This window comes from Bidens hawaiensis, unplaced genomic scaffold (assembly GCF_021521415.1).
Source record: "Bidens hawaiensis isolate Kalapana, Puna unplaced genomic scaffold, B.hawaiensis_p1.1 tig00012815_1, whole genome shotgun sequence".
NCBI lineage: Eukaryota > Viridiplantae > Streptophyta > Magnoliopsida > Asterales > Asteraceae > Bidens > Bidens hawaiensis.
In genome coordinates, this window is record NW_027492067.1 from 614,793 (window position 1) to 686,881 (window position 72,089).

The 72,089-nt window shown below is 36.8% G+C and overlaps 6 protein-coding genes and 1 pseudogene across 7 annotated transcripts; 3 read left to right on the top strand and 4 right to left on the bottom strand.

Annotated features, from left to right (window-relative positions):
* The first annotated feature begins 4,183 nt into the window (after positions 1-4,183).
* Positions 4,184-16,355, top strand: LOC143542312 (UDP-glycosyltransferase 79A2-like). Its single transcript, XM_077034927.1, has 2 exons — positions 4,184-5,018; positions 15,976-16,355. The coding sequence occupies exons 1-2, from the start codon at positions 4,184-4,186 to the stop codon at positions 16,353-16,355; spliced, it is 1,215 nt and encodes a 404-aa protein (XP_076891042.1).
* Positions 16,356-23,766: 7,411 nt separating this feature from the next.
* LOC143542287 (uncharacterized) lies at positions 23,767-24,651 on the bottom strand. The gene has a single exon (XM_077034910.1). It carries the CDS (start codon positions 24,649-24,651, stop codon positions 23,767-23,769), a length of 885 nt encoding a protein of 294 aa, XP_076891025.1.
* A 180-nt stretch (positions 24,652-24,831) lies between these two features.
* LOC143542289 (uncharacterized) lies at positions 24,832-25,793 on the bottom strand. The gene is made up of 2 exons (XM_077034911.1): positions 25,610-25,793; positions 24,832-25,430 (listed from the first exon to the last, which is right to left on the bottom strand). Exons 1-2 carry the CDS (start codon positions 25,791-25,793, stop codon positions 24,832-24,834), a joined length of 783 nt encoding a protein of 260 aa, XP_076891026.1.
* A 120-nt stretch (positions 25,794-25,913) lies between these two features.
* LOC143542290 (uncharacterized) lies at positions 25,914-27,333 on the bottom strand. The gene is made up of 3 exons (XM_077034912.1): positions 26,937-27,333; positions 26,670-26,827; positions 25,914-26,585 (listed from the first exon to the last, which is right to left on the bottom strand). The coding sequence occupies exons 1-3, from the start codon at positions 27,331-27,333 to the stop codon at positions 25,914-25,916; spliced, it is 1,227 nt and encodes a 408-aa protein (XP_076891027.1).
* A 21,626-nt stretch (positions 27,334-48,959) lies between these two features.
* On the top strand, positions 48,960-51,000 carry LOC143542313 (uncharacterized). The gene is made up of 5 exons (XM_077034928.1): positions 48,960-49,208; positions 49,960-50,159; positions 50,258-50,398; positions 50,480-50,691; positions 50,782-51,000. Exons 1-5 carry the CDS (start codon positions 48,983-48,985, stop codon positions 50,822-50,824), a joined length of 822 nt encoding a protein of 273 aa, XP_076891043.1. The 5' UTR covers positions 48,960-48,982; the 3' UTR covers positions 50,825-51,000.
* A 2,491-nt stretch (positions 51,001-53,491) lies between these two features.
* On the top strand, positions 53,492-55,796 carry LOC143542314 (uncharacterized). 2 transcript variants are annotated; one of them, XM_077034929.1, is made up of 2 exons: positions 53,492-54,528; positions 55,348-55,796. In XM_077034929.1, the coding sequence occupies exons 1-2, from the start codon at positions 54,057-54,059 to the stop codon at positions 55,755-55,757; spliced, it is 882 nt and encodes a 293-aa protein (XP_076891044.1). In that variant the 5' UTR covers positions 53,492-54,056; the 3' UTR covers positions 55,758-55,796. The 2 variants fall into 2 exon arrangements, with proteins under 2 accessions (XP_076891044.1, XP_076891045.1); XM_077034930.1 differs by having other exon boundaries at positions 53,492-54,519.
* Positions 55,797-64,541: 8,745 nt separating this feature from the next.
* On the bottom strand, positions 64,542-66,914 carry LOC143542315 (dimethylnonatriene synthase-like; annotated as a pseudogene).
* Positions 66,915-72,089: the final 5,175 nt, after the last annotated feature.

Consider the following 72,089-nt stretch of genomic DNA (forward strand, 5'->3'; position numbering starts at 1 on the left):
TTTGGTTTAAAAAAAAAATGTATATTTTTAGTACATATGAGATATAGAAACAATCAAGACTTCTCAAGTCTGGAGTAAGAAGAGAACGGGAAGCAGACAACGAGTATCTACAAGTTAATCAGACACTATGGGTCGAAGTTAACTCGGGGTGACTTGGGTATAGCCAAATACGCTTTGAGAATAGATAGAAGACATCATTATCTCTGAGTTGTTGCCAACTTAAATTTTTGAGCTTAACTGAACCTTAATCCGTATCACAGAAACGATGAAAACCATTTAAGTTATTTACATGCTTACAACCTGTTTCTCTATGTCATAATACAGCTAAACACGGATCCAAGTGCCAGTCACATAGTTAGTATGATTCCTGTTAGGATCTTTTCTAAAACGTAGTGGTCCCTGACTAGACTGAAATTTGATCCCTTATTTCGTTAAAAATTTATAAGTTTTTTCTATTTTTGTAGTAATATTATTTTATTGTTGGTTACTGGGTCTTGATCATTTTTGTTTAACTCTTTTTGGAAACTTATAATTTTAAGTACAAGATTCTTCAAACTTAAAGGGCTGATTTTGAAATTACGGGCGAAGTTGTTGAATTCGGCGAAGATGTGATTAACTTCGCCTAGGCGAAGTTAAGCGTAACTTCGCCTGAACCAACTCTGCCCTATATAAGGCTTTTGATACAGTAACAGTATCATTATTTTCGAACTTCCGGCGAACATATTATCAAACCAAAGTATTCCGGCGATCTTGTTATTATCATTCGATTTCAATCTTGTGTTTCTAGTTTCTACTATACTCGTGGTATGTGTTGTCAATTTCATCCAACACATATTATAGATGCCTTCAAGGCATTCTTGGCATCTCAGGGGGAGAAGACTTGTAGGGGTGATGAGTTGAGGACGAAAAGGAGAGAAGATCATGACGATGATCCCAATGCACCTTCCGGTGCAGGTGGTGAGCTGCCAAGAACCTCTCAGGCTCTTGGGGCTTCCACAACTGAGGGGGAGTCTACAAATGCAGCTGGTGACGACGTTGTAGCGGTTGATGATGATGCTGATGTTGAAGATGTGATCGACGCATTGAAAGAGTTGGATGAGGAGGATGATGAGTTTATGATTGAAGATGATGTGTTGCCAGTTGATGAGATCGAGAGGATTGGAGAGCAGATTACGGTTGAAAACGTGTTGGAAGAAGGTGAGATTGTTGATGACTCCGTGGAACATGAGATTCCGGAGGTTGAGAGACCAGGTTTGGGTGATGAGAACGTGGAGGAAGAGGCTGAGTGGGAGGAACAACCGAAATGGAAGGAGGGTTGTGCCCACTGGTTCGTGAAAACGAAGAAGCCGGCGGTCCCTAAGATGTTCAGAAAAAGTTACAATATTAAGGGATACGCGGAAGCCAAGAAAGGTATTATCTGCTGGTTATACGACGAGCAGCTGCGGCTCTTTGTGATCAAGAGATACGATGGCGTTCAGTACTTCCAGAGAAAGTTGAGATCTCTAAACACACTACCAGAATGTGAAGTAAAAGATTTAGCCAGATTGGGATTGGTAAATAGAAGTGAAGACAACATGGCTAGAATCATTGCGAAGATCGTGTGGAAAGAGTGCGTTAAAGAGAAAAAGTTTGAGCTACTGAAACCACAAAAAGGGAAACTTGTCGAAGACAAGGATAGAGGTCTGAGAGTTGATGGAAAACCTTGGATGGTCATGAAGTACAAACCGATCCGGTGCCTTAAAGAAGTACCGATGAAGCTCATGCCCAAGGACGTGCTCAAAGATCTAAAATGGTGGTACGTGGATTGTGAGACAGCTGAGGCGGTAATGGAGGATGAGGATGAACAAGAAGTACTTCGGGTTTACGACCCGATGCATCTTGTTAATCTGTCACAGGCTGATTTGAAAGTGCTCAACGAGAAGAAGATCTTCTACATTCCTGCTTGGAAGGATCAAGCTAGGAAATATCAACGGGTAGTGTCGGTATGTGTAAGAGAAGGGGCGCACGCGTAGAGGTGCAGATTACAAGACTCAAGATTTGAAGATCAAGATATGAAGCTACTGCCAAGGGGGAGTCTGTTGGTACATGTTTGTCAGTAGTTCATAGTCTAGCATTTGTAATCGAGTATGTAATGTAATTATGTTTTGATTATGTTTAGTTTGTAACACGCGAAGTTGTCAACAAGTTCGCTATGGCGAACTTGTTGAATCAGCGATGTTATTGACAACTTCGCCAATGGCGAAGTTGTCGTGTATATAAACTGTTTCAGCGAAACAGTTTGAAGATTGATTGTTTTAGGTTTCGTTTCAGTGTTTCACTAAGAGTGTTACGTGATATTCTCTGTAATAGTGACCTCGTGTCACGTGTTTGCTATCAATATAACGTGGTTGGTTTATTGCTCGTGTGTTCGACCTCTACACTCTCTACACTCGTATCTACCTGCGCAGGGATTCCGCACCTGCGTTGTTAGCGACATCCCGTGTACGATCCGTCCAGGAACCTACAATAAGTGCCGATGTTGGACATCTGTTTGGCACTTCTCGAGGCGATTGCTTCCGCAATGTCCCTTGCAAACTTGGATGTTCCCGCATTTGCAGCAGTTGGTCTAAAGGTTTTGGAGAAGTCACGTGGGTTTCCCCCCGCCTTCCTTGGTTTGAAGGTTTCTCCGAAATTCCTTCTTGGTTGGAAGTCCGTTTCCTTACGCTTCCCTTTCGCCCTATGGCGAGGGTTTGTGTCGGTGTCGGATTCCTCCCGATCATCGTCCGAGTACTCGCACTCACTGCTCATGTTGAGCTGTTGTCGAGTGCTTCCGAATTCGTCAGCCTGTTGGAGTGAACGCAAGCGTTCATCCAACTCAGCTTGGAATTCCTTCTGACGTGTTTCGGCCCACGCCTTAACTTGATCGAGTGTTTGGCGGGGGAGCCTTGTCTGTTTCTCCAACTGGGCATCGGTGAATCCCATTGAAAGATTGTTTACTGCACTTGCCCCGGCTTGGGTAACCGGGGTAGTGTTCGTAAAATTTGTGTAACCGCCGGTGTTCCCCCCAGTAGCTGGGGTTGTGGTTACCGGGGTTTCTTGGTCACTCACTGGCCTTGGGACCGGAGTAACGTTAACCATCTTTTCAGAGGTTTTGAAAAAACTGAGAAAATTAGTTCTAGCTTTTATGCACGAATGGCGCCAATGAAGAAACACTAAGTGACCCCGGGCAGATTACGGATAATCTAGGGGCTAAGTAATGTTTCCCACGAGGGTTAGGTCCGGCAAAGATGGATGTTCTTCAGATGACCTGCAAAACAGACACCGTGAGCTCGTCACTGAGAAGGGGGGGTTCCTCCTTGTGACCACCCTCCGGCGTGAGAATCAGACTAGATTGCTCTGAATATAAGTGTATATTGAGAGAAATAGCTAGTGAAGGTAAGATGATGATACCGTTTCAAGGTGTTGGAGTATTTATAGCCGAAGGTAAGTTTCCAAGCAGGTACAGCCAGCTGTATAATATTCCTTTTCTACCAATTGTGGGCTACGCACGTGCCATGCTGGTTGGTGGGTAGGCAGCGGCTGATAGTGACAAGGCCGGCTGTATACTGTTCCTTTTCCGCCGGCTGTGTACTGTTCCTTTTCCACCAACTGCAGGCTATGTACGTGCCACGACAAGGGTTGGTGAGTAGGCAGCGGCTGATAGTGACATTTTGTACTAGAGCGTGCTCCTCGTACTGTTGTCGATGAGCTGTCACCCTGTGATTGGTTCATGGGCTGCTCTGGTCATATCTTGTCTATTTTGTCCATACCTTGGCAGGTATAGTACAAAAGACCTTCCAGAAGCGTACGGACTGGCTCATTTGGGCGGGAGTATTCCCGCCTTGCTCATTCCTTCAGGTGACCCTGAATTATTGAGTTAGTGCCTTGTGCGTGTAGCCTTGCTATTAGTGCGGGTAGCCTTCCCTGATGGCTTGTATCCGCAGCTGCGGGAACAGGCGGGGTACTTCACCATTGGGAGGCTTTTCCTGCGGGAACAGCTGGCGTACTACGCGTAAGGTCTTCATCTCTGAGCATGGTGGGTCCTGCGGGACCAGTTGGTCCTTGCGCAGACGTCCCTCTTCAAGGTGAGTCTTGTGGGTCCAACTGGGCTCTGCTGGGACCTACCTCTTCAGCTGCTTCAACCAGTGTCCGCCGTATCAAAACCATGCTCAACCCCACCGTCACCACAGTCATACCCCTAACTCTACCGCATGTTGACGGTCTCCCTAAAGGTGTGGAAAACACCTCTGAAACCTCACCTGCCACTGTTGAACTTCTCAAAGTCGCATTAGACTTAATGCAACCTCAGATCAAAACTTTACTAGCTAATCACAAACCTAACTTCGTGTTCTTCGACTTTGCGCAAAGGTGGATGCCGGAGATGGCGTCTGAGCTTGGCATAAAAACCGTATATTTCTCGGTTTTTTTGTCAGCTGCTAGCGCATTTGTGACTTCCTGGTTCACCCATGACACGTCAGCACCACCAACTATAGAGGAGGTTAAGAAACCTGCAGCTGGAAGCCTTACTCTAGATACATTTCAAGCTCGCGATTTCATTTACATCTTCATGAGCTTCCATGGCGCATTAAGCGTATTCGATCGCTTGATGAAATGCTTCAACGGATGCGATGCTATATTGTTCAAGTCATGCAGAGAGATGGAAGGACCTTACATCGACTACGTTAGCAACCAAGTTAAGAAGCCGGTTCTGCTCATCGGTCCGGTGGTTCCTGAGCCTGGTTCGGGCGAGTTAGAAGAAACATGGGCCAGCTGGTTGAGCCAGTTCCCAGCTAAATCTGTAATATATTGTTCTTTCGGGAGTGAGACTTTTCTAACTGACGATCAGATTAGAGAATTAGCTTTCGGGTTGGAACTCACCGGGCTTCCTTTCTTTCTCGTGTTAAACTTCCCGGCAAACCTTGATAGTTCTGCAGAACTGAAAAGAACACTACCCGAAGGGTTTCTAGTCAGAGTGAAGGGTAAAGGAATTGTGCATTCAGGTATTATAACAAAATTATATTAGTCTACGCATATAAATACCTTCATATGCCTTAGAGACTTATATTTAACTTATTTTGGTCACACGTCATTATGGTATTTTTTTTCATATATATATCTATATATATATATATATATATATAGGGGAGGGTTATCCTAAAAATAAATTGTTTCCTAGGAAGACTAAGAATAAATCATAGTCATTGGATTATGTTGATCAATAGTTGAGATTTAAAACTACCAAAAACCGACATAGTTTCCTAGAATTATTCTTTCACCATTATAACCGACATAGTTTCCTAGATTTATTCTTTCATCATAGTTTGTAGTGCCAAATGTCAAAAATTTGTTGGTTCTTACTATTCCTAGGAAACTCATTATTCTTATTTGAACCATTTTCTATATACATAGTATTATCATTTTTACTACGTGTTATTATCAATTATACTATAGTTGAACTCTGATTTCCTTTTATATTGCCGCATACATATGTAGTCAAGAGCTGAGGGTCTCTCTGAAAGCCACCTCTCTATCCCATTAGATAGAGGTACGGTGCCTACATCCAGTGTTGCAAAAATCCCGACTAGTCAACGATTAATCCCCGATTAATCGCTAGTCCCCACCTCACTGATTAATTTTGGGCTAGTCGGCCAATTAATCGGTCAATGGTCAAATCCGGCCAAAATCGGCGGTTTCCGGCAAGATTCCGACCAAAATCAGCGGTTTTCGGCGAGATTCCAACCAAAATCAGTGGTTCCACGTGAGACTTTAACAAAAACTAGCGGACTCAAGCGAAATTCCAGTCAAAATATATGTTGTGTATGTATAAAACTGGAAATTACATATAAAAATGTGTGCGTGTATGCATAAAACTGAAAATTATGCATTAAAGTCCGATCCGATTAATCTCGACTAATCCCGATTAATCGCTAGTCCCCACCCCACCGCCCGACTAGCGACTAGCGATTTTTGCTACACTGCCTACATCCCACCATTCCTAGACCCTACTTATAGCTTTGCTATTGGTGAGACTCCACTGGGTATGATTGATTGATTGATATAAATTATTATATATATACTATTATAATATCAGGGTGGGTGCAGCAACGACAGATACTGGAACACGAAAGCTTGGGTTGCTATGTGTGCCACGCCGGTTTTAGCTCGGTGATTGAAGGACTGGTTAACGACTGTCAACTAGTGATGATTCCATTAAAGGGTGACCAGTTCTTTAACTCTAAACTAATTGATTCGGAGTGGAAGGCTGGAGTGGAAGTAAACAGAAGAGACGAAGATGGGTATTTTGGGAAAGAAGATGTGTTTGAAGCTGTGAAGAGTGTTATGATGGAGACCGAAGAAGAACCGGCAAAATCCATAAGAGAAAACCACAAGAAATGTGAAGAAACACTAACCGGACCCCGGACAGATTACTGGTAACCTGGGGGTTGGATAGCTGTTTCCCACGAGGGGTTAGACCCTTGGAAGATGGTTCTTCTGATAACCTGCAAAACAGACACCGTGAGCTCGTCACTGAGAAGGGGGGGGGGGTTCCTCCTTGTGACCACCCTCCGGCGTGAGAATCAGACTAGATTGCTCTTTAAATATAAAAGTATATTAAGAGATTGCTAGAGCAGATATCAGGTATATTATGATGATAATGTAGTAAGATATGTTGTGTTGAGATGATCATACCATTTGGGGTATTTATAGCCGAAGGTAGGTTTCCAAGGAGGTATGGCCGGCTGCAACAGTGTTCCTGTTCATCAACAGTAGCCTACGCACGTGCCCTGCTGGTAGTTGGTGGGTAGGCAGCGGCTGATAGTGACCAGGCCTGCTGTATACTATTCCCTTTCCACCAACTGCCGGCTACGCACGTGGTATGACAGTAGTTGGTGAGTAGGCAGCGGCTAATAGTGATACAGTACAGGAGCATGCTGCTCGCCATACTGTATCAGTGAGCTGTCGTATCTCTGATCAGATCTTTCGCCCATACCTCGTCAGGTACAGTAAAAGATCCTTCAGTATACAGACTGGCTTATTTGGGCGGGAGTATTCCCCCTCCCGCCTCTGTGCGGGATTGCTCCCGGCTTTGCTCATTCCTTCAGGTGACACTGAATGATCGAGAGCTAAGTACCTTGTGCGTGTAGCCATGCTGCGCGGGTGGCCTTCCCTCATGGCTTGTATCCGAGGCTGCGGGAACAGGCGGAGTCCTTCACCATGGGAGGCATTTCCTGCGGGAACAGCTTGCGTACTGTGCGTAAGGACGTCACGTCTCTGAGCATGGTTGGTCCTGCGGATCCAGTTGGTCTCTGCGCAGACGTCCCTGTTTAAGGTGAGTCTTGCGGGTCCAACTGGGCTCTGCTGGGACCTACCACTTCAAGTCCCCCCAGTCCAATGTTCTTCTCATGCGTGTTTAATAAAGTGAGGTGAACTTTTGGACTTAAGCAAAGGGTTTTGAAAAGGGTTTTGTAAGGTTTTCCATGGGGATTCTTTCCGCGGAAGTCCTTGTCACTTGCAGAAATGCCCGAGTTTCCTGCTTGGTCTTTGGGTATGATGCGGGTAGGTCTGTAACCTCCTCGCAAGTCAGGAGCATTGAGTCCCAGTTGTATGGATTTTCCATGAGGTTTTGGTAGTTTTGAACATAGTGATCAATTATGTTAAGACCACCAATTCCATCCTGGAGCTTCAAACAACGTAGTTCTCGACGTTCCAGCTATGCGGGGATGTTATTTCCGTTTCCGCAAGCATTGCCCAGAAGATCCTTCTTGGTTTCAATTCCCAGCGGAGCGCTAGGTATGTGAAGGGTTTTGCCTTGACACTGTACCTGCGCTCGTCTTACGGTTACTTTACTTCCAAGGTATTCCTGGCGTCAATTCCCTGCGGGTGCTAGGTATGTGAAGGGTTTTGCCTTTACACTTTACCCGCACCCGTCTTATAGTTACTTGGTTGCCGAGGAATACTTGGCTTCAATTCCCTGCGGGTGCTAGGTATGTGAAGGGTTTTCCCTTAACACTGTACCCGCGGCCGTCTTACGGTTACTTGTTCGCCAAGATTTTCTTGGCTTCAATTCCCTGCGGGTGCTAGGTATGTGAAGGGTTTTGCCTTAACACTGTACCCGCATCCGTCTTACGGTTACTTGTTTGCCAAGGTTCTTGGCTTCAATTCCCTGCGGGTGCTAGGTATGTGAAGGGTTTCGCCTTAACACTGTACCCGCATCCGTCTTACGGTTACTTGTTTGCCAAGGTTTTCTTGGCTTCAATTCCCTGCGGGTGCTAGGTATGTGAAGGGTTTCGCCTTAACACTGTACCCGCATCCGTCTTACGGTTACTTGTTTGCCAAGGTTTTCTTGGCTTCAATTCCCTGCGGGTGCTAGGTATGTGAAGGGTTTCGCCTTAACACTGTACCCGCATCCGTCTTACGGTTACTTGTTTGCCAAGGTAAGGGGGGATTTTCCCGCTTACTTTTTAATATTTTCGAATTTTGAATTTTGAAATTCGAAGAGTTGGTGAAAAGATAAGAACAGTCCAAACCTCTGAAACGTCGTGCGACGGTTTCTTCTGACTGTGTCAGGACGTGCAGGAAGTTATGTTGACGTGACAGAACATGGTCATTCCAGACGCTTTTTCAGGCGCGTGGGCGTGATTTTTCGGGCGCGTGGTCGCGAAATTACTGGCACACGTCCTTTCTACAGCTGTTGCTAGCTTGCTTTTTGCCACGTGTCATAGTTTCATTGCACCGTCGATTTCTCTCTCCTCCGCATTAAATTCACCGCATTAATTGCGATTAGTATATAAAGGGGGAGAGGCCTCTTTGTAATCCACACTTTCACCTCTCTTCTTCTTCTTCTTAGTGATTTCCGGCAAATACTCCCCTTTTTCAGGCAAGCATTTTCCCGAAATCACTCTTCTTTCTGCAAAAATGTCTTCTCATGATGCTGAAGCTGTAGCCGACGATAGGAGTACTGCTGGCGAGTGCCAGTTGTGCTCTACCTGTCGATCAGTACCAGTACATCGTCAGGAAGTTCATGCTCGAGTCTCTCGAGCCTGAGTTTCCTGAATCCCACCAGACTGTGTACGATGCCCCCAGTGGCAAGATCGGGGTATATGCTGCATTCTTTGTTTATGGGAACCTTAGGTTCCCATTGACAAAGTTTGTGTACCGTGTCCTGGAGAGGCACGGGGTGCACCTGACCGAGGTGCATCCGATGGCGATTGCCAAGGTCCGGCACTTCGAGTGGGTGTGTCGGATTCTGGGTATTGAGCCCTACGTGGACCGCCTGATGACCTTCTATACTTGGAGGTGCGTCCAGGGGTGGTACACCCTGACAACCCGTATCAAGGGTTTGAAGATCTGCGTGACCGAGCGCAATCTCCGATCGTGGAAGCGGGAGTTCTTCTACATCTCTGCCCGCGCCATCCCCATTGCTATGAAGTTCAAGAAGGGTCAAGCGCTTCCGAGCCTTCACGCTTCCAGCTACCAGGAGGCGGAATGGTTCGCGAAGATATCCCGGGTCCAATCTCCGGTTTACCGGTTTGCGGAGTCCGGGATGGTGCTGCTGGGGATGAGCCGGGTATGGAAGGATGCTTCCCGGTTTCCCATCCTTCTTGAATACGGTTTGAACTCTATTCCTTATGGTATGTCTTGTCTTTCTTGCTGATATTAGTTAATTTTCTAACTGTTTCTTTTTCTTTCAGAGGGGAATAATTTGGAGTCGCTCCTGTTCCCGCGGGAAGCTGACAGTCCCGTGCGGGTGGGCACTCGTGCTCTGGACGACAATGAGTTGCCCATCCTGGAGCAAACGGCGGATAGGTTTGTGGAGGTCTATCCGCCGGGCCAAGAGATCCTGAGCCACCGGCGGCCAGGTAAGGAGATATTCTATCCTGAACCCCTCAATGCTGTACCCGTTGCTGGAAATCCTTACATCCTATCTTCTTCTGAGGAATCCGCAGATGGTCCTCCCCTTGTGCGGAAGAAGAAGGCTGCTGCCGGCGTGAAGGGGAAGGAGAAGGCCTCCACAGCTGATCCATTGGTTCTATCTGACTCGGAGTCAGATAGTGAAGAGGTGGCGGGGGAGCCCGGTGGTGAGAAGACCACTGCTCCGGAGGCTACGACCGTTACCTCCGGAGAACCAACGAAGACGACGGTGACCGGTACCAAGAGGCCGGCTCCATCGGGTTCCTCCCCGCCCGTCCGTACGTTCAGGGTCAAGAAAACCCGTAAGTACAATCATAGTTTGTCTTTGTAGATTTATTACTTCATAAATTTATCTAACACTTTCTTCTTTGTGCAGGCGTGGATGTTGACGCATTCCGGGGTGAACCGCAGGGGAGTACCCTTCCACCAATGACGGTAGGCTTGGTCAGCCTACCTGAGGCGTCGACCCAGGTGCCTGTGCCTGCTTCCGCTGGTTCAGTTGCTCCCTCTGAGCAGACTGTTCCAGCTGAGATGACGTCACCGCCGGCTGTGAGTGCGATTTTTTCAGCATCCTTCACAGAGCCGGCGGTTAGTGCTGCTGCCTACGAGGCGGCGACCGCGGCGGCGACCACAACGGCGACCTCGGCGGCTGCCACCATGCCCGCGCCACCGACACCGATGGCCGGACTATCAGGTACGCGCAGGGCTTCCCGCCGATCTTTGCCACCTTCCCGTCTGCCTGACCTGTTGGATGGATTTCCTTTAGGTTCAGGTGATGGGTTTGGCGGCTATCGGCCTGTCATTGACCCTACAGGTGCGTAGGGTTCCTTTCTTTTCTTATGTTTTTTATCATCTTTTCCTTACTGCCTTTGTTTCTTTTGCAGTGTCGGATTCCAATGAAGTGTATGTTCCACGATGGAACATACGCCGAGGAACAACCCTTCGCACACCTGTGGAGTGCGTGGACTGGGCTCGCCACGCTGCTCCTCCGGGTGCGTTGGGGGAAGCCATGGTTAGCTACCAGGAGGGTAGGCTAACTAATGAGCTTCGGGTTCTCCAGGCCCGGATGCAGCCGTGCGTCGAGCTGCTTTGTCGTGAAAATGACAAGTTGAAAGCAGCTCGCGCCAAGGACATATCTGAGGCGCGTGCTCTTCGGGAGGAGAACCAACAGCTGGCGGCAGCTGCCGCCGACAAGGAGAAGGCCTTCAAGGCCCTCGAGGTTGAAGTTCAGGCGCGACTCGAGGCCCGCTCCAAGGCTGCCCAAGCTGTGAATGAACTGCTTCGGCTGGCCAGGGAGACTGCGCGAAACGCAACCGAGAGGGCTGCCAAGGCTGAAGCCGTTGCTGAGCCTTTGCGTGTGGAGAATGAGGAGCTCAAGGCCAAATTAGAGGCTCTCCAACGCGCTCATGATGCCTTGGCAATGGAAGATGCCAAGAAACTCCAGGAAATCCTGGACCAGAGGGGGGTGCTTGACCACACCGAGCGGAAACTTAAGGGCGTCGAAGAGGCTGCCGCAAAGGAAGTTTTACTTGCCAACCTTAACAAGAGCGAAGCCAAACGCGCCCATAACGAAGCTCAAGCTGCCCTCCAATGGCTTCTTCGAGAAGCGTTGCCTCAGGTATGTTTAGTTTTATCTTCACGCTTTTCTTTTGTAAGAAAAGGTTCTAATACTTGTGTTTTCTTTGTAGGTTGTGCGTCGGGTCTTTTCAGAGACCTCTTACGATGATGCTATGACCGCAGCCCTCAACGCTTCTCATGAGGATGGGGAAAAGGCCGGCTTCCTGCTTGGTCTAGGGTTTGTTGAGAAAGGCGTCCCGCCTTCCAACTTCCCTTTGTTCGATGTGGATACCGAAGCCATTTATGACCAAGCATTGAACCAATACGCCGCCTTCCCGCATCCAGTGGTGGAGAAGGTGGACGAAGTAGCTGCTGCTGATGATGGGTTAGCTGTCCTCAAAGCGTTCCTCGAACCACCCCGTTCTTCTGACGGAGCGGGTCCAAGTGGAAGCGGCCCTGAAGCTTGATCCTGAAGATCCCTTCCCATTGCTAAGATAGACTTGTATAGTTTTATTATTTTTTTTTTTAGGCGGGTAGTTACCCGGCCATTCTTGTAATATATTCTTGAAATATTAATCTTTTTGCTAAGATTGTTATTTCCTTCCTTGGGTTCCTTGCTTTATAAACTTATGACTTGCATACTTAGTTTAAATTAGCAATTTTCCAAGTGTTTAGAATAAGTTAACCTTTGAACGTGGTTGATAATGGGTTAAAGTTTCGCTTCCTCTTTCGTGATTGTGCGGATAGAACCGTCACTTGCATTTAGTAGGATGGCAAAACTTTACCCATATCTGACCTGCGTGTAGGTTTTTCTCATCTTTTGAGGATAAGTGAACCTTTGAACGTGGTTGATAGTAGGTGTGAAGTTTTGCTTCCTCTTTCGTGATTGTGCGGGTAGAACCGTCACTTGCACTTAGTAGGATGGCAAAACTTTACCCATATCTGACCTGCGTGTAGGTTTTTCTCATCTTTTGAGGATAAGTTAACCTTTGAACGTGGTTGATAACAGGAAGTCTTGCTTCCTCTTTCGTGATTGTGCGGGTAGAACCGTCACTTGCACTTAGTAGGATGGCAAAACTTTACCCTTATCTGACCTGCGTGTAGGTTTTCCTCACCTTTTGAGGATAAGTTAACCTTTGAACGTGGTTGATAACAGGAAGTCTTGCTTCCTCTTTCGTGATTGTGCGGGTAGAACCGTCACTTGCACTTAGTAGGATGGCAAAACTTTACCCTTATCTGACCTGCGTGTAGGTTTTCCTTATCCTTTTTAAGAATTTTGTTTTGAACCGTTCGACGCGCGGTTGTCGATAGGTTAGTGTTCATTTTCCTTTCATGATTCATGCGGATAGACCGGCACTTTCATTTAATGGGATAATTGAACTCTTCTCCTTCAACTGACCTGCGTGAAGGTTTGCCACGTTATTGGGTTCGTGCGGGTAAGACCGCCTTCCCACGCAACGACTTCACGTAATGTGAATGCCGTCACCAGTGTTGGATAGTTTAACCGTTCGACGCGCGGTTGTTGATAGGTTATTATTCAGTTTCCTTAATGATTCATGCGGATAGACCGGCACTTTCATTTTTGGGTGCTGAAATTTTTCCCCTTCAACTGACCTGCGTGAAGGTTTGTCACGTTGCTGGGTTCGTGCGGGTAGGACCGCCTTCCCATGCAATGACGACGTAATTATGCGGTGAAAACCGGCATATTAGTTCAGAAAAGTATAAATGTAAAATCATCAGCTTCGGTGTTCTTAAAGAGAATCATTTCCATTAGAAGTGGCTCTTGCCTTTTCTTTACAAATTGGAATTGATTTACATGCAGACTGTGTAAATGAGCTCCCTTCCATGTTGGGATGGGAGTGCCATCGAGCCGATACGCACCTGGTTCGGGATCTCGTTCTTTACGCAACATGTAGTCTCGATTTTGAAGCTGGAATTGATTCGTGTTTTCCCCAGCTGGGGTTCTATACGCACTCGCCTGCTCAGCCTTTATTACGCCACGAGGTGCGCGAGCGTCCCATCTCTGACAAATGCTTCGACCATATCTTTTACATCTATGCATTCTTCAGTGTTGTGGCCCTTTGTCTTGTGAAAGTCACAGTATTTGCTCCGATCAGCATCGTGACGATGTCGGATTATTGGAGGCTTTGGCCATGGGAGCTCTTCAGTGGCGAATATCTCAGTGACGCTTTTGGTGAGTGGCGTCCATCTGGAGTTCCGGTGCGACTGTACATTATCCCTTCCGCCCAACCGATGTTGCAAGCCGGATGAGGTGTCAAAGTTTACCCTTGACTGACAAATGCCTAGCTTTCGTTTTTTATTTAGTCGGGCGGTGAGGACGTTGTCTTCTCTCGTCCTCTGGGTGTAGAGGTTTGTGCTCTGTGGGAGATCTCTACCCAGTTGCTTCTCTGTTTCCGCATAGCGTTTTGCTGCTGTCATGATGCCATCCCATGTGGATGGCATGCCATCTTTACCCGTTAGGGTGCGGATGAGCTCTGGGTCATGTGCGCCCTGGATGAAGGCAGCGCGAACAAGATCTTCGCTGATATTGCCCAAACTTAGCTTCTTTGAGTTGAAGCGAGTGATGAAGTTTGGCAGAGATTCATCTTCCTCTCGTATGCATTTGAGGATTGTCCATTGCTCCTCGGTATACTTTCGTTGCTGGCTGAAGTGTTGGCTAAACTTCTGTTGGAAGTCTGCCCAGTCGTAGATGTGGTTGACCGGTAGACGATCGAACCATGCTCTAGCAGCCCCAACCAGCGTCATTTGGAACATGTAACACCACGTGGGTTCCGTCCAATTGCTGACGGTTGCCCCCGCTATGAACCTGTTCAAATGATCGTCTGGATCAGATATACCGTCATATGTGCCTATGTTGGGCATTTGTTTGGCACTCTTTGGGGCGATTGCTTCAGCAATGTCCCTTGCAAATTTGGACGTTCCTGCATTTGCAACGTTTGGTCTGAACGTTTTAGAGAAGTCTCGTGGACTTCCACCTGTGCTTTTTGGTTTGAAGGCTTGTCCAAAATGCCTTTTCGGTTGGGATTCCGTTTCCTTACGCTTCCCTTTTGCCCTATGGCGAGGGTTCGCGTCGGAGTCGGATTCCTCCGAGTCATCCTCCCAGTATTCGAATTCGTCGGCCTGTTGCACGGAACGCAAGCGTTCGTCCAACTCAGCCTGGAATTCCTTTTGTCGTGCCTCCGCCCATGCCTTAACTTCATCGAGAGTCTGGCGGGGGAGTCTTCGTTTCTCAAACTGGGTATCGGTGGATCCCAGTAGGCGATCATTTACTGCACTTGCCCCAGCTTTGGTAAGTGGGGTAGTGTTCGTAAAATTTACTTCACTTGCCCCGGCTTCGGTAACCGGGGTAGTGTTCGTAAAAACTGTGTTGCCGGTGTTCATCCCAGTAGCTGGGGTTGTGGTCACCGGAATTTCTCTAACCATCTTTGTAAAAGTTTGAAAAAACTGGAGAAAGTTGTAGTTCTAGCTTTATGCACGGATGGCGCCAATGAAGAAACACTAACCGGACCCCGGACAGATTACTGGTAACCTGGGGGTTGGATAGCTGTTTCCCACGAGGGGTTAGACCCTTGGAAGATGGTTCTTCTGATAACCTGTAAAACAGACACCGTGAGCTCGTCACTGAGAAGGGGGGGTTCCTCCTTGTGACCACCCTCCGGCGTGAGAATCAGACTAGATTGCTCTTTAAATATAAAAGTATATTAAGAGATTGCTAGAGCAGATATCAGGTATATTATGATGATAATGTAGTAAGATATGTTGTGTTGAGATGATCATACCATTTGGGGTATTTATAGCCGAAGGTAGGTTTCCAAGGAGGTATGGCCGGCTGCAACAGTGTTCCTGTTCATCAACAGTAGCCTACGCACGTGCCCTGCTGGTAGTTGGTGGGTAGGCAGCGGCTGATAGTGACCAGGCCTGCTGTATACTATTCCCTTTCCACCAACTGCCGGCTACGCACGTGGTATGACAGTAGTTGGTGAGTAGGCAGCGGCTAATAGTGATACAGTACAGGAGCATGCTGCTCGCCATACTGTATCAGTGAGCTGTCGTATCTCTGATCAGATCTTTCGCCCATACCTCGTCAGGTATAGTAAAAGATCCTTCAGTATACAGACTGGCTTATTTGGGCGGGAGTATTCCCCCTCCCGCCTCTGTGCGGGATTGCTCCCGGCTTTGCTCATTCCTTCAGGTGACACTGAATGATCGAGAGCTAAGTACCTTGTGCGTGTAGCCATGCTGCGCGGGTGGCCTTCCCTCATGGCTTGTATCCGAGGCTGCGGGAACAGGCGGAGTCCTTCACCATGGGAGGCATTTCCTGCGGGAACAGCTTGCGTACTGCGCGTAAGGACGTCACGTCTCTGAGCATGGTTGGTCCTGCGGATCCAGTTGGTCTCTGCGCAGACGTCCCTGTTTAAGGTGAGTCTTGCGGGTCCAACTGGGCTCTGCTGGGACCTACCTCTTCAGGGTGGGTGCAGCAACGACAGATACTGGAACACGAAAGCTTGGGTTGCTATGTGTGCCACGCCGGTTTTAGCTCGGTGATTGAAGGACTGGTTAATGACTGTCAACTAGTGATGATTCCATTAAAGGGTGACCAGTTCTTTAACTCTAAACTAATTGATTCGGAGTGGAAGGCTGGAGTGGAAGTAAACAGAAGAGACGAAGATGGGTATTTTGGGAAAGAAGATGTGTTTGAAGCTGTGAAGAGTGTTATGATGGAGACCGAAGAAGAACCGGCAAAATCCATAAGAGAAAACCACAAGAAATGGAAGGAGTTTTTGCAGAATGGTGAGATTCATCATAAGTATACTGCAGATTTTGTTGAGAACCTGAAGGCTCTTTAAGAACATGGTTAAAACTAATTTCTAAATTATCTGGAGTTGTCATGTCAATGTTTGAAATATTAGTATAAATTGCTAAGCTGTTTATTTGTTTGTGTACTAGGTTATAAACCCATATCTATTTGTTTACTAGGTTTAAAGGTTTGAAATATTAGTACTTTTGACATAAATAAATTGTCATCGGTGTGATCGGTAATGTTGTTTTCCTTTTTACGTTGCCTTTACTCATTGGACTAATATCTCATGCTGTTTACGAATTTGAATATCGCACGTGATCCTGATGTAGTTAATAGTCTTTATATGACATTATGACTATTGGCCTACTATGCAACTACTAATGTCGCTGTTGCAACTTGCAACCACAAATAAATATACATTTTCAAACCACAATTAACTTGTTGTGATGTTGTGATATATACAGGTGAGAAGTGCTTCAGCGATTTTCCTTTTCTTTATATATATATATATATATATAGAAAATGGTTCAAAAGTTTTCTAAAAATGATAAGAACCAACAAATTTTTGACATTTGGCATTACAAATTATGATGAAAAAACAATTTTAGCAAACTATGTCGGTTATAATGATGAAAAAGTAATTCTAGGAAACTATGTCGGTTATTGTTAATTTTAAATCTCAACCATTGATTAACATGATTCAATGGCTATGATTTATTCTTAGTCTTCTTAGGAAACTACTTATTTTTAGGATAACCCTCATATATATATATATATATATATATATATATTAGACGGGTGCCCGTGCGATGTTGCGGGAAACCAAAATCCTAGTAATCATTTAACAATTACTGATGTTCAAAGTTCGTTTGAAATCTTGAAAACGTTTAAACCAATCGTCACTTTTGATTAGCTGGTTTATGAATGTTCAAACCATAGAAAACAGTTCGGTTTACGGTTTATGCCAAAAATAGGCCATATAAAATCGGACCGGACTACAAACTTATTATTGAAACTCAATGCGTGAAACCAAACCATTAGTAACGATTCAGTTTCAATTTTCGACGCTTTAGTTTTCGTTTTCAATGAAAAAAAATCAAACAAACAGTTTAGCTCACTATTTAACTTAGAAACCGTTAAAACTGAATTGTGAACGCCAATATGTAACATGCTAATTTTTTTAATTGTAAAAAACTATAGCAATACCATACCCAAATTAAAGACAATAAAATGCTCGTTTTTATGGTGTAATTTTTAAAAAAATGTATTAACGTATGAAAAAGTTACAGCCGTTGGAAAATCGTTGGTGGGAAGTTGGTTACAATTAAAATAAAAAAGAATACATAGGTAAAGATGAAGGTTCAAAGTTGTAATAATTTTTCAAATTTACAAAAGTTGAGTAAAGATGAGGGGGCAATATTGTAACTTTTTTCATGTATATTTTCTAATGGACAAGTTTGTCCCTATTTTACATGCTATAGAATGTGTACCTTAAGCTTTACAAGTTGTGAATTACTTAAAATGTAGGTGTCTTAATTTGCCCATGTTTCATGCATTATATATAGTATATATTGCCTTCTAAATTTGTAAACTAATTCTAGTAGAAAATATTACATTAAAATAAAAATGTTACAAGCAACAAATAATACGAGTCTAATACAAGATTATCGGGTCGTTTAGCCGACAAATGTTCGACCAACTATAACATTCCTTACTTTAATATTATATAATGTTAGTACACGAGTGTTTAATAGATAAATCGATTATTTTTGTTATGGCATATATACAAGCGTTTAAAACTATCAGCACGTTAAAGAACTATAAATAAATAAACAAATTACTATCATGTAATTTATATTAGATATGCGTTACATGTATAGTTACTATTAATATAAATATAAATGTATATGGCTATATGAAAATTGTAGTTATGAGTATATAAATGTTAAACGTGAAAAAGAAAAATAATAAATTGTTTGGTAGAAACAAACATAACTTAGTGGTGAAAAAACAACTCACATTAAATTGCATTGATATCTCATACGTGGGTATTATATAAAAAACGTGGACGAATATGCTTTCACTAGCTACAACTAGTTTGAAACTAATCACATAGTTAGAATATTATATACACCAAAAATTTATTTGAATGCCATGAAGTTTGTTAAATGCCACAAACTTCTTAAAATCCTCACGTATCAAAACATGGAGGCCTATCACCCTATTTAAATAAGCATGCATAATTTAACAAAATCATCAAGTGAACATTATGTGTCTTCTTTTAAACAAAAATATTGAGGGAAAGAAGTAGAATAAGAAATGTGGTAGTGACTACAATTCGAGTTGAATTATGGGCTATAGAAGGTTGAAGAAAATAAACCGTTACGATTACGGTTGTTATTTCGAAAGATAAACAAAGTGAATACGCCCAACCTTTTTAATATCATGCATGTATACTATTTTTTTTAGTATTTACTCTTTTAGAACATGGAAGGTTATCCATATGTAAAGAGTTAGAAAAATATTTACATGAGAGTTGGTTCAAATCCTCTAAAACGTTTTGATACAAGGTAGTATTTGACACTCAGGCTAAAATACACATGCGTCTGAATCCTTACATATATAAATGTAGTGGGCACACTATAGTCATATTGGCCATGAGACGCGTAACCGTCCTTGAAATGGTTTGTGCATATGTTTAGTTCCAATGAGATGGATTGAGTCGTTGAATGTTATTGGTGTTGTGTCATAACGAATTATGAAAACTTTTTTTTAGTCAGCGTTATTCATCGGCATATTGTTGACGCATTTTCAAAAATGTTTACAAGTACCAGGAGTAAAGTATAGAAGTGGATATGCCAGTGCAAATAGAAGATCGCTAGGCATGGAATACATCTGATGGCTTAGCTAGGTTTGTAAACGAGACATATATATATAAACTTGTTTATAAAGCAAGAAATTTTGTAAAACGAAGAGGGGATTTAATTTCCTGTGTTATGAAGTAAATATTTTATTAAATATTTTCCGCTGCGTAATCAAATTTTGACAAATTAATAGAATCGGTACCAACTATTGGTCAAACGGCTAGGCCCTTGAGGCTGGGTGTGACACCAACTCATGACGAAGGCTGTTGTGTAGATCATGGTTCAGTGATTGTCAATTCCGGTCGTGGGGCATCATCTTGGTAATTTTGACAAATAGTCATACAGTGGTCCCTCAGAATCATGTTATGTAGAATTAGACAAGTGTAGACGATATCCATTAGTTTGGCCCTTGTCAAAATCCGTATCGCGAGTTCGCCACCAATTTAAAATTTTTCTTTAGAACTCTAAACGCTCTTTTAATATGTTTTCTTGTCGACTCTTGATTCTTCGTAATGTACTTTTGTTTGTCTTCAATTGGAGAGGTAAAAGCTTTAACAAGTGTCGTTCATTCGTTGTAAATACCATCAACCAAGTGGTAGTCGTGCTTGAATTGTTCCCCATTTACAAAAATGATTGAGCGGGCTCAATCATGTTGATAATGTCATCGAATTTCGGTGATTGATGGAAAACATTTAGGTTGTTATTTGACCCATGGACACTAAAAAGCATGTCAAAACCAAAGATCATGCAAGACCGCCACCTCAAGCATAATAGACGAGCCCCCGGTGGAACTGACCTCGCCATGTCGTAGGACACATAGCCCATCCAACATGCGTACAGTCAATGTTACCAAGCATTCTGTGAAAACCATGTTTTTCACTGTGCACTTCGTATATGCGTTGGAAATCAAACAATGTTGGTTTACGTAAATATCTCCGTGAGTAAGTTGATATGATCCTTGTCTATAAGTTTGATAAAAATGTTATATAAAAATTGTCAAATATACGTTAAATATTTAAAAAATATAACTTCAGTAAAGATATGTATACATTGACAAAAAATGAAGTGAGTCGCGCATTATTTTTTCAGACATTTCTAGATATTCATCTATTGCTTTTGATGAAAATCTATACGCTAGTTGCCGAAGAACGGTTGTAAGTTTTTATATAGTTGTGAACCCGGGTATACCTCTAGCATCTTCTCTTTGTTGAAAAATAGGATATCGTTCCAACAAAATCACTTGCTAAACGCATAAATAAATGTCTATTAATATTCTAAAACATCGCTTAAAATGTTCTTCATCTTAAAGGGAATTGGGGCTAAAATAGTGTGACAAATGGTATTTAGATTATTCCCAACCCAATATATAAGTCAAACAAAGTCTACTGCCCAATCGAAGTAAAATAGAATACAAATAAAACACAAATCATCTACAACTTAAAGATGATTTGTGATAAAATAAAGACAGCCGCAACAAGATTGTGGTGTAGAACCCTTGAAGTGGAGTTTGGGCTAGAACTGAGCATCTGTTTGTTGTATCTTCAACATAAATGGAGCCACTTTAAATAGGCGAATGAATCCTTCCTTAGCTATGAAGAGAACCAAGATGAGCGGAGCAATCACCGGAGTTGCCAAAGATAAGTGCAGAACAGAGGACGCGCCATTCCAAAATTAAGAAAAGATGAGGGCGCGTCAAAAAAGACGTTGGCAGAGCAAGCATCAAAACCTAGCAGAAACTTGGAGGTCCAGTAGCAATCCAAGAACCCATATGCAAAGAAACAAAGATAAAAAAGGATTATTAAATTGAAAGATACATATATAAATATATAAATTTAACAAATAGTTACGTAGCAAAGTTTCATTTGCGTCCACTCGATCATGATCAAGAGATGGTTGTCTCTTTAGCCCATGTCGCCATTGAGACCGCTCAATCAAATTGTTAACTATTGTCCTACCCATTTCAAAACTTAGATCGTCTTCTTCGGAATATCAGATGAAGGGACGCATTCTATTCCAAATTTTTGTTGATGTTTTTGAAGTAAAGAGTATGAAAATATGTTAATAAAAACTGATAGAAATGGGGATGTTCTATAAAGATTTTGAGAGAAAAGTTGGTAAAGAGTGAGTAGTTTTTGAATAACATAGAAAATTAAATTTTTTTTTTAAATTTGAACTTATATGTCATTTTAACCAAATGCAAGAAAAAAAAAACCATTATGACAGTCCAAAAAGTGCATCTAGCATGGTTACAGGTTACCACTCACACCCCAGCCCGTTCACTTGATGTTGTTGGGGTGTTCGTGACCTGGTCGGCTGCGCCATTGATGCTAGCGCCCCCCCTTGGCTTGTCACCATGCCAGTAGATTAATATGCCATAAGTACGGTCACATAATGTTAAGTGTTATAATGTGAATATTTTTTTCTGTAAATGTTATATTTTTAGAAAACTAAGATGTTTATTTTTTTTCTTTATTTTCTTAAAGTTCTTTGGTTTTTTTTCAAGTATTTTAATTATTTGTTTAACATTACAAATTTTAAAATCTTTGTGTAACGGTGCCTCAAAAATTTTAAATTTAACATTTTCATTGTATCAGTTTCTCAAAATATACAACTGCAAATTATGACACAGCCACGAAGCGTACAGTCTATACGCTATACAGGTATCTAATAGCAAGATGCCAAGGGTGAATAGCATTAATTCCTTAGTGATCCACATGGCATCATGTTAGTGGCCTCTTTTTACAATTTACGTTTCTTCGTTGAACTTTAAGACCATCCGTAGTCGTGCGTTGTCCGGCGCGTTTTAGGGTATAACGCCGGGGGTACACCGCCCCCCCCCCCCGCCGTTTTGAGTTTTTTTTACCTGCGTTTTCTATAAAACGCGAAAATTGGCTCAAAAATCAAGAATATGTCCGTTATATATGTTAGACCATGCTTGTTGGGTGATGGTGACCGGTGTCCGGTGAGAGGTTGGATGTTTTCCGGCGAATCGATGTTGTTGACGGTGATGTTGTGGTTGGATGTTTTCCGGCGAGTTGATGTTTTCCGGCGAGCTTTCCATGGATGGTGATGGTGACCGGCGAGTTGGGTGGTGGTGATGTGGTGGTTGATCACATGGATGGAAGGGATGGATGTCGTCCGATGTTGACGACGGGATTTATTGTCTGATGGATGGGATGTATGGCTTCCGATCAGCTTTATTTTCCGAGGGGATGAGTGGTTATGTTTTCCGGCGAGGATGAGTGGCTATGCTTCCGATCAGCTTTATTTTCCGATCAGTGGGTAGGTGTTTTTTTTGAAGATAGGTTTACTTCATATATGTATTTACTTTATATATGTTATTTACTTTAGATAAAAAATTAAAAAAAAAATAAAAAGTGTAAAAGTGACTGGGCGTCACGTGGCGCATAACGCCTGGGGTGGAGAGTTATGACTACACCCTGTTTTGGTAAAAACCATAACTCTGACTGGGGGCCACGTGACGCATAATACCTGGGAATGGAGAGTTATGACTACACATGGTATAATATGATTATTATTGGCTTCCGAACTTTAATAATATATTTTCTTTAAATAAGTTTCATTTCTATTCCAAAAGCTATCTTTTAACTCAAGAAATGTTTAGTAAAGTTTAGTGTTTTTCTTTTTTAAACAAATATTTTTTTCTTCTTTATACATTTAATTTTTTTTATTTTTTAGTTAACTTATTTTCAAGTTTCATGTTTCATTAGAATGCGCCATGCTACCCGCGCAAAAGAGCGAACATAAGTACATAACCCATAGTTAAATACCGTACCCATTTTTCATGATGGTTGTTAAAAGAACAGATGAACGAGCTTTTTGATTACAACTAAGGGCGATCTTAACCAAGGGCTTTGTGAGTAAGGGCAATTATTCTATTTAAGAGTATCAACTTTAACTAAAAAGGTTCTTACTTTAGAACGATTCTTAGAGAATTATTGTGAGTTGGATTTCTATAATGTATGAAGGGGTTTAGCGTATTGTGAGTGAATGAGAATATCTATGGATTTTTCTCATATTTGAAAAGTTTTTATTCCACCCTATAAATTTTTTAATATTTTTTAAAAGTAGTTATAAGTGGAGAAGAAAGAAAATATATCGATAAAGTTATAAAAAGTCTTATTTAATTAAACACTAGATAGAAAAAGTAGTGGTTTTTAGTGTAATTATAGGTTTGGAGCAAGGGCGGCTCCATGGGTGGGAGAGGTGGGCGTCGGCGGGGCACATCTTTTTCAAGGGCACAAATTTTTTAAATAATTTCTCAATGTTATATATATATAGAACTAGGTTAGTTGCCCGTGTAGAACACGGGTTTAAGAAATTTTATTTTATAATTCTAAAAACATTTGAAATATTTGAAGAAACAATGTGGTATTAAATATTAAAGGTAGAAGCATATGTTTAATTTACTAACACATTAATCTTAAATATTATATGGTTGGACACAATATAAATGGTAACATAAATGATAGATTTATTCATGTAAAGTGAAAAAAGACACAAAAACTGATAAATTGTTGAAACTAAGGAAGAAAGTAAGTTACAATCAAATTTGACAAAGTGAAACATAAATTACAAATCTCGAAATATCTCTTTGTAAACAACATTAGATGTCTTATTTGTAAGTTTGCCATCTGCGTCGAATATTAATAATTTGACTCCGTCTCTACTCTTCACTCTTGATAGTGCCACATACAACTGTCCATGGCTGAAAACCGGATGCTTTAAATACAAACCAACTTTTGATAGTGACTGTCCTTGGCTTTTGTTAATCGTCATTGCAAAACATACTGAAATTGGAAATTGTCTTCTCTGAAACTTGAAAGGAATCTTGTTATCTGTAGGTATCATATTTACTCTGTGAATATATGTGCGAGTACCAATATTACCTCCAGATATTATTTCAGCTACTACGACATGTTTTTTAAGAGATATGACTCGCAGCCTAGTACCATTACACAAACCAATTTGATGGTCAATGTTTCGGAGTAACATAACAGGAACACCCACCTTTAAGACCAATCTATGATTTGGCAATCCAGAAATTTTAAGACCGTTTAACACGTCGGGCGAGTATAAATTTGCTTGCAACGGATCAACGAAGTCTTCTGTTGGACAGATACTATCTGAGCTAAGGTACTCCTTTTCATCTCTGGGAAAAAGTGAGATCAATCGATCATTAATGTCTTGGACATCTTCATTGGTAGGTGCAAGTATTGCTCTTTCACGAAAGAATTCAATATTTTTGATATTTTGTAGAATTGAAGGATAAACAAAATCAATTAAACTTTGAATCGGATCATACGAGTCATTGATCAAAAGATCATGAGGTATGTCTATTGTTGCTTCACCATCATTTGAACCACCGACATTTCCCTCGCCTATATCCAACAGCCATTTAGCAAACTGGTTTGTCTGCTCAATATCAGATGCTTGAGCTCCGATGGTTAACCGCATGTTTTTTGTTAACCTAAGAAGTTTGCATTTACCCCAAATATAGGAAGAACATAAAGATGCATTCACAATCTGTTGTCTGCTTCCGTTTGTAATAACAGGAAGAACTTGCCTAAAATCACCACCAAAAACAATAACTTTACCTCCAAATGGGATTCCCGAATTGATAGAAGTATTAGGAGTTTATACGTCCGTCATTGTTCTATCAAGAGCTTCAAATGCATGTTTATGTATCATTGGGGCTTCATCCCATATAATCAATTTTGTTTCCTTTAGTAAATGCGCATCATCACTTCCTGGTTTTATGCTGCAAGTTGAGTCCTCGTTAAGATTTATAGGAATATGAAATCTGGAGTGTGATGTTCTACCTCCTGACAACATCAATGATGCAATACCACTTGAAGCAACATTCAATACAATTTGACCTTTAGATCGTATTGCCACAGATAATGTCTTCCACAAAAATGTCTTTCCTGTTCCACCATAGCCGTAAAGAAAAAATACACCTCCTTTGTTAGCTTCAACTGCGTTCATGATTTCGTCAAACACTTTTCGTTGTTCATCTGTTAATGAACTTATAAGGCTGTGAGACTCATTTTGTAAAGTGATTGTGTCATAAGAGAGTTCGTCAACAATTAAACGATTGTTTGAAGAAGCTATAGAATCGTGATTAGGATACGGCATAGTTTGAAATCTACGTAGGCTTGAGTTATTTCGAAGTAGGTACTTCTCAATCTCACACAAAGTTAAGTTCTTAATTTGAGTTTCTGGAAGTGATAAATCTGCAAAATTGTATTAATAAAATATAAACAATATTATATGAAGTACGTATATGAACAAAACATAAAAACGAAAAACCAAATTCATTAAGGATGGTAAAAATTGAAAATTTATAATTAATCTTCATTTGAAAGTATAATATGGTTCATATATTTTAGTACTGAATAACGAATTGGAGTACCTGGAATATTCAATATTCTTTGTTGTGTGTAAATAATGCCATTTGATAGATATTCCCATGTTTTTTCCCACACAAAATCAGGTCTAGAAAGAGAGCTGGACAATAACATTGATCCAAATAAAGCACGAAGATAATAACCAGAACCGGATGCACTCGCCTCCTTAATTGCTTCGATATATTCCATTTCATCATCGAGTAGTCCACGTGCATAGCAAGCATCTCTAAATGTAGGATATGTCTGGCCATCTACCGTTCGAATATCATCAAAAGATTTTGGTCCTTTGACTTTGTTTAGAAGAATTCTTTAGAAATACGCCTCACCGAGAGACGGAGAAACTTGATGAATTCTTCCAATTGAAAAACCCTGCTTTCGTCGTTCCCACTTTCGTTGTTCAAGTTTCCAAACAAACTTAGTAGGAAATTCAACATAAGTAAGGTTTCGTGCTTCGTCATTAATTTGGTTACACAACATCCAAGCTGAAAACATTGATGAAGAAACTGATGGTTTGTTAAGGACATCATCAATATCATCATCGGGCCCGTACGTAACCTGTTGTTGACCAGGGAGATGGAAAGGAAGCCTAATTACTGAAGGCGAGTTGTAATGTACTTCAAATGCAAATATCCTCCATGCTGCTTCACACGCAGAAAGGTATCGACAATCATAATATTCTCTAATTTCATCTCTTGCTTTATCTTGATCATCTTGATTGTCAGCGTCTACAACAGCAACTGTAGCCCTGTCAGGACCTTTGTTAATGTATTTGAATAAATACTTTATGGATGCAGCCTGATTACACCACTCAACGTTAATATGTGCTTGATATCTTTTCAGAAGCGTTTTATTATATGGCACGACACTTCTGTTGTCTAAGTCCACAGCAGACTTTTTAACTGTGCATTCAGAATCTCTTCTTCTGTATATAGGATAACCATTTGAATCAATAGAATTGTGAGGTGTAAACTTTTTAGGGAACTTTTTAGAACACCTTCAATTAATCATGCATGAACAGTTCATGTTATCATAACCACAAGGACCATGCATCATGAATTCACTCACAAGGGAATATAATTCATGATCTTCCTTCTTGTCTGGAATCTCGGCCGAAATAAACGGGTCAATATGATCAACGGTAGGAAGCTTGTGATCAGCATGCATGAATAAACATATATGGGTATGAGGCAACCCACGCTTTTGAAACTCTACGGTATAAACAACTACATAAAAAATGAATATTATTAATGTTCGATATAAATTGAAAGTTGCTAAAAAGAAGACTATGTTTAACAAATACTATTATATTAAGTAAATAATAAAGTAAATCACCTGCTTGAACCTTTCCCAGAACTTCGTCTTTTTTTAAGTCTTTGATTATTGCATCAAGCTTAACTTTAAAAAATCTACACATGATGTCAGGTCTGTCTTCAGGATTAATGGTGGTACTATTCAGGAATCTTTTAACTTCAGGCCATTTAGGATTGCATGTTATAGTTATGAAAAAATCTGGATATCCATACCACCTACAAATAGCCATGGCATCTAGGTAGTTTTGCATCATGTACCGAGAACCTCCGGTAAAAGATGAAGGTAATATCACACGTTGACCAACGCGGGACATGTCTTGGTTTTTGGTGTTTTTTAAGTTATGAATATTCTCATATGACTCACATCTAAGAACCTTTTGTTTTTTACGTATGTAGTTGAGTCTTTCGGTTTCAATCATTGTGTATATATCAACTAACTGTTGTTGAAAAAGTCTTCTTCCATTCAGAGGCAATGAGAAAATATTTGGCCTATCTTGAATTCTGTACGCAAAAAATTCTCTCATGGTGCAGTTTGGCCGTTTACTTTTTTGTAAGCTTCTAAAATCTCTATGAGGGATGTCAACCCTGTAACAATCATCACCGTAAATATAGAAAAGTGGATATTGAAGAGGAACGTATGAAGGATGCAATTCACTTATATGCTTTAGACTTCCCGTTTTAGTTTCAACAATAATGTCTCGAGGCTCAATATTACCAATATCACCAACAATCAGCGCAGCAACTTCAGAAGAACTCGGCAAGTTGTATGTTCTTCCATCTTGTTGTCTTCTTCCAATAAGACGCAACTTAAGGTTAGCATGAGGATTTTATTGAAAACGATCTCTTGCCATCCTATAAGATTTCACCAGCTCATTATGAGAATCTAACATACGCTGTAGATCCTTTATTATCTCAAGATCTAGCAAGTTGGAACCTCTTGTAGATTGTTTTTTTGATTGACTGGTAGGAATAAGAATATTCGTTTGTCATTATTTAAAAAAATGACATAAGGTCAAATGTGTAAAAATAGTGAATTAATTGAGTTAATACATACCTAAACAAGCATTATCTATTTGAGACTTCATTTTCTGTGTCATATATGTATAGTTGCGAAAACTTTGGTTTTGATCCATTCTCTGGCAAAAGACTTCCAATAGAATGATAATTCTGACCGCTAATCCTAAACACGAATGGAGCGTTACCTCTATTAATGGAGGAATCAACCTTTCCGCCCATTGATGTAAACGCGAACATAGAATTGTAACGTCTAATGTTCTTTAAGAAAAACTTGCTTTTAGGACCAACATTGCTAAATAGATCTTTGTAAGCTGGCGGAGCATCTTTAAATTCAGGTAGCTCGACCTTACCGTAACCACAACATAGGAAATAAGTTGTTTTTCCTTCTTTTTTTTCCTATTCCACCCTCATTTTTCCACAATTTTGCATGGCATAATTCACATATAAGATTCTGATCACCATGATCCAAGTAATCTGTTAAATTAACTGGTGGTCAAAAAATGTATGTGCATTATTAATTGGAATTGTTGTATTATAAGTACCTGTTGAGATTCCTTTGAATGGGTCTTTAACCAAAACTTCGACATCAACTTCTTCATCTGACGTCAAGTCAAGCATAGGTATAGGATTTGTAATCCGCGAGTTACTTATTAGTTTACGCTTTCCTGATGATAACTTTGTTAAAGAAGTAGATGCACAATTGCTGGATGCCATTATAGGTGAAGAAATATAAACTCGACGAGTATCACATAATGAGGTAGACCTGTTGTTTTTGGAAGTAGATGCCCCTGGGGAAAAAATTAAGATTTAAAATATGGTAACATGAGCAAGTTGATAATAATTGATATTATCGTTTATGTTTAAATTATGAAAAATAACCAGTAAACGGGTATCTTACACTATTGATATCACCTAATGAAGTTGGATTCTTTGTATTTTCATGAAAAGTTTGCAAACTGCTTTGATTTGTAATCATTGTATTTGGTGTCACATTTTCTTTGCCCTGTGTAATTGATGTAGAATTTATTGATGACGAAAAAGGTTTATTAGACTTTTGGGTGTTAGGAGAAATATTAGATCTCCTGCTATCTAGAAGTAGCTTTCTTGATTTCCTGGCCTCTGAAGCATTTAACTTACGAACGTCGGCTGAAGATATAGCGGTTCTTTGCATGTCCCCTACATAAATAAAATAATTGTAGAAATGTTGTTCTACACGGACAAATTTAAATTTTCTGAATTACAAAAATGAACGTAATATAATACAAATTGAAAACTTACAATTTGAAGCATGACCGTTGACAGGCGCTTTAGAGGATGATGCACTTTCAGGGGTGTTGCTTTTAGACATTTCCTTGTATAATAGAGTGCAAATAGAAGTATAAGAAATAGATTTACAAAGTAAAAAACAACTATTTAATGTTATCTATTGATTTTATAATATCGATAGATTAAAATGTTTTTGTAATATGACTTCGTGTTTTAAAATTACATATACAATTTCATTGAGCATTTACAGTTGAAAACTTGAAATTCATGCAAATGACGTAAAGACAAGGAAAATAGTTTGTAGATATTACAAAGTACAAAAGTTTTATATCTAAAACGAAACTATAATAATTATGTTATATATATATATATATGTATATATATATATATATTAAAAATTAAACTTGTATTTGTGTTTTAAATCTATTGTAGTTAAGGACAGATTGTATATTCTTTTAAAGGTAAAACGTGTATAAATGACTTGAAAAAAATCGATGCTAAAAACTAAACACATTCCCAGTTTAGACGGATTGAAACTTATATCAGTGGGAGCAAGGAATTATTTACTTGAACAATATTGGATTTATTGATATGTAGATCTACTTTCCTGAATTTTACCGCCTTTGAAGCATTTGCATAACGAACGTTGTTTACATAAGCTCTAAAAAATAAAAAAAATAAAATAAACATATTATTAGATGATGAGTTAAGTTTAACATAAGTAACAAATAAATTTATTTACCATTAGAAATGTCAGATAAAGTAGTTCTTTGCATGTCCCCTACAAAAGAAAAGAAAAAAAAAAGATAAAAAGTTGTTGTAAGGGTTATATAATACAAAATGGAAATCTTACCATTTGAAGAATCACCGGTGTGTGACGCTTTAGAGGAAGATGAAATTTGAGGGGTTTTCCTTTTAGCCATGTCCTTGTATATCTATAAGGTGCAAATATAATTAAAGTCAACAGTATGCAGTCAAAGACTTTATATTTAGAGGTGATGGGATTCCACCGTTTGTATTACACGATTGAGCTTAATTAGAATACAAAACCTTAAAAGTTATAAAATCGAAAAAGGATTTATTAGTACTATATTTTTAACAGTTTAGATGGTATTGGTTAATAAATGCCACTAAAAAAGGTATTTATTTAATTCTTATTATTGTTAATTAATCTTTGTTTTGTTATAGCATATGCATGCAATCATACGGAAGCATAAAATCAATAAAAAAGCCTTTTTTTATATAGGTAACATATGAGTATTTTAGTGACATGAGGACTTAAATATTTCCTCTTCTAATTTAGGTCTAGAGTGTTATTTGTGCAAAAACACTACGCACACGAGATATGTAGGAATGCGTGTTTGTTTTATAACTTTTATTTTTAGATATCAGATATATGATCAAAGAAAAGAAATAGAATATTATTATTAACATGTATCAATTAGAAAAAATATAATAAAATTCTAATTTGTCTTGTAACATATTAAATTTGTTATGTGAAATTGCATATATTTATAGGATTATTCGTCCGAATAGACTCACATCATTAACCACTTACAACGATGAAAAGTTATCACAACTCTAAATGCCTAACAAATAATTATATGCATATATACGACAACTGAATATAGTTGTTTTTGAAGCATAACGTAGTGTTATAATGGTCTATGGTGTGCCCTTGATTGGTGTAAAAGCCAAGAAAATAAGAGCAACCAAGATTACAACCGGAATCAAAAGGAGCAGTTGCGGTGGCAATACCAACGGTAGAACAACCAACATGAATGCCTAACTTATTTAATGTATAAAGTATTTATTATGAAATATAACATTTTACTAAATAAAAATAAAAGAGTAATGAATTAGTTAGTTGAATGACGAACTTTGGTGTAGTACTATGATAAAATATCACAACCGGTAGAGAAGAGCTTTGTGGAACACTCTGTGTAGAGAAAAGCTTTGTGGAACACTTTGTTTATTAAAGAATATAAAGCAAGGGCAAACAGTTTACATATATATGCTATTTAAAGTTGAAATTAGTTAGGTAAACTTTTCCATATAGGCTTACGTTAGGTAACAAAATTATCTGATATGACAAAATATTCTTTTATGTTAACAAAAATAGATTAAATTTAAAAAGTTAAAAATCAATCTATGCCCATGATTTAAGTTAGTAAATTTTGTCCTTAATTAAAACAATTATAAATTGGGGTAAATATATATTTATATAAGTCAAAAGTTAACATAAATAATGGATTGAGCATAAACCAGTCAACCTAAAAAAGTATATATTTAAAATAAATTTACCTAATTAAAGAATTATTGAATGGGCGTATATTAGTCCGAATCTTTAGCTGCAGGAGTATTGAATTTTCGTCATCATAAATTTAAATTTAATGTCTATACGAAAAAAATTCTGTATTATATTGTTTTTGAATGTCTATTTTTTTTTAAGTTTTTCGTGTCTCATGTTATAAAAAAATTCTCTTTTTAAAAGTCCAGACTTAACAGAGTAATTTGATTGAGCATAAAAATAGAATTTTTGTCATCATAAATATAAATTTGATGACTTCAATGAAAAAGTAATATCCATGTAGGTAGTTTTTTGTAGAAATATAAATTTTGTTAAAGTTTTTCGTATTTTATCTTAATTTTGCATGTAGGTACTTTAAAGTCATACATATACCTACTAATGTAGAATTGTATTTTAATGAAAAAATTAATTAATAGTAATTGGAATATTTTTTGTAGTAATTATACTTAAAGGAAGTGAAATATTATTTGTCTATAATATTAATTTGAAGTTTTGCAAAACATATGTACCACATAAAAACATAGCAATAACCAATCATAAAATTTTATCAAAAAAGGAATCTCCATGTAGTCAAACAAAAAGAAAAATCCCCAACACAATCAAAACAGAAAATATAAAGAAACATAGTCTCAGCAAACCACGCAAAAAAAGACAATAAAAAGGAAAGTTTTTTAAATTAAATAGGAACTGACTACTACTTCTCGGTTTTAGGAATCAACAGCGTCTCATTCCAATTTGCATCGCGCAAATCCTTTGTGTGAATCTTCTGTTGTTTAGTTGATGACAGAGCGGATGACTCGTCAACGTCGTATACATCTTCAAGATTACGCTTCAAATCAACACTAGCAGCCGTGCCCATACTTTCATTGCTATTGGAAATCGGGGTCCCATTGTCAGCGGTACATGAAATAGAATCCTATATAATAAAAAAAGTAAGGAATTATAAGTTCAATATAGTTAGTTTGATTTAAGTAGATAGCGAAAACATAAGTAAAAATAGTAGATAACCTTCAAAGAAACGTCCGTCTGTAATGGCAACTCTGAGTTACTTGGGTTCACCGAATCAGAATCTTCAACCTTCATTTTGTATGTAAACTCACATGCTTTACATGTACAGTTTTGACCGGTTTATTATATATAAATGAAGAAATTAACAAATTACCTGATTATTATAGAAATTCTTTTCGAGCTTTGAAATAATGTTGAGATCTTCAGTCAGTTTTGTAATGGAAAAATACTCAGCATTGTTATCAAGATTATAGTTCTTGATCTCGATCCTAAAGGCGAACTTTCTTTCTAATAAAACGTTGAAGGCAGCAGGAAGAGTTAAAAATTCAGCCGACTGTGAAAAGCATCAAATGTTTTAATTTCAAATATAAAAAGTTATAGAATTTCACTATTATAGTAATGTTATTATAAAACGATTCAAAAAGGACAAAAAGTTTACTTGTTCCTGTTCGTCCAGCACGTCTTTAGCAATTCGTCCTATAAGCTTGTTAGCCTCCCGCTCAAACATTGTAAGAGTCACAGTCCCTGTGCAATCCTGGACTCGTATGGGGATCTTGTATCTTAAAAATATGATTAAAATAAATTAAAAAGATAAAGCATGGTTAATATTGTAAAAAAAAAAGTTAAAAGATTTGAGAACCTAGTCATAGGAGATGATACAATAGTCTGAGTGCAATTGTCATTGAGACATTTGTACTGCTTCGCCACTTCAAAATCGGCTGGATTCTCTCCCTTATCAATTCTGACGGTTGTGGTTTCAACTCCATTTTTACATAAATCACAACTACGATAATTCCATGATTTCTCAATGCATAGAGCTTTGATCTTACCAACAACAATAAGGGATTTAACCTATCCAGAAATAAGAGAATTTTAATAATGATGTTTCAATGAATCTAAAAACAAAAAATTTAAAAAACAATGACATACCTCTTTGATTTCGTTAATTTCACGAATGTTGATGAAATCAATATCATTAAGAAATTCGTCTTCCAGTGACGAGACCATAGAGGTACCAACGGACCGATGAGAGGATGTTTCTTCACCAATGTTAGACAGGAAACTGGTGTGATGAAACATTATTTGTTATAATGAGTAGGTAACTTTTAATAAAAAAAAATCAAGACTTGTGGATGGTCTATTTTCATGTGTTACCGTGTTTTGATAATAGCTTTTATCAAAACATAATCAATTTTAAATAATACTATTACAATTGTACGATCACAAATTTGGTATGGAAGAATGGGCTGTACAGATTATATTTTTAAATTATAGCATTACAATAATAGTATTACCTTTAGAAAGTAAAGGTAAATATAAATGGTAATTATTTTAAACATATATAATAACAATGTACCTTTTCTTAAATTCTAGGATTTCATCAATTGGTGAATTTATAAACAACCGCGTCGCATCATAAACATTAGAAACAGTCCTGTTATCTGTAATAACATAAATTCGTTAGTTATTTAAAGTACAATGAAATAATGACATGATTTTTTACTTACGTCCGTATATATGCAGATTTCCGAATTGAAGAATTAGGAAAACATGAGCCTGTTGCTTATTTTGCATGTAGTTCAACATTTGCTGACAATATTCCTCCCACAAGGTTAATATGATGTGTCTACCTCTGTAAGATTGTTGATATGGATAACATAAATACAGTTAAGTGCAAATGAATAAAAAAAAGTAAAATTTGAGTTGCTTACTCCAGATCTTATAATTTGATCTCCATCTTGATTGCTTCTTTGCCACCTCTTACCGGTTTCTTCTCCACCTCATAGCATTTGTAAACATATCCAATAATATCTAGTGTGAAATAAAGTTAGAGCCTTAAGAGTTTTAATGTGTGTTAAACAATTAAGAGTAAATAATAAATAAAATAATACGGTATCTAACCGAGTCTAATGTACTGAGGTAGAGGGTCTTTAAAATGGAACCAAAATTGGTGAATTCAAAACCATACTTGGAGCCTTTGAAGGTGGTGCATTTTTTTAGGTCTGTTTGCCAACGGAAAGAAATTTTCTGGCCATTGTCCACATGCTTGATTTTTGCGTCATTGTCGGCCAGTGTGGGCCTAAAAATGAAGTAGCACTCATTCTCTCGGAGATGTTCTTCAAACTTAGGAAAGTAAGTTTTGAACACGCTTGCTGCATCTTTGTTCCCTGAAAATTTATGTAGTTGAGAGTGCTGAATATTATAAAAAGAAAAAAAAAATTGGTAAATATTTACCTCCTCATCCATTATAATCATTTCAATCGACCAAATTTCGTTAGGGTTCTTGTTGTTTGGTTTTCTCCATAGTCTAACAACTCGAACTTTGATTGTATAGTTTGTCTTTGTAGCATCAAGATCCCTAAGTTTGATCAAATTTTTTGGCTCCATGTTTCTGTGTATTAGAGACATTGTTAAAAAAAGGTGTTGTATTTCGTAAGTAATAAGATATAACAAACTATATAAATTAAAGGGAGAGAACAATTGAATTACCATGGCAGTTAGATCGACTTCGATGGTGATGAGGGTGGATTGTTATTAAAGAATATATAGCAAATGCAAACAGAATAATTTGATATATATGGCAAACATATTATTTTTATGTTAACAAAAATAGAAGAAAAATAAAAGTTAATAACCAATCTGGGGCCTTGATTTTCGTTAGTTGCTATTTTCCGTAATTAAAAGTATTAGAAATGTGTTAAATACAAAGCATAGTCAAACAGAATATTTTCATACATATGCCAAACAGTTTACATATATATGTTATTTAAAGTTGAAATTAGTTAGTTAAACGTTTTCATATAGGCTTACGTAAGGTATCAAAATTATTTTGTCACATGATTTTATTTAGTTATTCCTTTTATGTTAACAAAAATACATTAAATTTAAAAGTTATAAATTAATCAGTGCCCATGATTTACGTTAGTAAATTTTGACCTTAATTAAAGCAATTATAAATTGGGGTAAATATATATTTATATAAGTCAAAAGTTAACATAGATAATGGATTGAGCATAAATCAGTCAACCTAAAAATTATATATTTAATATAAATTTACCTAATTAAAGAATTATTGAATGAGCGTATATTAGTCCGAATTTTAAGCTGCATAAGTATTCAATTTTCGTCATGATTAATATAAATTTAATGTCTTTACGAAAAAAAATGTGTATTATAATTTATTTGAATGTCTATTTTTTTATAAATTTTTCGTATCTCATGTTACAAAAAAAGATTGTCTTTTTAAAAGTCCAGACTTAACATAGTAATTTGATTGAGTATAAATCAATCAAGTTAACAAATTGTATATATAAAATAAATTTAACAAACAACGAATGTATTCAAGTTGATGAAAGAGTAATATAACTTGATCTAACTTAATTATATAAATAACTAACGAACACCGAAGATGACGCTTATTAATCAATTAATGCCTAAGTAGATAATGAAGTCGATTTAGTGTTTATATAAATAATTAACGAACACCAAATCAAATGAGAAAGCAACTATAACATACCGGCGGTCCGAACCTGCTGCTGCAACACCGGAGAAGTGGAATCGATTAATGCCTAAATACATAATGAAATCAATTTAGTGTTTATATAAATAAATAACGAAGACCGAATCAAATGAGAAAGCAACAACTATAACATACCGGCGGTCCGAACATGCTGCTGCAACACCGGAGAAGTGGAATCGATTAATGCCTAAATACATAATCAAATCGATTTAGGGTTTATATTAATAGTTAAAGAACAACGAATCAAATCAGAAAGCAAAAACTATAGCATACTGGCGGTGGCGGTGGCTGGTGCGGTGGCGGTGGCGGGTGCTGCAACAGAGTAATATATAAAATAACTTGATCTAACTTAATTATATAAATAACTAACGAACACCGAAGATGACGCTTATTAATCAATTAATGCCTAAGTACATAATGAAATCGATTTAGTGTTTGTATAAATAATTAACGAACACCAAATCAAATGAGAAAGCAACTATAACATACCGGCGGTCCGAACATGCTGTTGCAACACCGGAGAAGTGGAATCGATTAATGCCTAAATACATAATGAAATCAGTTTAGTGTTTATATAAAATAAATTTAACGAACAGCGAATGTAATCGAGTTGATGACAGAGTAATATAACTTGATCTAACTTAATTATATAAATAACTAACGAACACCGAAGATGACGCTTATTAATCAATTAATGCCTAAGTACATAATGAAGTCGATTTAGTGTTTATATAAATAATTAACGAACACCAAATCAAATGAGAAAGCAACTATAACATACCGGCGGTCCGAACATGCTACTGCAACACCGGAGAAGTGGAATCGATTAATGCCTAAATACATAATCAAATCGATTTAGGATTTATATTAATAGTTAAAGAACAAAGAATCAAATCAGAAAGCAAAAACTATAGCATACTGGCGGTGGCGGTGGCTGGTGCGGTGGCGGTGGCAGGTGCTGCAACAGAGTAATATATAAAATAACTTGATCTAACTTAATTATATAAGTAACTAACGAACACCGAAAATGATGCTTATTAATCAATTAATGCCTAAGTACATAATGAAATCGATTTAGTGTTTGTATAAATAATTAACGAACACCAAATCAAATGAGAAAGCAACTATAACATACCGGCGGTCCGAACATGCTGCTGCAACACCGGAGAAGTGGAATCGATTAATGCCTAAATACATAATGAAATCAGTTTAGTGTTTATATAAAATAAATTTAACGAACAGCGAATGTAATCTAGTTGATGACAGAGTAATATAACTTGATCTAACTTAATTATATAAATAACTAACGAACACCGAAGATGACGCTTATTAATCAATTAATGCCTAAGTACATAATGAAGTCGATTTAGTGTTTGTATAAATAATTAACGAACACCAAATCAAATGAGAAAGCAACTATAACATACCGGCGGTCCGAACATGCTGGTGCAACACCGGAGAAATGGAATCGATTAATGCCTAAATACATAATGAAATCAGTTTAGTGTTTATATAAAATAAATTTAACGAACAGCGAATGTAATCGAGTTGATGACAGAGTAATATAACTTGATCTAACTTAATTATATAAATAACTAACGAACACCGAAGATGACGCTTATTAATCAATTAATGCCTAAGTACATAATGAAGTCGATTTAGTGTTTATATAAATAATTAACGAACACCAAATCAAATGAGAAAGCAACTATAACATACCAGCGGTCCGAACATGCTGCTGCAACACCGGAGAAGTGGAATCGATGAATGCCTAAATACATAATCAAATCGATTTAGGGTTTATATTAATAGTTAACGAAGACCGAATCAAATGAGAAAGCAACAACTATAACATACCGGCGGTCTGAACATGTTGCTGCAACACCGGAGAAGTGGAATCGATTAATGCCTAAATACATAATCAAATCGATTTAGGGTTTATATTAATAGTTAAAGAACAACGAATCAAATCAGAAAGCAAAAACTATAGCATACCGGCGGTCCGAACATGCTGCTGCAACACCGGAGAAGTGGAATCGATTAATGCCTAAATACATAATGAAATCAGTTTAGTGTTTATATAAAATAAATTTAACGAACAGCGAATGTAATCGAGTTGATGACAGAGTAATATAACTTGATCTAACTTAATTATATAAATAACTAACGAACACCGAAGATGACGCTTATTAATCAATTAATGCCTAAGTACATAATGAAGTCGATTTAGTGTTTCTATAAATAATTAACGTACACCAAATCAAATGAGAAAGCAACTATAATATACCGGCGCTCCGAACATGCTGCTGCAACACCGGAGAAGTGGAATTGATTAATGCCTAAATACATAATGAAATCAATTTAGTGTTTATATAAATAATTAACGAAGACCGAATCAAATGAGAAAGCAACAACTATAACATACCGGCGGTCATGCTGCTGCAACACCGGAGAAGTGGAATCGATTAATGCCTAAATACATAATCAAATCGATTTAGGGTTTATATTAATAGTTAAAGAACAACGAATCAAATCAGAAAGCAAAAACTATAGCATACCGGCGGTCCGAACATGTTGCTGCAACACCGGAGAAGTGGAATCGATTAATGCCTAAATACATAATCAAATCGATTTAAGGTTTATATTAATAGTTAAAGAACAACGAATCAAATCAGAAAGCAAAAACTATAGCATACCGGCGGTGGCTGGTGCGGTGGCGGTGGCGGGTGCTGCAACACCGGAGAAGTGGAATCCGGTGAGAAAACGGGGTTGGCGATGGCGGTGGCGGGTGTGGGTGCGGCTGCAACACAGGAGAGGAGACGAACGGAGATGAAGGCATTCTACAGCCTGATTACACCAGTGAGGAGGACATGAAGGATGAATTAGGGTTTGTTTGAAAGATCTGGTGGTAACAATTAGAATCGGGCCGGGTTAATGGATTCTAAATGGATTGTGGACATAGGTGGGAATGGATGAGTGAAGGTGGGCTAAATGAATGACACGTGGCTAGAGGAAAGCTTTATTTATTTAATTGTATAGATTTGTTTGTTTTCCGCATGCATGCATGACTTTTCATTTAGTACCAATCCCAAAAGTCACTGGTCCACCAATTCTGTCATCATAGTTACAACCAAGAAAAAATAAAATATCTAATTTGTTGAATAGGTCTTCCAACATTTAATTTAATACAATTAAATTCATGTTTAAACATATAATAATTCATGACATGACACCTAGAAAATATTTATTATACTATTAGATATTTATATTAATATTAATATTAATAATTTATTTATAAATCATTTAACAAGTTAAAGTCTAAAGTCTAAATTCAACATTTGTGTATTTATAAGTATTAACTCATTTTCTTTGTGTTCATAGACTATAGCTTTGGAACAAGTAGCTAGCTAGCCATGGCTCGAGAGCAACTACAAGTGCTTAGTGCACTTGACTCAGCCAAGACACAATTGTAGCCATAGTTAAATACCGTACCCATTTTTCATGATGGTTGTTAAAAGAACAGATGAACGAGCTTTTTGATTACAACTAAGGGCGATCTTAACCAAGGGCTTTGTGAGTAAGGACAATTATTCTATTTAAGAGTATCAACTTTAACTAAAAAGTTTCTTACTTTAGAACGATTCTTAGAGAATTATTGTGAGTTGGATTTCTATAATGTATGAAGGGGTTTAGCGTATTGTGAGTGAATGAGAATATCTATGGATTTTTCTCATATTTGAAAAGTTTTTATTCCACCCTATAAATTTTTTAATATTTTTTAAAAGTAGTTATAAGTGGAGAAAAAAGAAAATATATCGATAAAGTTATAAAAAGTCTTATTTAATTAAACACTAGATAGAAAAAGTAGTTGTTTTTAGTGTAATTATAGGTTTGGAGCAAGGGCGGCTCCATGGGTGGGAGAGGTGGGCGTCGGCGGGGCACATCTTTTTCAAGGGCACAAATTTTTTAAATAATTTCTCAATGTTATATATATATAGAATACCCGAACACTTATAATCTCACTAATTTTACAATACCCAAATACCATTTAGACTCGCCTTTTTCAAATTATCCACATATTTATTGGCCCGTTAAAAATTGAAAAAGAGGCTCATTACTTGAAATTAATCATAAATAAATAAATAAATGAAACTAATAGGCTTCGAACACCAACGGTCAATGTAGCATCTGCAGAAAAGAGTTTTTTGAAATTTTAGTTATTGAAATCTTATTTACTATCCACAATGCCCCAAGAAAGATTTAGTGGGTTGACAATGATAGCTATCGAGAACGACATATTAGAGAGCATAAACTACGAAAAGTTGATTCACTATTTTGATATCAAGAATAGCTTCACAAATCCTTAGTTAACTATTAGCATATTTAGTATGTTATAAACTCATTATAATACTATGATTTTGCTAATTGTTATGTTTATTGCTATATCTTTAATCGTTATTTAAAAAAAGTTATTTACATTATTTAGTACATCAAAGCTTAAGGGACATATGTTTTTCAGCTCGGCCGAGACACGTGAATTCTCAAAGTCGGCCCTGGTTTGAAAATAGGGGAAGGGATGTGAATGTTGTTACAAATAGATTTCATCAAAAAAATATGATGTACACCACACAAGAATTGAGCATCATTGACGATCCCCTCAGTTAGACAAGGTGAATCAGGTGGTTGAAGGGTAAAAGGACTGTACGTGCACTCATACAAATCATAATACTAACATAATTCGGTAATTCCTATTATAATAACAGTGTGGGTGTAACAATTCAATATAGGTATTGAATTGTGTGTCTGTTAAAATATAGGTATGTTTCAATTCAATATCAAACAACTGCTATATGTTTTTTCCTCTAATAACTGATTAACTTGTTTTGTAATTCAATTCAGTATTTATTTATTTGGTTAGTTGCTATGAATATTTGTTTGTGGATATGAGAAAAAACAATAAATGGATAAAATAACAATGGACCAGTATGCTAATGGGCTTGTGATTGGGTTGTGTACATGGGTTAGTAGCTGTTAGAGCTGAGTAGACTTGGAGTGGGCCAGGGTCAGATTCATTATTGATGGCCCGTGATAAACCCGTCTAGGTGCACAAATCGGTTAACCGGTTAATTTTGTAACCGGTTTTTTTTGGCGGGAAATAACCGGTTAGACCGGTTTTTCGGGTAGGGTAGTAACCGGTTAGACCAGACCGGTTAACCGGTTAATAACCAGAAAAAACCGGTTTTCAATAAATATCGGTTAACCGGTTTTGAAATCACAAAATACTAACTGGTTACTAAGCCGCGGTTAGGATCGGTTAGTAACCGGTTATGATTGGACCAGTTAGTAACCAGTTACAAAATCGGTTAGAAACCGGTTAACCGGTTCTGTGTGCACCTCTAAACCCGTCTCTATATTTGTTGATAAAAGAGTGAAGGGTTACACATGCATAAATAGTTCTTAAACTTCGGAATTTAACATAACATTAGAAGTTTGTACATAATGGAAACAAACAAACATGTTTAAGTCTTAACTAAACAAATAAAATCAACTATGGATGCTACAGCCGCGCAGATAACCCGTAGTGCTCCAGCCTTCTTATTCGCTCTCAAACTAAACATACTAACCTAATGTCACACCCCGACCAAAGGCGGCGGAACATGTCGGGGTGCAACGTGATTTGACAAATACACAAGACACTATTTAAAGTGACAATATTTATTTAACTCATTTTATTTCAACAAATCAAATAATCAACACGTCTCGTCCACACAAACAAGTTGAATACAAGTAACAATTATATTGTTCGTTTTACTAATATCCTAATGGTCTTGGTAAAGTTTTCGTCAAGTCCTCGAGTCAACAAAAGTCAAACCTGTAACATTTCATAAATAAAGTTTGTCAACATAAAGGTTGGTGAGCAATTCATAAGTTTGAACATATAAATATATAGTAATAAAAAGCCACAAAACTAGTATACAAAACAATAAATAAAAGCAACAACTTGGATAAATTGACAATCGCTAATAGAATTACGTTAGCGCCACCTAGCTACAAGGGGTTGCCAAGTAGTCTAGGATTTAATAGAATATCGTTAAATGCATTACGTTAACGACACCTTGCTACAAGGGGATGCCAAGTAGTCTAGGATTTATAGACTTCCACCAACCAAAAGCGATAAACACATAGACAAATAAGCATAGAACACCAAATCGAGCAATTATTCAAGTAAGGTATACAATCACGTTTGTGAATTTAAGATTCAAGTAAATAAAGCATATAGTTTGATAGGTATGAAATGTCACCCCAAAACGAAAGATGGAAAAAGGGGTATGAAAGTACTCACCTCGATTGATGAACCGAGAAGTAAATAGATAAAAACATGAAGCTCGAACGGTAAACGAAACATATCCGACTTGAAACGATAAACACCTTAGCTAAAATAAATAATGTAATATATATTAATAAACTTGGAACCATGAAGAAACTATATTGGAAACAATGAACGATGAGGTTCGGTTATAGATCGGATTACCGGTTGATTTGTTAACAATTAGGGACTCGTACTTAATTGATAATTTAAAATAAAAATAATATTATTTTATTAGGCTTTTAAATAACTAAACCAAAATTAAATGGAAACAAGACGGGTTTTAAATCAAATATTCGGTTTTATATGAATGAACTGATAATAAAGTTTATAAAAATATTATTAATGTTAAAGATAAAAATGGTAATAATGATTTTAAAATAAGTTCTCATCTATATATATATATATATATATAGATACATAAGTTAATGATAATAACAATAACTATTACTAATAACACTAATATCGTATAATAATTATAACAATGATTATTATTAATAATACTAATAATAATAGTTAAAGATAGAAATGATATTAATGATTTTAAAATATGTTTTATATATATATTTATATATAGATAGATAGATATATAAGATAATGTTGATGATATATAAATATACTACAACTCAAGGATTGTTGTTAAAACTAATAATAGTAATAATAATAACAAATACCTTAGTAATTACTTTTGTTGTTGATTACATTATTAATATATTTGAATTTTACTAATAATAATAATTATTATTATTGTAATTATATATGACATATTAATGATAATAACTTACTTATAACCTTTAATAATAATAGTATTAGTGATAAGAATATAACTCAAGTGACGACGACGTTAAATGGTAACTAGGCCCGACATGGGTTTCGGTTCGATAAAACAAATGAATAGTATTAACAATATCAAATTTTAATAATATTCCTTTATAATAATAATAATATTAATAATAATAAATATTATCTTGTTAATAATAATAATAATAATCGTTATAAATCATGATTTTTATATATTTAAATATTTCTATACTAAATATACGATTTTTAACAATGATATCACAAGATCGGCCTAGGATGAGACTCGAACCCGGTTGTTCATCTTTTCCCCAAACCAAACCAATATCCATACTCATCCAACTCGTTTCAAAGAATGTAATCCGATAACTAAAACCGGTAACTAACAATCTAAATCTGAAAATCAATATATGAAAACTAATAATACCAAAACCTCGAATTAATTTACCAATTAATTGTTCCCGAGTCGTGGATCTATACCGGGAAGTAAACGAACCGAACCCGCTGGAGACGAAGCAACAGCAGCCGCCGGAAAACGAAGGCTGAGAGAGAGAGAGAGAGAGAGAGAGCTGCGAGAGAGAGAGATAACACGGAGAGAGAAAGAGAGAGAGAGAGAGAGAGAGAGATAGAGAGAGATAGCGAGATAGAGAGAGAACGGGACAGAGTGAGAGTGAGAGAGAGATACGAGAAGGAGGGGGAGAGAGATGCGGGAGAGGCGGAGCTGCTCGCCGGAGACGCGGGGCTCACTGTAAAAGCGAGGGGTGGTGGTGTGAGGGTGGCCGAATGTCGCGGAGAAGGTGTTACGGGCTGCGGTGGAGGTGGTGCATTGGAAAACTAGGTGGCCGGAGGTGAGTGTTCGCCGGAGGTTCGGGCTTGCCGTCGCCGGAAAAAACGGCGCCAGACAAGAAAGAAAGAGATGGAGAGGGTGCGGCTGATGTGTTTGTGATGTAGGGTTTGTTTGTGTGTTTAAATATGTAATATATATTTCCAAAATACCCCCCTCAAGTTTCAACAAAGTTTAAAACGAGTTTAAAGGTTCGTAAAAACTTATAACGACTTTACGAAAAATCGTTTTGAACTCCTTATGTCTTTCTTAGCGTCACTATAGTATGACAACATCGGTTTATTAAAGATCGATATCTATTATAATATTATATAATAAATAAATAAGGTTCTAAAATGTTGAGTTGGGTTTACGTATTAAAAGTTTACAAAAACGATATAATTCGAGATCTGAATTTGACGAATGTCACACCTAATGTGCACACAAAACGTTAGCTGCACGCTGAGTGAGTTCTAGTTTTAACTAACTGGCAATTATAATAAACATATATAATAACAACTGATGTGCCGAAGTACAAACGTATGATAACATAAGTGAACATGTATAAAGCATACAAGCAACTGACGAACTGAATCGAACTAATCTCGGGTAATTGTAATTACCGGCACACATAACGAAGACTGTGTGAAACTGGTACCAATAAAAACAAGCCTATACTAGGGTCGTACAAGAGCCTGAACTAGTGTCGCACAAAGGGCCATAATTGGTACCATAACTGTCAAAGGATATGTTATCTTACGTGAATTCGAGATAAATTAAGTTGATGTTTTTCTAACACGAAACAATGTTGGTTAGAAGGATGGGGTAACGATGTAAAATCACCAAGAACATCACCCACCTAGTACCCCGCTACTGTAGCAGGATCCCTCCTCCTACCCTATTCCACTCCCATCATCCTAAGTTTTTTCTTTGAACGGCAGAGGATCTCACGTGTAAACCTACCATATTCGAGGTTACACCCAAGGTCGACTCCCCGACCTCCGTGAAACCTTACTAACCTAATGTGATTTGACAAATACACAAGACACTATTTAAAGTGACAATATTTATTTAACTCATTTTATTTCAACAAATCAAATAATCAACACGTCTCGTCCACACAAACAAGTTGAATACAAGTAACAATTATATTGTTCGTTTTACTAATATCCTAATGGTCTTGGTAAAGTTTTCGTCAAGTCCTCGAGTCAACAAAAGTCAAACCTGTAACATTTCATAAATAAAGTTTGTCAACATAAAGGTTGGTGAGCAATTCATAAGTTTGAACATATAAATATATAGTAATAAAAAGCCACAAAACTAGTATACAACACAATAAATAAAAGCAACAACTTGGATAAATTGACAATCGCTAATAGAATTACGTTAGCGCCACCTAACTACAAGGGGTTGCCAAGTAGTCTAGGATTTAATAGAATATCGTTAATTGCATTACGTTAACGACACCTTACTACAAGGGGATGCCAAGTAGTCTAGGATTTATAGACTTCCACCAACCAAAAGCGATAAACACATAGACAAATAAGCATAGAACACCAAATCGAGCAATTATTCAAGTAAGGTATAAAATCACGTTTGTGGGTTTAAGATTCAAGTAAATAAAGCATATAGTTTGATAGGTATGAAATGTCACCCCAAAACGAAAGATGGAAAAAGGGGGTATGGAAGTACTCACCTCGATTGATGAACCGAGAAGTAAATAGATAAAAACATGAAGCTCGAACGGTAAACGAAACATATCCGACTTGAAACGATAAACACCTTAGTTAAAATAAATAATGTAATATATATTAATAAACTTGGAACCATGAAGAAACTATATTGGAAACAATGAACGATGAGGTTCGGTTATAGATCGGATTACCGGTTGATTTGTTAACAATTAGGGACTCGTACTTAATTGATAATTTAAAATAAAAATAATATTATTTTATTGGGCTTTTAAATAACTAAACCAAAATTAAATAGAAACAAGACGGGTTTTAAATCAAAGATTCGGTTTTATATGAATGAACTGATAATAAAGTTTATAAAAATATTATTAATGTTAAAGATAAAAATGGTAATAATGATTTTAAAATATGTTCTCATCTATATATATATAGATATATAAGTTAATGATAATAACAATAACTATTACTAATAACACTAATATCGTATAATAATTATAACAATGATTATTATTAATAATACTAATAATAATAGTTAAAGATAGAAATGATATTAATGATTTTAAAATATGTTATATATATATATATATATATATATATATATATAGATAGATATATAAGATAATGTTGATGATATATAAATATACTACAACTCAATGATTGTTGTTAAAACTAATAATAGTAATAATAATAACAAATACCATAGTAATTACTTTTGTTGTTGATTACATTATTAATATATTTGAATTTTACTAATAATAATAATTATTATTATTGTAATTATATATGACATATTAATGATAATAACTTACTTATAACCTTTAATAATAATAGTATTAGTGATAAGAATATAACTCAAGTGACGACGACGTTAAATGGTAACTAGGCCCGACATGGGTTTCGGTTCGATAAAACAAATGAATAGTATTAACAATATCAAATTTTAATAATATTCCTTTATAATAATAATAATATTAATAATAATAAATATTATCTTGTTAATAATAATAATAATAATCGTTATAAATCATGAGTTTTATATATTTAAATATTTCTATACTAAATATACGATTTTTAACAATGATATCACAAGATCGGCCTAGGATGAGACTCGAACCCGGTTGTTCATCTTTTCCCCAAACCAAATCAATATCCATACTCATCCAACTCGTTTCAAAGAATGTAATCCGATAACTAAAACCGGTAACTAACAATCTAAATCTGAAAATCAATATATGAAAACTAATAATACCAAGACCTCGAATTAATTTACCTATTAATTGTTCCCGAGTCGTGGATCTATACCGGGAAGTAAACGAACCGAACCCGCTGGAGACGAAGCAACAGCAGCCGCCGGAAAACGAAGGCCGAGAGAGAGAGAGAGAGCTGCGAGAGAGAGAGATAACACGGAGAGAGAGAGAGAGAGAGAGAGACAGAGAGATAGAGAGAGATAGCGAGATAGAGAGAGAACGGGACAGAGTGAGAGTGAGAGAGAGATACGAGAAGGTGGGGGGAGAGAGCTGCGGGAGAGGCGGAGCTGCTCGCCGGAGACGCGGGGCTCACCGGAAAAGGTGTTACGGGCTGCGGTGGAGGTGGTGGTTCAGTGGTGGTGGTGCGTTGGAAAACTAGGTGGCCGGAGGTGAGTGTTCGTCGGAGGTTCGGGCTTGCCGTCGCCGGAAAAAACGGCGCCAGACAAGAAAGAAAGAGATGGAGAGGGTGCGGCTGATGTGTTTGTGATGTAGGGTTTGTTTGTGTGTTTAAATATGTAATATATATTTCCAAAATACCCCCCTCAAGTTTCAACAAAGTTTAAAACGAGTTTAAAGGTTCGTAAAAACTTATAACGACTTTACGAAAAATCGTTTTGAACTCCTTATGTCTTTCTTAGCGTCACTATAGTATGACAACATCGGTTTATTAAAGATCGATGTCTATTATAATATTATATAATAAATAAATAAGGTTCTAAAATGTTGAGTTGGGTTTACGTATTAAAAGTTTACAAAAACGAATATAATTCGAGATCTGAATTTGACGAATGTCACACCTAATGTGCACACAAAACGTTAGCTGCACGCTGAGTGAGTTCTAGTTTTAACTAACTGGCAATTATAATAAACATATATAATAACAACTGATGTGCCGAAGTACAAACGTATGATAACATAAGTGAACATGTATAAAGCATACAAGCAACTGACGAACTGAATCGAACTAATCTCGGGTAATTGTAATTACCGGCACACATCACGAAGACTGTGTGAAACTGGTACCAATAAAAACAAGCCTATACTAGGGTCGTACAAGAGCCTGAACTAGTGTCGCACAAAGGGCCATAATTGGTACCATAACTGTCAAAGGATATGTTATCTTACGTGAATACGAGATAAATTAAGTTGATGTTTTTCTAACACGAAACAATGTTGGTTAGAAGGATGGGGTAACGATGTAAAATCACCAAGAACATCACCCACCTAGTACCCCGCTACTGTAGCAGGATCCCTCCTCCTACCCTATTCCACTCCCATCATCCTAAGTTTTTTCTTTGAACGGCAGAGGATCTCACGTGTAAACCTACCATATTCGAGGTTACACCCAAGGTCGACTCCCCGACCTCCGTGAAACCTTACCCCCTGATGCGCGGAAATATGATGAAATCCGTAAACCCTCGCCTCATGTTGGGCTCGAACAACATGGAACTAAAGCCCTGATCCCCCCCCCCCCCCCTCATCCAAATGTCCATGGAAATGAGTTAATGGCCCAAGCAGGAATCGAACATGCATCTCCACTAAGAATGGCGGCCCAAACAGGTTCGAACCTAAGATTAAAGTCATGATTCGTCCCCTCACCCTAAGTGATGCTATATAAAAAATATATAATAAATTAATTTTTTTCTTTCTTTTCATCTATAAAAAGTAACACAATCTCCCATAAAAAAGGGTAACGTACATTTCTAGCCAAAAGTATTATGGAAACAACTTATTTCCACTTATTTTCTCCCCCATAGAATTATTAGCCAACCAATTCGGAGTAACAAAAAAAAACTCGTATAAATAACCCATGCATGCATCTCATATGTTTCCATATTGTGCGGCCAAATTAATAATAATACACACCCAAAAACGCCAACCAACTTCATTGGTACGTTTTATCTCCCTTGATCATCGTCTCTTATCTCTCGATCTCCTCCTCCGGCGAGGAAAACTAGCGCTAGGATTGCTTGCTAGTTGAAGGAGGAGACGAAGAAGGAGGTACGGTTGATAGATCATGGGTCGTAGAAGGGGTTCGGCGGTTAACAAGCTGTTCATTTGGGTTCGTAAGCAATCGGTGAAGGTGAAGATCTTTTTGGCCGTTACATGTGTGTTATCTTCCCTCATCGCGCTTAGACTTCTTGCTAAAGACGCTACTCAGTTTTTTGTTGCATCCGAATTTGTTCATGCCACCGGTATCGTTGTTCTCATTTACAAGCTAACCACCTTAAAAACATGTTCTGGTATGTCTTCATATCTATTATTATATATACATGTTCATCAACATTTGTTTTATTTTACAAAATTTTATATTAACTATTTTAGTTTACATATAATGTTTTTATTTTATAAATATCATTTTCATATAATTACTTTTCTTTTACTTATAGTATTTGGATCTTAATTATTCATATGTACAAATTAATGTGTTTATATCAACATTTTTATTTTACAATGAATATGTTTGTAGTAATTTATTTATTTTACAAATAAGTTTTAAAAATTTTAAATTGTTATTTAATCGTTTTGTTTATCTGTTTTCATTCATAGGGGCAGATGCGAAGTTTACTTAGGGCCGGGTTTACGCAGTAATATAAATTTACCTGTTTTCTGCCAGATTTTTTATACATAATGTAAATTTAGTATTTTTCGACTAAAAGAATGAGCCCCCCCCCCCCCCTCCCCTCTCTCGTTTGTGAGATTTTGTATACATTTTGAGTCCACCCCTGGTGTTTTAGTCCAGTCTTCGTTACTGCATGGGGGTCTGCCTTAGCGTAATAGTATATCATATGAATTTGTTACGACACTTGTGGATCTACCATGTCAAATACGAAAAATCTATTGTGCCAAAATACATGTGTTAAGCTAAGTTTTATACGTTATTAAGTCAAGGCTATTTTGTCAAATTTTCCGGTTAACATGAGGTTACACGTTATCATTATCATTCTCATGACATTTCCTAATATCCTTATGTTATACATTGTGCATTGGCAGGCCTTTCATTACAGACACAACAACTCACAGCGATCTTTCTAGCCGTAAGGCTAATTTGTAGCTTAATGATGGAAAACGACATTCATACGGTTCTTGACTTCTTGACTTTGGTCGCTACTCTTTGGGTCGTTTACATGATGCGATGCAAGCTGCAATCTACCTATAATGAAAATCTAGAGAATATGCCCATGCATTATTTGGTAATAATATATCGCGTGTAAATTCAAAAGGAAATAATTAAAACTAATCAGGTTAAACAGGTCGAATGTTTATATTAATATTATTCGATTTATAACAGGTGGCGCCGTGTTTGGTTCTTGCTCTATTTATCAACCCGCGTACGTACCATTGTTATTTGAGCAAGGTGATGTGGGCATTCTGTGTGTACTTGGAAGCAATTTCAGTGCTTCCACAGCTAACTATGATGCAGAAAACAAAGGTTTGAATTCATAATATATATATGTAGTCAAATGAATATAATTAAAATTATAAATTATTTAAAAAATATTGCAAAATGTAGATGATTGAACCATTTACGGCTCACTATGTGTTTGCACTCGGAGTTGCGAGATTTTTGGGATGTGCTCACTGGATCATTCAAGTGTATGAATCGGCTGGAGCATATCTGTTCTTGTTGGGAAATGGCTACTTCTTTTGGTTGCCAGCAGTCCTATTAGCGGAAGCGATTCAAACGTTTATCTTAGCTGACTTTTGTTACTACTATATTAAAAGGTAAACTGTCGGGTTAACAGGTTGACTGGTTGAATTGTTTTTTGTTTTTCTTTTGTTAGTAATTAACATTTTTGAATATTTATTTTGTAGTGTGGTGAACGGTCATCTTTTAGTCAGCTTGCCGCCAGTCTAGAAGAAGAATATTGGCATGAACATTTACAAGTCTAGGTTTCATGGGTTAGCAATGTGCATACAGTTTACAAGATTTGATTGGTGCTGCTAAACTAAGTGTTCCCGAGATTTGTCTATTGACACAGGGAAACCTATGTTAAGTTATTGCTTTTTTACTTTATGTTTTCCTATATTGTTTAGGGTGACTTTTGTAAAGGTTAATTAATAATTCAATGCAAAATTTTGAATTTGTTGTTATACTCAATCACAAATTCAGATGAGTTGGATATCATGCTGTAATGTCTTAGATGAAATCCTTGAATTCAATGGTAACGTAGCTCTTTTGAATATACTAGTCTTTCTCTGTCACCTTCGTTCAATTTATAAGAGTTCTAGTGTACACAGTTGTATTAAACTGTAGAATAAATTACTTATAGAACACTTAGTAATGGTGTAATCGTGTTTAAGACATTTCTCTAACAAATATTTAATCATGTCAAGATTAAGTCTAACCAAATTTTTTAGATCAAATATATCGACATAATTAACATCAGCTACATCTTCATTAACATTAACATCATGCATCAGCACGATCTCAATCAACATTAGCACCATCAACACGGTGTCAACAACATTAATTATCAACAACAATTTAAACATCATCAACACCCGCATTAATTATCAACCTCGTTGTCAACAACATTAGATTTTGAGAAGAAAAAAAAAAGGGTTGGAGGAGGGAACCCTTACCCCGGTACCCATTTGGATACCCATCACCCACCCCGCAAGAGGTATGACGCCGGTAAAACACCTCCATTCAGTCCGCGACAGATCTGGGCCGACCCTTAGGATCGAACCCGTGCCACTACGGCTTCCCTGTCTTAATAGAACTTTATTGGTGACGGGTACCTTAAGACCACCCGGAGTGGGATTCAAACTTGAGACCTCCCATAGGAAAGCCCAAGTCTTATCCAACCCAGCTAGACACCAATTGGTTAGATTTTGAGAAGAACATTGAGACATTTTGGAGTAACCTATGTAGAGCCCTCACTTAGGACTTTCTTAATTCTTTGTATCTCTCTCTCTCTTCTTTTTCTTTTTTGCTATCTATCGAATGGTTGTTTGTAAAGCATGATTTTGGGAAATTATTTAAATTTCAAACTGAGTAACATAAACAATTATCAAATTACAATCTAACGTAAGCTTTTTTTTTAACGGCAAATTAGGATCACTCACGGACCACTAGAGTATTATCGTGTCACCAGCAGAACCACGCGATCATATCTATCTCCACTAGGCAATAATGCCTAACCACCAATTCAGAAGGAAACCCAATAAATCTTGAGAAAACCCCATTATGAGATTCGAACCCAGGACCTTATGGTCCCTAAGCCTTATCTCACCACCAAGATGTCACTAGGCTATAAAGCCATGGACACAATCTAACGTAAGCTAAATCAAGCATTTAGGCAAAGTGAATAAATCTAATCAATAAATTAAAAAGTTCTAATCACTAATTAATAATCAATAATCTTGATAATTAATCTAAACAATTATTTAATTTTAAAGACTAAATTATGCAAATAATAAGTTCCAAATTTAAAATATACTTAAAATCGGATTTAAAGAATGACCGAACGAGGATGATGAACTAATAAGATGATTGATATTTGATAGAACAGGATGTGAATTGCCGCTACACACTACTACCTACGGGGTTAATACATGAATTCAGCTTATTGCTACACACTTCTTTAGTACCTTCGACTCTGATTGACTATGACCCTTCTAGCGTCGATACGCTGCATTTTAAATATGATCTGTGAATTGTCACTACATATTATTTAGAAAGGTGTTGCGTTGCAAAATGTTATTGGTCTTAAATTCATAAGGTTTTGTGATGCGCATTTGCATATGATTCACATGATAATGTAAGAGTTCTCTGTAATCTGCTATCAATGATGATCTCATCAGTCATCAATTATCACTTAGTAATTCCTAACAAAATCTCATTACTCATGCCTGATGTTCCGACAAATTATCACCGAAGAATTCCACATGGGTCACGCTTTAAAAGAGACAATAAAGTCAGTGGTTTTGAAGTGAGGCATATATCATATTTATAAAATTTGAACATTTTAATATACAATATTTTCGGGTATAGATTTCGTTATATTTAGCCCATTTTTACAATAGTTAATGAACCCTCATTCCTTCTAACGAACGTGTAACTTATTAGTTGTTAAAATAAAAAAAAAAAAAAAAAAAAAGAAAATCTATCGAGCCCTTTTCTTAATTTCCTTCAACTTCTTCCTTGAAAAAATTACGTTTGCACATAAAATGAATATCATTTTGTATATTCTGCTTTTTAAGTGGTATTTTAACTTTTTCTCTTATCAGTTATCACACATATATATCTTATATAATTATATTTAAACATTTTGTTTTTCCTCATTTACATATTTTGTAATTTGTATAGTTCTGCTTTCTTCTATAATAGCTTATTGATTCAAGTTAACCGAAACATTATAACCGTGACATATTTTCCATATTTTCTATTTTCGGTTCGTTCAAATTTTCAAAATTTTAACTTTTAACCCGTCAACCTATTAATACGACTCGTTTAAAGTTATACCGTAAGACCATTCCGTATAAAACCCGTTCCAAAATAACCGTACGAACATACTAGACCCAACCAACCAACACCCGCTAACAGAATCAAACATCACATGAATATTATTATTCCTACCATGCATCGCACCACGTGTACGATAATTTCCACAAAGCTACATCGATGCGTAATATCACACACCTGTAACGCAACCCATACGGTAATTTAAAAATCGTACACATTTTCAGCCACGTGTCAAACACCCAAAGCAAACATGCTATCACACACGTCACGTGTTATCCTTAAAACCTAGGCGGAGATTCCATTCCATCATACACACCCATCAAAACACAACCTGCCACGTGTCCGACATGCACTCATCCTCAAATCTCGGTTCCCTCATTCTCCGCCACGTGTCATCGTATAACAAATGTAACATCTTCGGACAGTATAATGTTCCGACATTAACGCGTCACAACATTAACCAATCTTTCGTGTCATTTTCTATTCCCTCCATGTTTTCACAACACCATTTTAAATTGAGAAAAAAACCCTAGTTAATTCATTTTATTTTCATTTCAATTTTCAATACAAAATTATAAAATTAAAAAATTAAAAAACCCTTTGTTTGGATTTTGATTCAATGGAGGAGGATAATGATAATGAGCTAATGTTGGAGTTATCTATTGGTGGAATATTCGGAAAACCGAAGAAACTGAACCGAAATGTTACAGAATCCCCTGAAAAAAATATGAATACGCAATCGAATGGGAGGCGAAAGAGGGAGGAGAAGCTGAAGGAATTATCGGTCGAGTATTCGGGTTCGTGTGGTTCGGTTAGTGGACCGTTTGTGGAGAATAAGGAATGGTTAGAGGCGCAAGTTGTTGAGCCTGCATGTAAAAAAGAGAAGGTTGGTTTAGTTTCGACGGCACCAGGTGACGATGATAATAATTGTGTTATCCGGCCAACGGCGTGCGGAAGTTTCAGGCCGTATCAAGGGAACGTGAAAGATGGTGGTGGTGGTGGTGGAAGATGTTATTGTAAAGTGAAATCGAATGGTTGTGCCACGTCAGCATATTCCGATGGCCAATGTTCCTCTCCACAAGGTATAATTAGTTGAATATAAACTATAAAGCATTAGCTCTACACAATGTCACACACCGATGGCTATTCTCATCATAAAAAGTTTAATTATCTAGATATTCAACCACGTTATGACCAATAATTTTCAAAGTTTGATTTTTATGATCTAATCCGTTCAGATCAATAATTATTGATCTGATTTGTTGTGATCAATAATTTTAAGTTTGATTTATACAATCATACAATCGTAATGGTTTCCAAAATATTAACTAGGTATTTATTTTTAAAGGTTTTCCAAAATATTGACTAGGTATTTATTTTTAAAGTTTAACTTGTTCTAAATGACTATTTAAGGTCATAGGGTATACTTTAATCTCTTTTAATTTCACATAAGTAATATATCACTCATTTTTCACTCTTTCATTCTATTTCTCCCAAAGTAAATGATTTAATTCATTTAGCATCATTTCACTCCTATTAATTTTTAATTTAATATATTGTTTGTCTTTTAACCCGTAAAAAGCATTATCCAGGATTTTTTTTTTCAAATTTAACACAAGGGAAAAGTGATTTAGTCCATCGGTCATTAATTTATGTTATTATAACTAGGTCTAAGTGTTATGTGGACCATCGTTGTTTGATTACCTGGAATCAAATTCAGGTGGTGTAGCTATAAATATTATTATTATTATTATTATTACGTGTATTTTTATTTTTATTTTTTTTTTTGTTTTTGGATGATACGAGAATAATCTTCTAGGATATGTTCTTAAGTTTTATGTTATGATTTCTCAACTAATCACAGGTGGTGTCGACGGGTCGATTTATAATCGTTTTTGCCGTGGTTTTAGGTGGTGCTACTGCTACCGACGAAAGCCGAAGCAATTCAAGCAACAACTCTCAACTGGACCACCAACAACCGGCAACTACTTCAACCGCAAGTGTCGAACCACCTGACCGATCAAACCCACACGACTCAACTATATTAACCCCGCCTATTAAACCCGAACCGAGTACCCAACACCAACAACAAGCCTCATCACTGGCACGAATGCCGTGTGTTTCAACTACTGGAAACGGACCAAATGGAAAGACGGTTAGCGGGTTCTTGTATCGGTATACGAAGAACGAGGTTAGCATTGTGTGTGTATGTCACGGTCGCTCGTTTTCGCCGGCTGGGTTCGTGGAACATGCGGGAGGGGTTGATATAACTCACCCGTTGAAACACATTACCATATTCCCGGCTGCTTTCGCGTCGTGATTTAAAGGTTTTGTGATTTGTCGTTTGGTTCGATTCGTATATATATATAATCTTGTGTATTTTCGTTTACTTGGTTAATGTTGTTGTGTGTGTATAGTTGTAGACTTAAGGTTATTTTGCTCAATTTTGGTTGATCTCTAATTAAGTTATGTTGCTCAATTGTAAATATTGAATTTTGAAGATTGTAATGTTGATTGTAACACTGAATGTATAAATTTATGTAAAACAAAAGTAGGTGAAATTGTTGTAAAAGGTGTTATATGTTGCAATCCTCGTTTGTATGTTGTATTATCTCCATCTATGAATTTTAGAAATTTGTTCTTTTTTTTTAACTTTCATTGGAATATTTATCTATATCTTCATCTTTAAACTCTAAAGCTTATTACCGGCCGATTGTGAATGTAAAAATTAAATGGCAAATTAAGTGAACTATAATTAATGCTAATGTAGATTTTGTAGAGATACGACTATTATATAATTAAGCTAAAATTAAATTTTAAGGTGTGGTATATATGCATCTTTCTGTTTTCGCAAATCGATTTTTTTAATTAATTCAGTAATATAACAACTTATAAATATAATTATTAACTGTAACACAACACATGTTAATACGTCACTTCAAGTTTAAACAACTAGTTTATGTTGGGTAGTCGAGTTGTGCTACTATGTTCCATAAATCTGACCGAATGTTTAAATGTGTTTCTCGGTTACATAATGCTTATATATTAATTGTGTCTTGGAACTGTTGGTTATTTTAGTGTTATTGGATTAACTTGTCGATCGAGAAAATAACGTTAGAGATTAAACGAGTTAGGTGACGCGGGAGTGCGGGCTCGATTTAATTCTAATGTTATTTGGGCTTTAATTTTGGATTTTATACTTGGGTTTAAGTAATTAGTTTACTTGGGCTTAAAGTTAATATTAGTTGGCTTATAATTATTTTGTTTTGGGCTCATGTGGGAATCAATATGACAATATATTGATCGAGGTTTTCCCTAACAGAAGAAAATAATCTCTCGATGACACACATATAGAGAAGAACAACGGTTACTGGGTTCTCTCTGGATCTTCGTCAAGAACAATAAAAAGTCAATTCCATGTTACAGAATTCTCTGTCTTATCCGATAAATCATTGTGTGTAACCCACAAATAGGTTTATTTGATAGTGATTACACGATTCAGAGAATAATCCAAGTTGCAATTTCTTCATCTACATCGCATACAAGATTACCAAGTTTGTTTATTTGTTTAATTGATTGATTTTGGGTTATAGCCAACACAATATTTACAACAGGAACGTATGAGAACCGCTTATGATCTCAAAAATCACTTTCCTTTTCTGTATTGTTGGTTGAAGTTCGTATGCTAGTTCTTATATTCACATCATTGCCTCTCCAGCACTATACACTCTTAAAACGAGTGTTACGGGTGTTGGCCCCACTCCACCTCAACTTTTGGTGCCGGTTAAACCATTACAACCAAAGCTTGATGAGCGCCAAACCCATGCTCACCTCCTTGGGGTGCTAGTGCACTAACGAGCAAAGAGGTATAAGGTGGTGGGACGATAATCAAACCCAACCAATGAGAATCATCCATTCATATATTTATATAAATCAAAATTGATTATAAACTTAATTAATTAAAGCTCCACTACAAATGATTTATGGGTTTGTTAGTTAAATAATACATCACTGCCAACGTGGCAAAGACGTGACAACACTTTCTATTGCTTTGTCTGCCCAGGCCACAATTTGTTGAAATGCATGCTTATATTTCTCATCAATTCAATAAACAAATATCATAAACAAATATCTTCTAGAATAGTATGTTGTTTTGTCTAACTGTTGCTAAAATGATTTTGTCGTTTATTTGTATACTAGCATATAGCCCATGTAATGCACGAGTGGTTAAAAAAATAAAATAAAAAAATTAACTTTAGTTATATACGTAATAATATACCTTATGAATTCACAAAATATAAATATTGATAAATAAAATTTTATAATTTATAAATACATAAAAGCGTAATTTAATACAACATTTAAAGAAATTAAAGTTGTTAGTAATTATATAAATGGCAATATTATTAGTTGTCATCATAGTTCGATACTCTAGTTGAATAACGTGTGAAAGAATAGTTTTGCTTTAATAGTATAAGTAGATTATGTGATGGTGGCGGCTAATCATATGAGAGTTTGGGCTTGAAGCTCGAAACTCGAAAGTGTCTGTGGGCTTGAAGTTCCATGACGCGTTTTGGGCTTGTAGTAGCTAGATCTCATGTAGCAGTTTGAGCCTATCAAGTTGGCGATTCTTGATCTCTATAAAATATATTCAGATTTCTCTAAACTTTTAACTATCACATATTTTATTTCTTGTCTTTTAGCTCTAGTTATATTTTCTAGAGTTTCATCCCTTTGATTCACGAGTGTTCATAAGATTCATCATATTGATGTTCTTATTCTTATTCTTGCTATGAGAATTGTGAGTCGTTGTTTAGATTAATTGTTTTATATTCCTGTTGCCAGATTCGTTAAGTTTAATTTTGCTTTTATCGCAAGAATATTTGGAAAAGTTTAGTTTCTTGACACAATCGTCCCCTCTTTACTTGTGTTCTTCTTCCTGGGCTCCTTTTTGGGCTGCCAGCAAAATCCAACTTTAGGTTAGTGGTCCATAGTGGATTCAAAAAATATATATAAGGCCAGGGCAACATAAGGCCGTGTGATTATTTAATTTCTCTCATACTTAAAGTCTTAAGTTTTGTTACCTCATGTGATGTGATAGCTTTTTTCATTTCGCCCAACTTTACCTTAACTATTTAACATATTACAGATAAAATAAGTTAAAATAAAATAATATAAAGCAATGATCTATAATCAAACTAATCTAATAAATTAATCAATAACTTGATCAATCCTAGAAAAAAAAATAAGTGAAATTGTTATACGATTAGGCCCCAACATTAAGGTTTTACACATTATTTTCAAACGAAAAAGAACAAATAACGTATAAGCTCACTTATACGGCTGATAAGTTTATACGGTGTATAAGTTTAGTATTGACTTATACGGAGACAATGTTATACGGAGAATAAGAAAATGAAGGTCACGTACCATGTAAGTTATACGGAGAAGAAGAAAATGAAGGTTATACGGAGATGAACTTATAAGGCGTATAATATGATCATGGACATTTTTGCAAAATTTTGTGTGAAAATGAAGATGTAATGATCTAACACTTTGATAAACTGTTCAAAAACAAGAATAAGACATGCTGTGAACAATTGGTGAAGATTGAACGGTTAAATCTTTCTAGAATGAAAAAAAATAGGTAGAAAGAGATGAATTTTATGGTTTTTTTAAAGAAGATAACAATATTAATTCCCGAACAAAACAAGAACGATCAAAAAAATGACCAAAAGATCAAAAACAAACAAGAAACTAAGAGAGAAAACCAACGAATCAAGAGAAACGGTTGAAACGAAGAGCATGATTAAGAACCTTGCTTTGATACCATGTAATCGTTGAAGAACGATGACACAGAAAGAAAAGAAGAAAGATGTAAGGAAAGAAAAATTTATTTCTTCATAATAAAATTACAATAACACAAAACAAGAAAACTATATATATATATATATACAAACAAATGCGGCGCATATGTTATACGCTCATAATCAAATGTTTCATATTCAATTTTGTTAACGGTGTTAATGTAAGCATTTTGATTTTTTTTTCTCAAGTTTAGGGTCTATTGGTTTGTTTGCCTCTTTGATATTCTATATCACTTTCGTAGTTTCATATTCTATAATCTAATATCATTTTCTCCAACATTGTTGGAGATTCTATATATCTATATTTTTGTTTTGTTCCAAAAAAATATATAAAAATATAAAACAGCATTTGCTATTATCATTGCTACCGCTCCGAAATCTCCGATTGCCATGATTTCCACCAACGGATATTAATATTATTTTATTGTAAAAATAAGCTATTTTTTACTACTCATTAATACTAGAATTAAATTATATATTTATCTTTGTATAAATACTTCATCATCAAAATATATGTGTATGTCATGTGGTTTTTAAGTGTGGAAATAGAATAATTCCAAATGCATGCTTTGCATAGAGTACCGCTGTCTATAATTTCTGATCGAGACAGTCGTTTTATTTCTCACTTTTGGAAAAGCTTCCAACAAGCACTCGGTACAAAGCTTAACCTTAGCACCGCCTATCATTTGCAAACTGATGGGCAAAGCGAAAGGACCATTCAAACGTTGGAAGATATGCTCCGGGCTTGTGTGATTGATTTAGGTGGAAGTTGGGATGACCACTTACCCCTAATGGAATTCTAATATAACAATAGCTATCACACAAGTATACAAGCCGCACCAATTGAGGCGTTATATGGTGGAAAATGTAGAACGCCCGTATGTTGGTCTGAAACCGGAGACAATCAATTATCTGGACCCGAGATAGTCCAAGAAATCACCGACAAGATTCTCCAAATCCGAGAACGACTTAAGACGACACGTGATCGCCAAAAGAGTTACGCCGATGTCCGCCGTAAGTCGTTGGAATTCAAAGTTGATGACAAAGTGTTATTGAAAGTCTCGCCTTGGAGGGGCGTTGTTCGCTTCGGTAAGAAAGGAAAGTTAAGTCCTCGATTCGTTGGACCCTTCGAGGTACTTGAACGAATCGGCACTTTTGCATACCGCTTGCGACTGCCCGAGGAAATGCAAGGGATACACGATGTATTCCATGTTTCGAATCTACGTAAATGCTTAACTGATGAATCTTTGGCTATGCCATTAAAAGACGTTTGAAATAAATGAAAACTTAAAATTCGTAGAACGTCGTATTCAAATTGAATATTCGAAAACAAAGAAATTAAAAAGAAGAACATTGAAAATTGTGAAAGTAAAATGGGACTCGCGTAGAGAGCCCGAGTATACATGGGAATTAAAATCGGAAATGAAAAAGAAATACCCTCACTTGTTCTTGTGAAGCAACCTCGAGGATGAGATTTATTTCAAGGTGGGGAGGATGTAACATCATGGAAATTTTGAGCCAAAAATGACAAGTTTTCAAAGTCTAGGGATCAATTCTGCCAAATTCCAAACTCTAAGGTTAAAAATGAAAATTCTGATTTCCTGACCCATCGCGCTACGCGATGGATCAGAAAAGAGACCCATCACGTATCGCGATGGGGTGTCTGACAAGTTGTGACACGTGTGCCACGTGGCACACAGTGGCATCGTCTGCCGCCACGTGTCACCACGTGGCAACACGGCCGCCACGTGTCGCCACATGGCGCAACGCCTGCCACGTGTCGCCACGTGGCAAGCCTACTGGGCAACTCACCAGGGCTACGTCGCGGTACGCGACGGGTGACCTGAAGGCCGTCGCGTACCGCAATGGGATCCAAAAATTTGTCTATAAATAGCAAGGTCCGGGATTTCAATTGATGCATTCCAAACTCAGTACTCCTTTCTCTTTCTACCATCTCTCTACATTCCCACAATCATATTAACGATCCGCCTCGATAAGCGTGCCCCGATCCCTCGTTTGTGTACCGAAGATTCCTCGAAGTGCGTGCCACCCTCCACCCACATACCAAGAAGGCGTTTGTTATCATGTCGATGAGTCTCGAGAAACGTGCCAACGAGTGTTGATGATTGGCGTTCATTGATTTGCGTGTCGAGAAAAGAATTGATCGAGAAGTGAAGCGGCGTTGGAGTGTTGCTCGAATCATTAGGGTTTTCATAAGCCTTTAAGGTAAGACTTAAACGCCAATGAATATAACAAAGAAATATTATAAAGGCTTAAACCTTAAAGTCGAGGTAATACTCGATACCTCAGTAAAAAGAAATATTAATATAACAAAGAAAAGAATAAAAGAATGAATTGTAAATATGTATATATGTGTGTGTAAGTATATATGTATATTCTTTGTTATGGAATTATTATTTAAGCAATAATGAGTATTCTTAAATAATAAAAGAAAAAGAATACGTTTCTTAGAGAAGAATAAACGTCGGGTTTTTATATAAACAAAAGGTTTATAATTACTTTTAAACTAAAGGTTTTCAAGTAAATAAGATATACGAACTAAAGGTTCATCGAGGTATAGAACAAGACTAAGGGTCTTAAGCCGGATTGTATATCCGACTAACAAATATTTATAGTCGTACTATAGGTGCGAGATAAAAAGGGAAAGACCCTCGGACAGTGAGTGAAGTCGATCCCAAAGCGAAAAGGTGAATACGCCCCCAAACTTTTATAAACTTGTTTTCAAATAAAAGAAAGGTGTTATATGAAAATTGTTTATAAGGAACTATATGTTCCTAAAACCGTTGTAAATAAGAGTATAAGTCTAGCCCTCAGGCTGTAAGTATATGTGTGTCTGGATCCTTACATATGTGGTAGTACGCGGTGGGCACATCGCACCACGCTTGGTCGTAGGACGCTTTCCTATAGGAAGCACGACCATGTGTATACTTACGGGTACTTAACTAAGTCGAACGCTGCGGTGTTTGCTGAGGTGACCTAGTGTAGATGCTAGAGTTTGTAATGTGTTGTTTTAACTTTGTTATTCCTAAGCCACGATGGGCTGAGGCAGGCGTAGTCTCGAGGGGTAATGAAGTAAATGAAATATTTTTAGCGTCAGCGTGTTCACCAGCATTCGTTGCTGACGTATTTTATTTACATTTTGCAGGTGAACAATGATAGCGCTTGGATTAATGAAGTGCTACTAATATCCGATGGCTCGGATTTGTTTTGTATAAACTTAAGTTATATAAATGGTGGTTTTTGTAAAACAATTAAACTTAATCAGGAACCTTTTATAATCCCCACTTTTGTATATGTAAATATTTACAACTTTAATCCACAAGTTTATAAGTCTTCCGCTAAATTAACACAACTCTGATATATTTACAAATGTGGTACCAACATAGTCGTCACACTCCTAGGCCGGGTTTTGGGGTGTGACAAGTGTTGGTATCAAAGTCATCGATCTTAGCGAATTGGGTATCGTAAAACAATACCCAAGCTTCGATCCAAGTATAGGAAATAATTGTTTATTTGTTTTAGGGATAAAATAATATACTTTATAATAAAATAATAAAAGTAAAGTTGAAAGTGAAACATCAAAACAAATTTGATTTTTAAATTGACATTCATTCACAATCACTTTCACGCCCGGTAAATCTTTTTCACATCCAATACCCTTTCTTCTCGAAGTATACTTCCATCTTCTTCTGGTTCTCGTCGTCCTTCTATACTAAATACTACGTCTATGGCAAACTCGGGTCGGTTCGGGTAAACTCGGGTTTTTTGGTCCTAAGACCGATACTTGACCCGAAACCGAAATTGGAAAAAATATACTACCCACTGAAGAACCGAAGGTAATATTTCAGATCTGAGTTTCGGTCTTTTAAAATCCGGGTTCTCGGATGTTTCGGTCCAACCCGAATTATGCACACCCTTATGGGCAATGTGGTCTTTTTGTCACCAATGTCTACGGTTTATTTTCATCTTAAAAATAAGTACAATCTTGGTCTCTTAACTTCACACACTTTTTGTTAATTTGAATGTATATAGTTACACATATACACTTTTATTCAAAATCAACTACCCCACGCTTTTTAACGGACATAATTTTATCACACGTTAATATATATATATATATATATATATATATATATATATATATATATATATATATATATATTAGAAAAACTACGTCATAAAAATGAACATTTTATTTTCTTTAGCTTGAGTATGATATTGCTATATTTTTACAAAATATATAACATTTTACATGATTACCAGTTATGGATGAGGGTTGGAACGAGTCGATACAAAAAAGTGGTTAATTTGGTTTGGGTTGGTAGGGGTTCAAGTTGAACGAGGTCAGGTCAGATGAAGTTACAGGTTATAGTGGTGTCAGGTCGGAATGAGTTTCGGGCCTAAACAAGTTGGTTGAAAAATGATTTATTTAAAATTGTATATTTCAGCTTTGCTTATGGGTTTTTGCCACCTTACATGGACGTCATTGTTTACATGCACCGAGACCGATAAACGTTTGTCCAGTACTACGTAATGCATGCAACCCAATCTTGGTAAGCGCTCAACCCAACGACACACACCAATTAATCAAACATGAATTACGCGTGTGGTTTCGGTTAAGCATGTTTAGTGCCAGTTACGTGCAATCCAGTGCGGGCTATGCGTGTTCAATCTTCGGTTACACGCTTGCGGGCTTTGCACGATTTGCGCGTCCAATTAGGGTGTTACGTATTCACTGCATTAGCTGACGTATGTACCGACACTGCATCATACGGACACCCAACTAGTTTAATTACGAAAGAAAAATCAAATTGTTAATTCCTATCCAACCGAAATGTATTTTAGTTGCTTTGGTTTGGATTTTATGACAGTTTAGATGCTTCATATATATATTTTAGGAACTAAAATTCATTCGGGTTTATGGAACTAGATAGATCAAACCAACATCCATCGAAGAGTTTCTAGCCTACTGTTATCAATGTGGTAAAAAGTGACGTCTCTCCATTAGGGCAAAAGATAGCCATTCAACACCTTATTAATTTTACCTTTACACAACAAACACGAGAGTTTATGCACATATATTCATGGTAGTGTCATAAACCATTATCACTTAAACATAATTAACAATTCCATCAAGTGTATCATATATGATGGACTCTATACATAGGCTTCACATTATTTGAAATTAAGGACATACTATAGGCCCACATATAGAGAATTTTCCTTATAGTGCTTTAATTGGTCTGGTAGAGCCCTGGAGAAAGGCGTGGAGTGATGACAACTTCAAGTGGTTTCACCTTAGGCAAAGCAATCCCTAAACCCTCACTCATATCCACCGGCTTCCCCATCAGCGTTGACAAATCGAACCCTTGAAGTAACCGAGCTAGTGTCAAGTGAAGTACATGCCAAGCAAACATGGTTGCGGGGCACATTCTCCTTCCGGTGCTAAACGGGATGTACTCAAAATTCTGACCATGATAATTTATGTCCGCGTGTTCCTTAAGAAACCTTTCAGGTCTAAACTCATTAGGATCTGACCACACTTGCGGGTCCCTATGTAGCTTCCATACATTCACTATTAACCGAGTCCCTTTGGTGACATGATAGCCTTGAACATAACAGTCCTCCATGGCCTCATGAGGTCCTGCCAAGGGACCCGGCGGGTACAATCTAAGCGTTTCTTTAACTATGGCTTGTAGATACACAAGGTTCGTGATATCGGATTCTTCGACCCATTTCTTTCATCCCACATGGATGTCTAGCTCTTTTTGTGCGGCTTTTAGGATGTGGGGGTGGTTTAGTAATAAGGAGATAGTCCATGTCATTGTCAAAGCTGTGCTTTCTGAACCCGTGAACATGAGCATCTATGAAATCACATGTTGTGTATTGTAAGAGTTTGGAACAATAATGGGCCGACTGAATATTCATTAGAGCATAATTGAAACGTTTGATATCATCATTTTGGTATTTAAGCCCATAATAAAAACTTTAACATGAGCATCTATGAAATCACATTTCAGTCGTTCATTATCTCACTAAATATTATATTTCTCTAGATTTCGTTAACCTACTACATCTCAGTTACCATCTCTATATATATCTCACTTATAAACCTTTTCTTTTAGTTATTCACGCTATATATAAAATTCTGAATTCAAGAGATGTAGATCGATACCGATATTCCGATGATGCCACGAAATAAAGAAATCTTCAAATTTTAAAGATATAAATAAAGATAAATTGTTACCTTCATATTTGTGGGATGATTAGATCCAACGTCTCTTATTGGCTCGAAGAGGTAATACATACATACATACATACATACATACATATAACTTTTTTTATAGTTTCATTTTTTATGTTTTATTTTATAAAACCAACCTTTTATAAACTTATAACTTGAATTAAATAGTAATAAAATTAAAATGGAAATAGGTTATTTCTAAGTAGTTTGGTTATTGAGAACAAGTGTGAATTTTTTGAGTAATTTTAACTCTTACCAATGAAGAGAAAGTTATTAGCATCTAACTCACCACGTTTAACTTTACTTAAGCGGTTTGAAGTATATTTGTTCGAAGCTAGGGGTGACTAGATCATGAAGATTGAAAATTTAAAAAGCAAAACAAAAGTTACTAACCATTGTTGTTGCCTTGATGATGGTTTCTTGCCCATGACCAGACATTTCAACATCTTTAGGCAAGGCAGACAGCATCACATCCATGAAATCTTCATTTTTATTTGACTCTTTTCTCTTCTCAATATGTTCGGCAAGCCACTTTTCAATAACACCATCAATCTCTTTAGCCACTTGCTTCATAGCTTTCACATGCCCTCCAATGTCCATCCATTCCAAATATGGAAAGATATCAGACACAACAAAAACACCACTAATATGCAACGCTCTCTTTATAGCTTGTGTTACATGGAAGTCTTCATTGTTACCTTCATCACTAAAATCATTACTAAATCTTTTCCCAGCTAAGATTTTTATAAGTATATTAAAAGTTATGTGTTCAAACCACTTGTTCATCTCCACTATGGATGATTGGTCATGACCCCCCTTCTTTAGGGACAACAAAGAGAGCTCATTAACCGAGTTCGTCACTTCCGAGTCACGAACACTCTTGAACTTCTCAACACGTTCGCTCATAAAGAGCTCAGAAGTGACCATCTTTCGGATCTCTCGCCAATATGGTCCATATGGTGCGAATGCAAAACCAGCAGCACCATAGAACATGTGTCGGTTAATCGCCATATTTGGTCTTGTTGCAAAGATTCTATCATTTGTGGTGAAGCATTCTTTGATACTTTGCCAACTGCTAACCACCAATGCTGGACGAAAACCAAGGCGTAACGAGTAAACTGGTCCGTAGTCATCAGCAATCTTTCCTAGTATCTTTGCTATAGGAGCTTGACCTCTAAGAAAATGAAGGTGACCTACAAGAGGCAATGCCCCTGATGGTTCTGGTGCTTCTAGTTTGCCACTTTTCTTGGCGTTGCTTCTTTTTCTAATGTTGTAACTGAAGGTTATAACAAAAAGAAGAAGCCCTAAATATGGTAGAAATTGGGGCAAAGTCACCATGCTTGTATTTGTTGTTTTCCCTTGGTTTGTGAAGATAAAACGTTTCATGTGTATTTATAGTGAGATCTTTCACAAGATCGAGCTCCTCCATATATAAATATGCATAGTGTAGATATTGTATGAAGCAGGTCGTAAGCGGGGAGAGAGAAACGTTTACTGTTGATGAGTAAATTTGGAGAAAACACTGTTCACCTTCTATCACTTTTAATTATTGGAAAATTGGATTTAAATAATCTCATTTATATTAAAATGAAAATCCGCATCTTAAATAACTAAATATTGGGTCACGTTAACAATTAGACCAATGAGACCCATTTGAGATATAAACAAAAAACAAAACAAACTATACTTTAACTACAACTAATAAATACAATATATTTTAGAAGTTCATGTAACCTTTAAATTTAATAGCTAAGCGCATCATACATGGAAAATATACACAAACAATAATTAAAAAAAATGACTAAAAAAAACTAAAAGTAACACGCGGACTAAAAGCTATTTACTATATGGGCAAAGCCCTGTGCCGGAGTGCGCGTGATGCGGCATCGATCGAACGCTAACCGGCACACGTAATTGACATCGGAATGACAGAACACGCGTAACCGACACCGGAACGCGTGTAATCGACATTAAAAACATGTAACCAACGTTTTGTTGTGAAATGACAATCAATTGGTAAGGAAGAATCTAAAAGCAAACAAAGTTGCATGATTACCAGAAAAAAAATGTAAAGTAAGAAAACATAAGCTATTTTAAGACCTGATTTTGATAGAATTGTTAAAACAACAAAGTTTATATGCGAATCACATATTAGGAAGTGCTTGTTAATCATCAGACAAAAATTAAATCTATTTAAAAAGATGATTGATTGCCACAACCAATTGCGATAGACGAATAAAAATTTGAAAACTTTTTGTAGATTGATGATGTGGGAGACATGAGTGGGAGCCCAAGCTTGATCCATGCCTCCATGGTAGGAATTAGGGAATAAATTAGTTATGTGTTGTTTTTAATCAAAACTACGTAGTTTTAATGAGTTTTCCGTCTAAGCTTAAACGCGTTACAGCACCGTATTCACTTTTCCTTTACTATATATATGTAAACACCTTGCAACCGGTCACCTTGCTATTTGTAGCAAGTGTCTCGCATTTAGATTCTTATTTTTTTTTCATGAGAAATGCATAACACGTGTGTCATCACTGTCATATGTGACAATCTATGACCAATTTTAGTGTATCATAAATTTATGTGACAGTTTGAACAGTTTACTAGTAGTGATCCGTATTTATATCCCCTACGACCATTGATATTCTTCCCCCTTCGGCAGTGTCCTTTGTTGTTTTACACGAGTTGCCCTTGCAATTTCAAGAATAAAGGTTGGTAACATATAGACCACAATTTCACTATTAAAATTCCCTCACCCCTTCTTGTGTTGGGAATTGGCTTGATATCTGTTTGCTACGGTATCGACAGGATCACCACAGGAAGGAAAACTCCAAAAGTTAAAAGTCATGATATTTACAACGAATTGAAAGTGAATTGAAAATGAAATTACAATTGAATGAATTGACTTGATTGATACTATCTATATAGAATAAGTTTCTGAAACATGCTGACCAATTTAAAAACTATCTCTTAGGCCATATGTAGTGGGCAAATAAATGGGGGCGATAATGGAGGTTTTGGGGCGAGAACACCGCCCCCATGGGCTACAAAGGGGCGAAATGTGGAGAGGCGATGTTCTGTTGTAGCCCCTTTCTTGTTTCATTTATTATTATTATATTTTGTATGTGTGTGAGAGATATATGTATATATATGTATATATTATTATTATATTATTATTGTACCCCTACACCATTACACCCAAAAAACAAATTTTCACCCCTTGCTGACTGGGAATCACACGACACAAAACGCCCCAATTTGTAGCCCCCCCACTACGCATAGCCTTAATGGTTTGACACAAAATTGTCATTTGCCAAACAGCCCTTGCTAAGCCACTATTTATTACTATCAGTTTCTAAGAATTAGTTGGTATCTTTTTGTCCCTATGTATACTCTAGGAATTTGTATTTATATACTCTAATAAAAGACTAAAACTTTTGTCACTTGTCACTCTTACATTATACTTCACTTTTTTAAATAAATTTATAATAGTAAAATAATAGTTACCATTTTTTAAAATTTATGCTTCAAAATTTGTTAATTTAATATTACTTCCAATTTTTTTCAAACAATTGATATTTATAATTATCTTTTACTTTAAAATTGTTATAAAGACCAATGCACAACGACTGTGTTAATAGTAGTTAACGGGTTTATTGTTTAGGGTCAAGTTATTCTACAAAGGGTTACAAAAATGAGAAGTGTGAGAAGCCATATATGATTGACATGTGTCAAGTGGGGACCAAAAGGAAAAGGGTATAGAGGTAATTGTACACATTTTCTCTCTTCACATGCAAGGCACATGTTAATACCCACATCATTTTAGAACGTCTATAACTTTTTCGTATGATTTTTTTTTAAAAAAATTCATCATAATAACAAGTGTTTTTTTATCTTTAATATGAGTATGATTTTGTTATATGAAATTTAAAACAAAAATTAGTCATTGTGTCTTTTTTCGTCATTGTGTCTATTCGCACATCATTGTGTCTATTTGCTTATCATTGCGTCTATTCGCACATCATTGTGTCTATTTGCTTATCATTGTGTCTTTTCGCACACCATTGTGTCTTTTCGCTTATCATTGTGTCTTTTTTCGTCATTGCGTCTTTTCGCACACCATTGTGTCTTTTCGCTTATCATTGTGTCTTTTCGCACACCATTGTGTCTTTTCGCTTATCATTGTGTCTTTTTTCGTTGTTGTGTCTTTTCGCACACCATTGTGTCTTTCCGCTTATCATTGTGTCTTTTTTCGTCATTGTGTCTTTTCGCACACCATTGTGTCTTTTTTCGTCATTGTGTCTTTTCGCTCACCATTGTGTCTTTTCGCTTATCATTGTGTCTTTTTTCGTCATTGTGTCTTTTAACTCATCATTATGTTTTTTTAAATACTAATAACAACGTTGTGTAACAATAATATGTAAAAATAATGATAAAATAACAACAAATTATCTAATACATAAAACACAATGATTAATGCATGTTACACCCTAACTTGAAACGTAAAACACAATGGTGAATACGTATAACACAATGACCTAAAACGTAAAGCACAATGGTGAATACATATAACACAATGACTTGAAAAGGAAAACACAATGGAAACATATTTGTAAGTCCCCGTTACCGGTAGCCCTACTTTGGTGTTGGATTTACTCATAAACACAGTTCTTAATATCAGAGTTGATTAAAAACTTCGCGCGGAATATAGAACATTCATAAACATTTCATAACAATCCAAAACTTATCTTAAACAAACAACTTGTCTTTCAAAAACTAAATAATTAAAATATAACACGTCTTGAGTCTTCCGATGCCAGCCTCTTATTCAATGTCACGTGTCCCCTCAAGCAAGCTGCCTCATTTTACTCACCTGCGCGCATACTAAAAGTCTGCTACGCTGAGTGAGTTCTAGTTAATCACATAAAATACAATACATTCATAACTACATACTTTCGTACTTTCGTTTATAATATACGTACTTACCTTCGCACTTTCTTTCTTTCATATACTTACCTTACGTTTTAAAGAGCATTACGCCCTATAACCTTCGCATATATTATTAGGGTATGCAACCCTTTAACCTTCGCATATATTATTAGGGTATGCAACCCGTTATCCTTCGCATATATTATTAGGGTATGCAACCCTTTAACCTTACCTTTCCTTTCATTATCGTATTCATACATTTAATATCATACACAACATAATCGTACATACTCCCTTATTCACATACACATATCATGCATACTACACTATACTTGCCTTGTCAATACGTGCAATACCCGAAGGTCGTTCACGTACTGTCAAGCATACATACATAACTATCACAATCGTCATTAAGACATACACTTACCATTTAAGGTAAGTGTATTAGCATTCACATCGAGTATGCACACAGCCCCGAAAACATAACAAGGAAATGGGGCTAGAAGCTCACCTAAATCCTGTTACGCTCTCCGTTAATCGTTATTCCCTTCTTGAGCTGTGCACGGCTAACTGTATAATATTTACATGTATCAATTAACTTCTACTACTCATATTGTATTTCTATCTTTATATAACCCACAACGAACGGGGGTCCGGGGGCAGCGCCCCTGTCAGCGGGGTCTAGGGGCGGCAGCCCCTAGTAGGTTCCAAGGGGCAGAGCCCCTGGTTGGGGTCGAGCTGCCAGGTCAGCTTGGAAAAAATTTATTTCAATTAAATGTCTTAACACATTTTCCATTAGGATTTTAATTGATTTCTCAGCGAACTTAACTTTTGGCGAACTTAATATTAAGCGAATTTATCATTCAGCGAAGTTAACTTGGCAAACTTATCATTAGGCGAACTTGGCATTAAACGAACTTAATCCTTAAGCGAACTTGGTATCAGGCGAACTTACTGTAGCGAACTTGACCAACAACGAAGTTGGTAAGTAGGCGAACTTGCTTACAGGCGAAGTTGGCTTGTAGGCGAAGTTGTTCAGCAGCCGCCGCTGTTCGGTCCTAAGTCCCCAAAATCATCTCCGTTTCAACGTGAAATCTTTGGATATGATATTTAACCAACCCGCGATCAATCCTATGGTCATTTTTGGATAAGATTTGGCCCGAAAACGCATAAAGTTTGGACCTTTAAGCTCAAGACGTTCGATACTAGTTTTAAGGGTTCATTTAATCGAGCCGCATAGGTTTATAGGTTCATTAGCTTCATTTTAGCATCAAGTTTACAACTTTACGTTTCGTTTATACCCGATCTATTCTCGTTCTAAGTTTTAAGGCTAAACATTTATAAAAACGTAAACTTTAACGGGTCAAGAACGTACCTTTAGTTCTCGTTTGGATCTCGTTTAACTTGTTTACGCACTCTAGATCTTGTATATAGCTCGTGTAATAAAGATTTAATACCAACTAACGTTCGTTTGGCCTCAAGTCCCTCTCGTCTCTCTCGGTCGCGTATATGGTGGTGTGTGGTGTGTGTGTTTTGAGTGTGTAGAGAATAAGATGGAAAGTATGAGGATTTAGGGTTTTAGGAT

Coding starts and splice junctions, on each gene's coding strand:
- LOC143542312 (XM_077034927.1), top strand. CDS start 4,184: ATGCTCAACCCCACCGTCACCACAGTCATACCCCTAACTCTACCGCAT. Junction 5,019..15,975: donor TAAAGGAATTGTGCATTCAG/GTATTATAACAA, acceptor CTACCTCTTCAG/GGTGGGTGCAGCAACGACAG.
- LOC143542287 (XM_077034910.1), bottom strand. CDS start 24,651: ATGCGGTTAACCATCGGAGCTCAAGCATCTGATATTGAGCAGACAAAC.
- LOC143542289 (XM_077034911.1), bottom strand. CDS start 25,793: ATGGAATATATCGAAGCAATTAAGGAGGCGAGTGCATCCGGTTCTGGT. Junction 25,431..25,609: donor AAGAATATTGAATATTCCAG/GTACTCCAATTC, acceptor ACAATTTTGCAG/ATTTATCACTTCCAGAAACT.
- LOC143542290 (XM_077034912.1), bottom strand. CDS start 27,333: ATGATTGAAACCGAAAGACTCAACTACATACGTAAAAAACAAAAGGTT. Junction 26,828..26,936: donor TCTGGGAAAGGTTCAAGCAG/GTGATTTACTTT, acceptor TTTTTTATGTAG/TTGTTTATACCGTAGAGTTT. Junction 26,586..26,669: donor ATCATGAATTATATTCCCTT/GTGAGTGAATTC, acceptor TGTTCTAAAAAG/TTCCCTAAAAAGTTTACACC.
- LOC143542313 (XM_077034928.1), top strand. CDS start 48,983: ATGGGTCGTAGAAGGGGTTCGGCGGTTAACAAGCTGTTCATTTGGGTT. Junction 50,160..50,257: donor ATATGCCCATGCATTATTTG/GTAATAATATAT, acceptor GATTTATAACAG/GTGGCGCCGTGTTTGGTTCT. Junction 50,692..50,781: donor TGTTACTACTATATTAAAAG/GTAAACTGTCGG, acceptor TTTATTTTGTAG/TGTGGTGAACGGTCATCTTT.
- LOC143542314 (XM_077034929.1), top strand. CDS start 54,057: ATGGAGGAGGATAATGATAATGAGCTAATGTTGGAGTTATCTATTGGT. Junction 54,529..55,347: donor CTCTCCACAAGGTATAATTA/GTTGAATATAAA, acceptor CCGTGGTTTTAG/GTGGTGCTACTGCTACCGAC.